Consider the following 71,411-nt stretch of genomic DNA (forward strand, 5'->3'; position numbering starts at 1 on the left):
ACATTAAATTACTGATAATGAAATAAAATAATGAATTTATAATGTTAAAAAATAACTTCTTTTGTTAGAAATTGGTTTTGAGACAAAACCTGATTAGAAGGTTTTTGAGAGCACATCATCGACCATACAAAACCAGGAAGGTTGGACGAGATGAATCGATGTGTTGGTGGCTTGTGAGGAGAGTGAGCAATTGTCCTTGGGGACCGGATAATGTGATCAAGGTCAAGGAATTCCGTTCAATGTTAAGTAATATATGATTTTATCATGGGAGAGTAATGCATGATAAAGTATGTAAATGTGTTTGACCGAGTAAAATAAATGACACACTAATCAAATTTGTTAATTCAGCCTTTTGACTAAAATATGCACCATTTAAGTTTTAAACACATTTTACATACTATAAGTCTCAAACACCTCTTTCAAACACATGATACATCAAATTTGTTACTTGAATTAAACTAGTTGAGCCATCGCGCGCATCGACCCTTATAAACACGAATGGACTGTTGTTATTAATTTTAATTTATAATTGATGTATTACTAATTCGATTTATTTGTAGGTTGGGTTATGGGTTTAGTTTTGAAAATTGATGTTAAATTCTTAATGCGCATGGTAGCCCAATAAAGTAAAACCAAGTATTGATAATTTGTAGTGTAAGCAAATGAGTAATAGTAATTGCTATAGTTATTGTTCGAAAATTTTGGTATTGTGAAGAAAAAAAAGGTGTTTTGTAATTAGCAAAAGCGTGGAGAAAATACAAAAGGAACTTTCAAAGCATAATATGAATATATCTAGCTAAATGAAACTATAAGTATTAAAGTTTGATAGATTGGTATTCATATATATTGCAAAGGGAATTTTGAAATAAATCACCATAATAAATAACAATAAAATAAAAAAATAATAAAAAAATAAATAATAATAAAAAAAAAAAAACGTGTCCAGTTTTCAATAGAATAATTATAGACCATTTTCCTCTTAATTTTTTCAAGATTTTTTAAGAGTATCAAGCATTAAGACTCAAACAAGATGTCAGATCTGCATGTAATAGTGAAAGGTAAGAACAAAATTCATTTATCAAGAGTGACATTGATTGTATTCAGCCATACACAGTGCAATACTACAATGCATATACATGACAAAATGATAACTGGTATTATGGGATGGTTCAAATGTTCAATACATTCGTGAATGACAATTAAACAGGTTAAGTACCTTTCCTAAGTAGCAAATAAATAGTAGTATGAATAACTGAAAGCAATAGGATACACATTTTTCTCAACTGTTCTATATATAGCATTGATAAACCAAATAGACATTGCCAAAAATCCTCATACAAAATAGTCATCCAATTAAGATGGAAATTTTGAGTCGCGTCTCAAAATCACAAGATAGAAGAGTACTCAACTACTCATACTATAATATCGGGTAAGAAAATATCCAATTATTCCTGGGGGAAAAAAATGTAGAATAGGTAAGCAAAATTTTACCCAAAATGAGACATTTTCAACACCTGCAATAATCTACACTATTCATAAAATAAATTAATTACCAAATACGAAAATTATACAATATTCAGATGTTCATTAAACAATTCCTACGCAGTGTACATTAAATTATCTAATTAGAGCCACATTTAAGGATATAGACAAGCAAGCAACCATGGTTCAACTTTTAAAATTGATACAAAGCTTATTCATTATTCTACACACCCCTCTACTACACGACATATTAACAAGACTTACAAGGACACATGATAAAACATTCATATGAATTCCAAGTATAAGCCAAGCAAGCATACAACACAATTAACTTCCCACAGTACACTCCTTAACAACATTGACTAATGAATGTCTAAGTCTAATATACATAATACCCCTAAACAAAATACAGTTACATATGATTGTATAACAGCTATTTACACCTATGCTTTCCTAGGATCACCGGAGAATTATCAAATATCTAATTGATGATTTGAGCATAACAAGAAAGCCAACAAGAATATACATGATATCCATCTTCCACAGTAAAACACCTATGATAAACACATATCAAATCTATCCTTTTATGTACAGCAAAAAAGACCAAAGAGCAAGAAGAGGACTCGGCTTATGGAAGGCGATATAACATAATTATCATCAAGGTGCGACAGGCATCATTTAGATTCTACTCATTTACATTTCCTTCTTTTACTTCTAATTCTAACTCCAACCTTCTGTTTAAAATTTTTCACTCCATTTCCTTCCACTCTCTCTCTCTCTCTCTCTCTCTCTCTCTCTCTCTCTCTCTCCCTTGCTCATCTAATCTAGTTTCACACTACATTCCCATCTCTCTTGCTCTCTCTTTCTCTCTCTCTCTCCCTCAACTAATCTAGTTTCACACTACCTTCCCATCTATCTCTCTCTCTCCCCCCTCCCTCTCTCTCTTGCTCATCTAACCTAGTTTCACACTACATTCCCATCTCTCTTGCTCATCTAACCTAGTTTCGCACTACATTCCCATCTCTCTTACTCATCTAACCTAGTTTCACATTACATTCCCATCTCTCTTTCTCTCTCTCTCTCTCCCTCAACTAATCTAGTTTCACACTACCTTCACATCTCTCTCTCTCTCTCTCACACACACACACACACACATCTAATCTAGTTTCACACAACCTCATCATGTTTGTCTTTCTCATGCTCATGTAACACACTACATCCTCATGTTTTTCTCTATCTCTTACTCATCTAATCTAGTTTCTCACCACCTCCTCAATGTCTCTCTCTCTCTCTCTCTCTCTCTCTATCTATCCAACACACTACCTTCTCAATAATGTTTCTCTCTCTTTAACACACTACCTCCTCATCTCTCTCTCTCTCTCTCCTAAAATAAGCAGTAAATTTCTTATTGATGAACAAAGCCCAAGGCCCAAAAAGACAATCAGTGATACTATTAAGAGATGTACTGATGGACGAAGTGGAAATATTTAGCCATGCAACCAACATCTATCACGGGGTATATGTTTGATAAGGAGCGTAGGTGGGATTGAAAAGTTTAGTACCAAATTCTCAAATTCCCATGTTTGTTAAGGGGTAAGGGAAACAGGAGGTTTCTGCTACACCCAATCATTTCTAGTGTAATTTTGAGATAAGTAATTATCAAGGACACAAATAAAGAAAATTATGATAAAAATTAACAACAAAAAAATATTGGCAATATTAAATTTAGTAGTTTGATTCAGCAATAGCATTAACTACACTCAATTCGTGTTTATTTTTAACTTTTGTTTACAACTTATGTTTCTTAAGTACACTCAAAACTTAAAATAGGTTCAAGCTTTAATTCGAAGTTCAATCTTAGCATAATCTAGCATAATGGGCATTTAATTCCAAGTTTCAAGCTTTAAATTTCCCCCCAAAAAAAAGGATATCAAAAATCTCAAGCTCATCAATAGGTTCAATCGCATACTCATCGCCGACGATGTATATATCTATAGCAGTAAATTTCCTCAATTTATTATGGGTAATCTAATCCATGCGGTTTAACATGCCTTTCTGATTTTATAATTGATTTCAATAGTAGTATTTTTTCGATCCCAAGTATCTCTTTTTTAAGCCAAGAAAAATAACCCAGTTCATCCCACACATATAATCCAATTATTCTCACATTATAACCCAAATTACAGGGGGAAAAAAAAAAGCAAAAAAAAAAAATGTACCTTAATTGAGTGAGCAGAAGGCTACGATTCTCCATAGTTTTTCCGATCCACCCCTCTGATTTCAACACAATTAATCTGACCTAACAATAAAGATAACACAAAGCGATATACCCGACATAAAAAAAACAAACATATGAATAACCAACATCAGAGTAACCCTTCGGAAAACATTTCAGCGATATTGATAGGCCGAGAGTAACCCACTGCCCTAACTCTCTGCATTAAGAGACTATGCCATCAATTATTTTGTCCTCTAAGTTATTGATGATTTACAAAAGCAGGAACCAAGCATATTAAAACAACAGTCCAAACCACGAGTAGAAAAAGCAATCAACAGTGTAGGACAATTTATGAACCTAAGCAAAATAACATAACACATCTCTAATTATTCCGATAAAATACTCAGCATATATGGCACAGCCTACGAAACAACCAGAACAAGTGCAAATGATAGCTTTCATTACAGCATAAATTTAATCAGATTTATCAAAATTATCAGTGGCAAAAAGCATGTAGGCCATCATTTGTGTTTCTACTTTTACAATCCAGCTGTTTACTTAGCTTCTATGTTAAGTGATGGGTTACAAGGGACGAAAAACCCCATATGCTGAGATCCGAGATTTTTTTTAATTCTTCTAAATTCTATCAATTTGGTATTAGAATCTGGATTGCAATTTTTGTTCATAGTTAACACACATTTACACATGGATTACCTATATTACAGAACGGTGACACTATGATGTGATAAATTTATGGAAAGAGAAATTACGAGACATTTTGTAACATACCAATAGACCATGAGTATAGCATGTCAAACCCATACATGAAAAGCCTGGTTAGTAAATCTGATTTTTCTGAACTTCTCCTCAGCTAGATTCTTCACCACATGCCTGCATAGGTAAAAAGTGCTGGAATGCTTTCTTTATGCTGGCATCCTCATCTTGGTTCAACAATCGTCAACAAAAAATAATAAGAATGAAGGCTATATTGTGAATTTGATATTCATGAAACATGTACATTCAAGAATTACAGTGCAACCAAGCAAAATCATTGAACACATCATTCACCTTATGATTCTTTTTTAAAGATCGAAGGCACTCTCTCATTTGCTCTGCTTTTGTAATAGGCTTAACTGGCAAAATACTCTGCAAGTCGTATATAAATACATCAAAATAATGGCAAATTCTAAATATATAGATTAACTTCACAGCTATGCCCATCTTAACAAGAATCCACCTTCTTCTCCTTACCAATGGGTTCAGAAGGTTTTGCAGCAATGGGATCTTCTGGAGGCAACCCAAGATTGCGTCTTCTTTCATCCTGTGAAACCAAGTTAAAGAAAAATGTCAAGTTACCACTGGTCCTCAATATTCAACTAAATAGATCCAATAATTTTAAGGCCAGAAACTTCAAGATGGCACTTAGAGGGGTAAACAGACAGTCCAGTAAAAAAAAAGTGTGGCAGAGATCTTTAAGCTTGAAATCTTGCAATCAGGACCTTCTTTTCTAACTAAACTAATCGTAAAGGTATACAACAAGGCGGAAAATTGTTTTCTCTCATTATCTTCTTCAAAACGCTTTGCCTCAAGAAGTTTCTTTCCAATTCGAATCCTCTCCTATAGACATTTCAAGCAATTGTTAGAAGTACAACATTGAATGATATATTTTTTTTCTTTGACAAGAACATTGAATAAATTAACTACTCGCTTTGCTAGAACTTTTATACTATGGTTTTCAAGACATAGTGAAATAACAATCAACATTTTTAAAAGTTATCGAATTATCGAACTTAATTATATGATACTTTCCAATTTTTCTTATGAAATGCTTGACATAGCATTGATTAACTCCGTTGAAAGAATGTACTATACAATAACCAAAACACAAATAGATAAACCAAGGCTAATAACAAATTACCATCTTATTAGATCATTAAGATCAACCACAAAATACAATCCACCATCTTAAATCACAATAATTATTCACATAATCCCACAATCCGTAAATGGATTGATATTTAAATTAAAGTGTGAGTGTGTTGGTGTTTCTTTTTTTTTTGGGGGGGGGGGCTGAGATGCTCAATAACACAATTAGAGTCCAAATCACCAAATAAACAGATCAGCCAAAAATTCTATCCACTATTTTTAATCACATTGATTATCCACATAATACCGCAATTGCTTATTGAATTGATGACTGAACTAAAGTGTTTTTTTTTGGCTGAAATTGTCAATAACACACAATCAGAGTCCAAATTATCGTCTAAACACATCAGCCCAAAATTCAATCCACTATCTTAAATCACATTTATCATTCACATAATCCCACAATCACTAAGAGTTTTTTTTTTCATAAATTCTCGATAAAACACAATCAGAGTCCAAATTACCATCAAAATCAATCTAGACTATCATAAATCACATCAATCATTCACATAATCCCACAATCACCAATAATACGATGCATTGTAGTCTGGACATAGACTTACCTCCCAGATACATACAAACCAACATAAGATTGATGTTAAAATACTTTGACACATATACCCAAGCAACAACACCCTATGCTTTGAAAAAATTCAGCCTTTAGCAATTAGTTCCTGCTTCAAAACGTGATTAAAAAAAGGATGATTATGCTACCAATTCTTCATCAACCCCAAATGTTATTGCCATTAGTTTAGTAAAGGTATACTGGGGAGTAGGAGGATGGAAAGTATGATTGAAAGGAGGATACTGATGAAGAAGCGAAGGCAAATATCCGTAATTGGTGCCATAGAATCCTTTTTTCTCATCTCAGGTCCAATTCTACAAAATAAGAAATACTCGAAGATTGGCGTCATATTTGAACTTTGACACACTCTCGGTTAAGTATTGAATTGAGAAAAGAGAATCAGATCTGTTTCAATGATTGCTGCAATTTTTAGGGCGGTTGAAGCTTTTTTGCGAAATACCATTTTAATAAATACATTTCCCAGAGAGCATTTAGTTCCACAAATAAATGCACTAATTAACTAAAACAAATGCGGTATATCAGATAGGTGAATTTCAGGGTAAATAACTATTACTTTCACAGGGGTTGTCACCAAAGCACCTTAAAAAGATACATTAGACCACAAACAACCCAATTACCATACCTAAAGAGACTTCTCATCACAGACTCGCCCTCCAAAATAGCCTTGCAGCAATAGCATGCTTGCAACTCAACAACCTTCGCGTATTCTGGTAGCATATATGGATGATATTTTCTTTTGTGTTTCCATATCATTTTAAATCATCCCAGCATCCCACCATTACTACTATGTGCTACTCTTATCATCCATTTTCTATACCCATTGAATGGAATTTTCTTGCATCAATAATTGAGCATCTAGAGATTAAACCTTTGCAGCTTGGAGCTAAGATTCAATCACTAAAATGACCACCAAATCATCAGCCTATACAATCCTTTTTCAGCCAACACATTATCAACCCAAATTGTCTCAATTATTAAATTAAATTCCATTTTCATAGTTTCATACTAACATTAAAGTATTTGATAAAAAATTCCACTATCACCGTTCCATTTTAACATAAAAGCGTTCTTCAACACATTAGCAACAAAATTGACTCAATTATCAAAATTCCATTTTCATAGTTTCATCCTAACACTAAGTGTTTTACAACACAATAGCTACCAAATTATACTCAATAATCAAAATTTCATTTTCACATTTTACGAAAAAAAAAAATTCATTTTCATAGTTTCATCCTAACATTAAAGGATTCTGCAATACATTAACAACAAAATTTGACTCAATTATCAAAATAAATTCTTCTCCTATAGGAATATGAAGAGCAAATTTCTAACATGGAAATTTCTCGCTAAAAATAATTCAGTGATAAGAACTAATAGCTCAATAATCCACCTAAGAATAGCTCTAAATTGACTATAATGACATTTAAAATAATATCCGATTAATAAGAAAAACAGATCTTACCTCGGAAGCTTCAAAAGAAAGCTCACAATTAAGCTTTAATGGAGGAAAAAGGGGTGCACCGTGAAATAACATCATAAGCCAGATCTTCTTCTCCTCCTACTAACATCCTTTTTCAGCTTTCTCTTTGATCTTATTCAGCGAAAACATAATTAATTTAACCTCTCTGAAAATTAATCAGAATTTTTTTAATAGCAAAAATTACACAAAGGTGACTCTTAATCCCGACCCTTTACGATAATCCCTAGATTGAGAAGTTCAAATTCGATGATATAATGAAGAAACAAAAGTCTAACCTGCTTCAATGGAGAAGAAAGCTCAGAAGTCGCTTCAATGAAGAAGAAAGCTCGGAAGTCGCTTCAATGGAGAATCCAGAGTACACCTCTAAATGGAGGAGAAAGAAAGGGGTGCAGCGTTATGTTGGAAAATCAAAATGAAAGGGAAATGTAGTCAAACAAATGAGTGGAGGTGAGGAGATTCGGGAGAGGAAGAGGAAATTAAGTAGTTTTCTCCTTTGTTTTACAGTAGTCAACAAGGCAACAAGATAAAAAAAAAAAAAGAAAAAAAAAAAAGCAAGGATAAAAGAGTCACTACACTGTAAAATTGAAACAGTAACGCGACTTCTGGGTTTTGAAAGGGTAGTGAAATGCACCATCTAAGTCTAAATACATGTTACATACTACTTACTTAGGTCATATTATAATGATGTTAGATATCACGAGATACATAAAACATCCCACTAGTCTTGTGCTAGACAAATCAGTCAAATGAGGCACATGTTAATTTAATCACTAATCGTGCTTGTCTAATTCAAAACGATGACTAAACATTGATCCTAGCTAAGATCAAAAGACTCGACTTAACTGAACCAGGATCACCTCCCTCATTCACCACCAATCAAAGAGTAAAAAAAATGGTTATACTACTGACTGTATATGGGCTGAACTAAACTGACTGTATATCAAAAGAGTAGTATAATGGGCTGAACTGACTGTATATCAAAAGAGTAGTATAATGGGCTGAACTGGAAGGCCATCTCAAACATATGTTGATAGACAAGATAGTAAAAAGTAGTAATAGACTCATCTCTCAACCCCTCTCATAATAGTAAAAAATAAAAATAAAAATAAAAATAATTCCACATTGACACACACCAAACTGCTCCTCCGCTGCTGATAGAGAGAGAGGAGAGAGAAAATCAGCGACGACGACAATGGAGCAGCCGGAAGAACAAGACGTCGACATGACTTCTGCGGTTTCCACTTTCTCTCTCCTCTTTCTCAATTTTTTTTTTTGATTTTTTTGATTGGAGGAGTTTTCTTCGAACCCTAATCATGGCGGAAAATGTGTGATAATTTGATTTCAGGATGTAGATTGGGAAAAGTTGCTGAAGAAATGGGAAGAAAAAGAAGCCGCTGCTCGTCTTATAGTGAAATTGTACTCTGCTCGAGGTTTTTTCTCCTTGATTTTTGTGAAAATTACTGTCGTATTTTTTCGAATTATTGTTGTTGATTATTTCAACGATTTGTTGCTGGAATTGATTTACTGAGCCTTATGTGTGATGTATGAAATGTAGACCTAATAGAATTGTCTAATGGAATTGATTATGTGTGATTATCTCATGTCTAGGAATTTCACTTTCTTTCCGGATAAATGACAGAAAACTAATAGAATTAGCTGCAACGGCGATAGATAAAACCAAGTTGGTCATACATAAGCATGTACATACATTCATCATCTGCAACTTGCTGCTTGGGTTTCTGAATTACTCTGATTACTATCCCTCGCTGACGTAATAGAGATGACGAGTTTGGTGAAGTATATACCTTCGAGTACTACGTCAAGCGTAGAAATCAGCGTACCTACGGATACTTCCAAGGGGGTTGGGATAAATTTGTGAAAGATCACCCACAACTACATGTGGGTGACAAGATTGAACTCAGTTGGGCTGAGGGTCGTTATCTACTGCTGATTGGACTGCCGGACGCTCCGCCGGATGAAGACGATATGGAACAGGACAATGGCGAAGGACAACAAGGTGTTGAACCTCCTTTTATCTCTAATACCTTATGTGTAGGAATTTCATATCCTTTCCGGATGGATGACAGAAAACTAATAGAATTAGCTGCAACGGCGATAGATAAAACCGAGTTGGTCATACATAAGCATGTACATACATTCATCACCTGGAACATGCTGCGTTACTCTAATTACTATCCCTTCCTGAGGAACGACATCAGGCGAGTGCAACATTTCACCTACCATACTCCGGTGAAAATTCCCGCTCGTAATAGAGATGACAAGTTTGGTGAAGTATATATCTTCGAGTACAACATCGAGCGTAAAAATCGGCGTACCTACGGATACTTCCAAGGGGGTTGGGACAAATTTGTGAAAGATCACCCACAACTACATGTGGGTGACAAGATTGAACTCACTTGGGCTGTGGATCGTTATCTACTGCTGATTGGACTGCCGGACGCTCCGCCGGATGAACACAAGCCAGTTACGGTGGAAGTGAATACAACAACACCCAAAAACAGTGAAAATATGGAACAGGGTGCAGGAAAAGACCGTAACAATGGTGAAGGACAACAAGGTGTTAAACCTCCTCTCTCGGGTCAAAAGAGTAATCAACCGCATTGTGTTGAGTCTATGGATCCTCAAGTCGACTTCGATGATAATCACAGCGAAGGCGGCGAAACTTGGGTTCTTGCTGCTACTATGGCGATGGAAGAGGTGTTTTGTTTGTTAGTGTATTTTATGTTAGTGTAACATTATGTTATTATGATTGATCTGTTTTTGTATGTTTTTCTATGTTAAGGTGGATGTTGCAATGAAGGGGGAAGTAGAAGCAAAGAAAAGGGAAGGGGAAACAGCGCAAAATGCAGCAAAAATCGATGCAGAGACCAAGATCATATCAAAGCAAAGGGAAGGGGTACTGTAACATTACATTGCTGGAAAATTAACCCCCTTATATGCAGCTTTCACTTATCCTTTCACAAGTAAAATGCTGTAAGAAAGTGGCAAGTAACATCTTGGTTCTGTGCTCTTATAGTTTAGTATAATGTGGAGTATTCTTAATTCTAGCTTTCACTTATGTTAGATATTGTAGATAACAGTATAAAGAGTGAAATGAGGAGGCAAATTTTTCAGTAATTTAAATTGCTACTATTTCTTGATGCAAACATGCAAGTTTACTTTTGGAATTCTTCGTAAGTACTGTACTAAGTATTTGTTTTTCAAAAGGACGCTCATATCTTGATAATGGGATTGTTTGTAATGGTTTGTAGCTATGAATATTAGTATGACCAACTTTATGTCCTTTGATATCTATTAAAACTTGATGGCATACTGATGCTGTTTTGTTTATGGAGCAGGTGTCAATCAGTCCAGAGGTAGCCTCCAAGAATTATAGTAGAGAGATACTGAATAAGCTTCAACGTGATCGCAATTACAAGTCATTTTTCGAGGGCAAGATTCCGGCGTATGATGGTAAGAAGAGCCTCTATACTGCAGGTCCTTTACCATTCACATCAAAGGACTTTGTTGTTGAAATGGAAAAACAAAGAAGAGGCAGTTCTGAGAGGTATTTTATGCTTCTATCTCTTCGAAATAAAAGGTTGACTATTTATGAATACAACAAGTTTTCGCTAACCTTGTTTGAATTGTTATGTTTGATTGTCAGTGAGGTTCAGAAATTCCAGGTTACCATCAAACTGGCTAATGAGGTTGATATACATTTTCTGCAAGAGTACCTTGCTGGTCGATCCTCAGTTCCTCCCCAAGATGCCATCCAAGTGCTTGATGTTGTTCTTCGTGCAGCAAAGCCTACAGAGTAATATTTCTTATACATCAATCTTTTTTTAAGTGTTTAACTCTCATAAATTCCTGTTGCTTTTTGTCTCTCGTTAAGATGCTAACAAATTTTTCTTTTTTTTTGTAGCTATGTGTTGATTGGGAGATCATTCTTTTCAGAATCACTGGGTAAGGATTCTCTTGGGGAAGGTTTAGAGTATTGGAGGGGGTATTATCAAAGCATTAGGCCAACCCAGATGGGCCTGTCTCTAAACATTGGTACACTCTTGGCTAAATTGTTGCAATATTGTATTGGGCTCTGATTGTAGTTCCACCTGTGCTAACCAGATTGACTCTTTGATATTATAGATGCATCTGCACCACCCTTATATGAACCGATAATGGTTGATGAATTTGTGACTAAGTATTTGAATCTGGGAGAGGGAGATTTCTCTAGGCCCTTTTCTGATGCAAATCATATCAAGGTACTGTGGTACTTGTGTTGCAGTGGTCATGTGTTGCATCCATTATTTCATCATTTTCATTCTCTGTAACTTTTATGTTTGTGCTTATATCAGGTCAAGAGGGCACTCAAAGGTATCATAGTGGAAACAAATCATTTAGGATTTAAGAAATGCTACAAAGTGGTAGGCGTGTCAAGTGAACCCGCAGACCAGCTGGAGTATGATTTTGGACTATAATTTTAAGCATGTTTTGTTTGACATTGAGTGTACTAAAGTTCATTTGTGTTTTGATGTCTCAATTTTTGCTATTGTTTGTTGTGGAATGTGTAGTGTTATCCTTCTACCTCTCACATTTTTTTTTTCTCACCTCTTGTTGGGTTGATGCTTAATCTAACCTTACATGAAGTACATTATATAGAAACAAATTGTCTTACAGGATTTTCAATGTTGTTAGCTTGTAGATACAATGCCTTATAAGCATATAAATAAGTTGATAATGTCGAGCAAGTTGTCTCATCTGTACATGGTTTCTTATGTTTGCAGCTATTGTATCTGATGTAAACTATTTCTAGTTGGGATTTTGAACTTGCAATATCCAATACTAAGCATAATGATGTTGCCCCTCTAAGCAGTAATAAGACCAAGTCTGTCGCAGAGTACTTCAAAGACAAGTACAATATACAGCTTAGACATCCAGCTTTACCATGCATCCAAATTGGGTCGGCTAAGAGGCATATCTATCTGCCCATGGAGGTCTCCTTTTTAATTCACTTGTTACTTGACTTTCTTTGTATCATGCATAAATGATATTAAAATAAAAATTCTTCTCTTCCTTGTAGGTCTGCAATATTGTTCATGGTCAAAAATACCTTAAAAAGTTGAACGAGAGCCAGGTGACTAGTCTTCTTAGGGCAACCTGCCAAAGACCTCCTGAAAGAGAGAGTGAAATCATCGAGGTAAACTTTATAAGAGAGTTTGTCATTCTGCTGTATTCTAGAATGTTTGCAGGTTTTGTTGTACATGCAGTTGGTTTTATTAATCACCATTCTTTTTAATCTCTGAAGATGGTGAAACGCAATCGCTACTCTGAAAATCAGATGGTCGAGCAGTTTGGAATGAATATAACTGAAGTGCCTGTAACTGTCGATGCCCGAGTATTGCCTCCACCAAAGGTATGTTGGTTTTGTTGTTACAATTTCTGTTTAACTTTATATCTTGCCTTTTGTTTTAGTAAAGCACCCCCTGCACCTGCTGACTTGACAAGTTAATTCTTCCATTTTGTAGCTCAAGTATCATGACAGCGGAGCTGAACGAGAAGTTGCTCCAGGGGTGGGCCAGTGGAACATGATTAACAAAGTAAGATTTCGCTATTAAAACCTTCTTGTGGTTGCAGCATTCTTTATATCTAACTGGTCAATTTGTATTTGTAGAAAATGTATATTGGTGCTACTGTGTCTCACTGGACTTGCCTGAGTTTTTCAAGACTAGATAGAGCTTCAGTGCAGCAGTTTTGCAAGAAGCTGGTTGCCATGTGCTCTAGCATGGGAATGGTATGGATTCAATAGATGAAAATTATTAATTTCTTTGTGTGAATGTTTCCTTTTGTTGATTTTGTTCTGTCATTGTCAGAACTTCACCCCGAACCCTGTTCTTCGTATATGCTCTGCTCCTCCTGCTCAGATTGAGAAAGCTCTTTCAGAAGTGGGAGATTATTCAGCTAAGGAGCAGACCGTGCAGTTGCTAATTATTATTTTGCCAGAAGTTGCTGGGTCCTATGGTATGTGAATTTGTGACTTTGTTTATTCTCTAGGTGTATATGTTGTGCTTGTTGGTTGAAAGTAACAGAGATTTCTGTATCCATGCAGGGAAAATTAAAAGAATATGTGAAACTGAGCTCGGTATAGTTTCTCAATGTTGTCAGCCTAAGCATGCAAAAAAATGTAGCGTGACGTATCTTGCAAATGTGGCTTTGAAAATCAATGTGAAGGTGAGTGCTGAAAATTACGAGTCTAATGTGAGTACCTAACCACTTAATTTAGCCTTTTCTTACCTACTGCTAAGCCAATGTTTGCCGTAGGCTGGAGGAAGCAACACAGTCTTGTGTGATGCGATACAGAGAAATATTCCCCTGTTGACTGATCGTCCAACGATAATTTTTGGTGCTGATGTCACACATGCTCAACCAGGGGAGGATTCTAGTGCCTCAATTGCAGCTGTATGGTTTTTCAAGCTCTGTCGTCTAGCTTTCTTGTTAGTGCTATGGATTCATGGTGTTCAGCTGTTAATTGTTACTCGCCATTGCAGGTTGTTGCCTCAATGGACTGGCCTGGGGTGACCAAGTACAGAGGGCTTGTTCGTGCCCAGGGTCATCGGGTGGAAATTATTAAGGATCTGTATGCATGTGTTAGGTAAAATAATTGTAAATGTTGCTCAGGAAGTTGCTAAAATCATTATTCTGACTTGTGAGTTTCTTATCTATCTCTTGTGCTTGTAGAGAACTTCTGATAGCTTTCATGGAGGCAAATAATAAGCAGAAACCTGAGAGAATTATCTTCTTTAGGTACAATTTGTTGCTCAATCGTTTGCTGCTCAAAAACTTTGTTGTCTCTCTCATACTCACTCGGTCACTCCTTTTTTATTGGGCAGAGATGGAGTAAGTGAAGGCCAGTTTGCCCAGGTTTTTCTGTATGAGGTTGATGTGATACGGCAGGTATCAGTCTTTTGACATATAGAAAAACTGAGCTTAATTTTCTAAATGTGTTGATTATTATTATGCTGTGACATATAGTTGGTAGCAAGTAGCAACAAGTAAGCGAGTCTGATATGTTAATTGCAGTTAAAGTGCATTCTGCGGTTTTATTGAGTATTTACTTCTGTTCAATACTTATTGTATATTAATTTTGTTCTCAAGGCCTGTGAATCCATTGAAGAGAACTATCAACCACATGTGACATTTGTAATTGTGCAAAAAAGGCACCACACCCGTCTTTTCTCCGTTGATAACAAAATGACTGATACAAGTGGCAATATTCTGCCAGGTTATTATATTTCTAAATTTATGCTATTCTTGTGAAATACTCTCTCTATTTATTTGTTATCCTCGTGATGACTTCCCCCCCTAATTAATTATCTATCCCAGGAACTGTGGTCGACAGCAAAATTTGCCATCCATTGGAGTCATGCAGGGATACAGGCAAGTTATTTTGGTTGGCTTCAGTCTGTTAGTTTGCCAATTTAGGTTTAACAGTCAATGATAATTCACCACTTAAAAGTCAGTTAATATTACTATAATCATATGTGCCTTTGCTGCCTAGTTGATTTCACTTCCTGCAACCCAATCTTGTGGTTTTATTGACATTGTGAATGACATGAACAAGCCGACCCACACACTATCATGTGCTCTACGACGAGAACTATTTTACTGCAGATTTACTCCAGCTGCTGACCTAGCTTGTGTTACACGTAAATACCCATTTTTACTATTAGTTTCTCAATGAATGTAATTACAACTTACAAGTTTTTCCTTTCTGATTATGAACTCGCGTGTTTGAATCCTGTTTTCAGGTTTGCTAGGTGCACACGCTCAGTATCTGTTGGTAAGTATTAAGGAAAAGTTGTTTCTTTCTTTCATTACCTCTCTTTGTTTGGAGACACTAACCATAAACTTTGATTGGCAGTTCCTCCAGCTTATTATGCACACCTTTTGGCTTTTCGTGCTCGGTATTATGTTGAAGGTATGACCATGTCTGATAGTGAATCAACAAGTGCCAAAGACCTGACCAAGGACAAAATAGCAGAGGTTCAGCCCCTTCCAGAGATCAAGGAAAATGTGAGGAATGTGATGTTCTATTGCTAGGAGGAATTGCAGCATCCTCAACCTGTTACTAGTTTTTGCAGTTCAGTTAATTTTTTGGAGCTATGAAGTTCGAGTTATGTGGGTGGAAAATGTGCCTAGGAGTTTTAATGTAAGGTGCACTTTTGAAAACACTGAAGTTTGGTTCAGTCTCAAGTTTTACACTGTTAAAGTTCTTGTTGAGAACGTGAAAACTAATGTTTTGAATTGTCAATATTTGGTCAAGACTTGATTAGTTAATTTTGTAATATGTTACTGTTTTCTAATTGTTAGCTACTGTATAGTAACTAATATTACTACTACCGACTAAGCTCTTTTTCTTTCTTTCTAATTTCACATGTTTGACATTAGCTGAGTTTATAAAATTTGATATCTTTAATTGGCATAAATTAAACCAGATCTATTATGATTGAAGTCATAGAAGGTGACTAATGTATATATGATCGGTGGATTTTTTATATTTTAAATGTTGCAAAATAGCTGAACTTGTTTTTTATGCTCATATTTTGTGATTGATCAAGATAGGAGCTTATTTCCATCACCCCAATTTTTCTTACAACTATGTTTCAAGCTATTTCCTAGGCCAATAGCTTAATAGGAGTGAGTTTAACTTTAAGGTCGATCTTGTTTAGTAAAGAGTTTTTTTGAAGAACTTTTAGCTTCTTGAATTTATTAGAGCTGTTTGACCATTATCAAAAAGCTAATTTTAGTGTTTGGTAAAAAGCTTACCAAAAGAACTTTTTGGACTCAAAAAACTCTTTTTGAAGTTGTTACATACTTACATATACTGATATACTAAAAAACTACTAATAAACAACAATTTTTCAAACACTTGTATACAATCATCTATTTACAACAACCACCTAGTTAATTTAGTTAATACAATTAGCGAGTCAAACCAACTATATTAATCACCTACTAGTTGATCACTAAAAAGCGCTTAAATGTCATAGATGAATTTCCCCAATGTATCTTAGGGGTTGTTTGGTTTGCATAAGGTAATCGAAATGGAATGAACAAAAGAAAAGAAGATAAATGGAATGAAAACCCCCCAAATATTTGTTTTGTTTTGAATAAGAAAGGGAAACAAGCCACCATTCTCACCACCACCACACCACCACATATTTCCTTCACTTTCCATCCACCACACCACTCGCCGCCCGTGCTGGAGCTCCCCCACCCCTCGTCGCCCCTTGCCGGAGCTCCCCTACCTCTCGCCGCCCCTCCCCTCCTCCCTCCCCCGAAATACTCACCTATCCCTGTAAAAACCCCTAAATCTAATTTTGAATTTGATTTCTGGTTTTGGAATTTGTGATTTCTACTTCGATATTTTCTGATTTAGATTTGCTTGTTGAGTGAGTTGATTAATCGTCAACAATGGCGCTGCAAACTGTAATACCCGAATATTTTATGATTTTATATTATATATTTCATAGAAAAAATGGTTATTTTTATTTATTAAATAACTTTCCTAATCTCATATTTTTATTTTTGTGTTCGGAAAGGTTTAAAACCCTAATATAACTCTTTATTTTTAAGCGTATATAAACTATTTTAACCCTAATAAGATTTTGATATATAATATTGTGCAGCCGTTTGGATATCAAATCTCTCTCTTATCTCCATATTTTGTTTTCGTGGGTTTATGGCAGCTAGAGACTATATTGTTTGCCATTAATCTTTATTATAAGCATCAAATAATTATCTCCATGATAAATTTGTGCAAACCTATTACTTTTTCCAAAATTACAAAGTCATGTGCCTGACTTGTTAATCGTGAGGGTGGAGTATATATTACTCGACATGTTCGTGAATCAGTGGAGTAGCTTGTTCTAATATTTGCTTAATTGTTTCCGAAAGGTAATCACACTCGCCATCTTGGAGTTGTTTGATTATTGATTATTGATTGTATTTCATATTATTGTGTATAAATTTTATGATTTGTTATTTATATGATCAATCATTGTATATATTGTTAATATGTCGTGATATATGATTTAATTGTTGTATTATTTATTTTATTAATTGTGTTAATTTTAGGTTTTTTTAATGTTGTTACTCTAGAGAGTATTATTATTGAGGTTTTAGGGGTACTCATATAAATTATTATGTTGGGTTGAGATTTGATTATATTTGGGTTATTCGTATTATTTTCCTAAGAGTTGAGATGTTTATGGATCGAATTGTAATGTTATTTGGGAATCTGTGCCATTGTTGAGATATAATATATTAGTTTGTGAATGATTATTTGATCAATGTATGAGATCAAAAGGTTGAGAAATTATTATTTTATTCTTGGTTTGAGGCTCGGCGTTATAAACCTTAGTCCTTGGCATGTTGGTAAGGAGATGATAATCATGAGTTAAGAATGAGGTACAATCTTTATTATTTATTTTTCTACGGTCCCCTACAGTGGGAATTGGCCCGTATGTGGTCTGGTTCAAGGTGTTTTCTGGTTACTGAGAGTATTCAAGTTTTTATACTTGGTTTGTTATTCAAATATTCAAATAGGGTTCTAACTTGGATTGAATACCGAACTATATACTGGTTATAATTAAATTATTTTAAGGTTAAATTTTGGTAGTCATTTATTTTTAATTTGACGGTCATTGAGACAAATCTAAATAAGTTTGTTACAATGTAAAATTGTATATATATTCTTTAGCGAGAAGAATTTAATTTTGGTTATAAAAGCCAAGGCGTATGGATTGGAGGTTGAAAGCACGTATAAATCACAACACAAATGAAATGTTTGTTGATAGGCTCACCAATTTGCCTGATGATTTGTTAATTCGGGTCATTTCTTTGCTTCCCACCAAGTATGCTGCTGCTACTTGTGCTTTGTCTAAGAGATTGAGGCGTATTTTCCCTTTGATCACGAGCCTTGACTTTGATGTTTCACCTATATCTCTTTGTTTGGACCATCCCTATGCAATTCAACGTTTCCCCACTTTCGTCACCTTTGTTGATAATGTAATCCAAGCACACAAATCGCGGTATCTCACCAAGTTTAGACTTCAAGTTAGCAGCGGGGACTTTGATACAGTCTACTCTAATGAGTGCATTGGTGATGGGTGTAACAAAGGTTGCCTCCCTGTTTTAAAATATCCGCAACTAAATGCGTGGATCTCTTATCCATTGACCCTTTGTGGCGGCCTTAGGGAGCTTGACCTCTGTATACTGGTGAGGAAACCTGGTGACGCGCAGCTGCCCCCAGCTATTTTCACTTGTGAAACATTGGAGGTGTTGAAGCTTGAGCTTAACATTGGTCTTGATCATGTTTTGGCCATGCCATCTTATCGTCTTCCTAACTTGAAATTGCTCTTCTTGGCCGTGTTTTTCATTTCTGATGATGCCTTTCTGCCAAGGCTAGTTTCAAGCTGCCCTGTACTTGAAGACCTTACATTCAAACCCTTTTCGAATGATATCAACATCGTTGCTATCAAGTCCACTTCCCTACGAAGATTGTGTTTATTTGTGCCTAAGTACGATTATCCTACATCTACAGATATTCACAAGGTCCTGGTGCATATCAAAACTCCCAATCTGGAGTACCTTGACTACTGTGATGATTTAGCAAAATATTACTCGATCCCAATTATGCAGCGTCTTGTTAAAGCACATCTGATGGTAATTGAGATGTTAGAATATGATGAGTCGTGGGTTCAAGTATCTTTTCAGAAAATTATTAACCTCACTAGACCCATGTCTTATGTTCAACATTTATCATTGGGCGGTAACTTAATGCAGGTATGTCTCAATCTCTGAGTTTGCTAAAGCTAATTTATCTTTTTGGTTTTCTTCCTTTGGTAGTAAGAGGAATAATGTTTGGTTAAACCTGTGTTTGTTGTAGGTGTTCGACTATGTTGATGAAAAGGTCTTAAAGGATCAACTGCCGGTGTTTCCTAATCTTAAACATCTAGAGTTGGGTAGAATTGCTGTGAAATGCTGGAATAAATTGTTGTTGCCCTTTCTTAATTGTTCACCTGTCTTAGAAACACTTGTTTTTGAAGAGGTTGGTGTGTGGTTTTAGTATTATCTTATTACGTACATGATATCAATTACATATGTGCAATGTAATTAACATAGCAGTTTATTTTGTAGGGACTCACTGAGAATGAAAGTTTTGTATTCCGTCCGTCTATTAGAGAATAACTGGTGTTGGAACGAGGATTTTTTAGTACAGATCATGAAATTCCTGTATGTTGCAGATTTCATCTCAGAAGAATAGTGATAAAGAAATACTTTAGAATAGAACACGAAGTGGTGATAACCAAGTTTTTCTTAAGACATGCATTAGTTTTGAAGAAGCTAGTCATATACTTAGCCCAAGATGAAAATGCAATACCATATCAAAATCAGATGTCGGTCGAGAACACATTGAAGAATTTACCAAAAGCCTCAGTCACGTGTTTGATTCAAATATTATGATCACCATATCCATGTTAACATCTATCTATCCATTGTGCTAGTAGTAATATTGGTGAAAGGTGTTTGTGCTTCCAAAGAAATTCCTGAAGCAAATATCAGTTGCTTTAAAAACTTCCTTAGAACTTTTTGTGCTAAAAAAAAAAAAAAAGCTCCAAGATGGAGTCTTTAGGCTGCACCCAGCAGATTTCTCTATGGTTGTAGCATGGATTCGACCTACTATGGGTGTCACAAAGGTGAATGTGGATGCGCATTTTGGGCAACAAATATGTGGGCCTTGGTGTTGTTGCTTGTGATGAGAAGACAGAGGAAGCAGAATAGTTATCTTGGAGGATGCAGAAGCCGCGGCAGCAAGGTATGGAGTTCAAGTGGCTCGTAGATTGGGTATTGCTTGACTTTGGTTGGAGGTTACCATCAAAATTGGTATAGTTATCTTGTTTTTGTATATAGTGACCTTTATAGTTACCCTACTTTTGTATAATAGTGACTTCTATGAGAATATGGTCAAAATTGATATAATTACTCTATTTTTGTACATAGTGACCTTCATGCAAATGTCGTTAAAATTGATATAATTACCTTATTTTTGTATATAGTGACCTTCATGTATACAGTTACCTTATTTTTATATATAGTGACCTTTGTGTAAAAGTGACAAAATAGATAAAGTAACCTTATTTTTATATATAGTGACCTCTGTGCAATGCAAGCGTCGTCAAAATTGAAATTGTTACCTTATTTTTATATATAGTGACCTATGTATGAGTAAATATTGCCAAAATTAATATAACTTGAAATAATTACCTTATTTTTATATATAGTGACCTCTATGTAATTATCGTCAAAAACTCAAAATTGATATAGTTACATTATTTTTATATATAGTGACTCTATCTAAATGTCGTCAATTTAGAAAAAATTACCTTTATTTAGTATTCAGTGACCTTTAAAATGATTATATGTAAGGTTGGGGATTTTGAACCGTCTGATCTTTTGTGCTAATAATGAATGGTTGAGATTTGTTGTTTTCAACATAAAGCTTGTTTTCAGCGGAACCACCCCGTATATATATATATATGTATATATATATATATATATATGTATATATATATATATATGTATATATATATATATATATATATATGTATATATATATATATATATATATATATATATATATATATATATATATATATATATATATATATATATATATATATATATATATCGTGTCAATGATATATTTAAAATTTGACACATAGATAGTTTTAAAATTTATCTTAAAATTCAATAAATAACCCGAGCATCGCACTAGTACTCCCTCTGTTTTTTTATATGCATCAGTTTGACCGGCACATTTGCCAAGACACTACTTTGACCATCTATCTATCTATCTATATATTATACTAAAAGACAAGCGCCTCAATGTGAGGATGACAAATGTCACTCTCGCATTGGCTTATCTTAAGTATAAAATATATCTATATAATTATTGTTTACATATTCAAGCATAATTATTTTTGTTAAACTTCAAACAATAAAAGCAAGTTTCTATACGTGCATAAGATTTTCATGATTTCCTAACATAAATATTGATTTAATTTTTTTTATAATAAATATATACTTTCCAATACTACAAATAATACATAAAGTCTTTCCAATCTTAATTTATAGTCAAGTTAAAGAATAATAACTAATTTAAAGCAATATGATTAAAGTGGCATAATTAAGAAAACAATTGTTTCGTATTTTGAAAGGCTAATATTGTTTGTTTTTTTTTTAAGAAAATTAAATAAAATCGATATAATTTAGTTTGACGTCAATTATGAAATCAATACAAACATTTAAAAAAAAATCAGATGTACAATAAAATATTGTGCACCTATTATAAAAGCTACCCTGTAATGAATGAAAGTTATTTATGCTTTACTGATAAAAGTTACCCAAAATAGTCTACAAGTTATCCTAAATTCAATTCAAGTAATCGAATGAATACAAAAGTTTTTGATAAAGATACAAAATAGTGTAAAAATTACTTTTATCATTTGTTGTATTCCTTGACAAATACTGAATGCTGAGCCGAAATGTTGTCTTGGAAAAAAATACATAATCTTGAACATAAATTTAATTTTAATCGACCTTTCATTTTCTATACAATGTCTTTTACAATGACCTTTTGTTTTTCTTGCATAAAAAAAAAAAAAAAAAATAAAATAAAATAAAATAAAATAAAACATGTATATATTAGATTTAATGAGGATCTGTTCGGGTAAATAAAACATGTATATATTAGATTGATTGTAGATACTGATGCGGATGGTATGATAAGAAAATTTTAGTTTGTTCTCAACGGGAGATATAAATAAATTAGTCCACTTCTTATATAGCTATGTGGAGTATTATTCAATTATTTTCAATTAATAAAATAACATTATAAAAATTAAAAGAAATTCAAATAACATAAAATACTGTTCCTTTAATTTTTTTTATTGACCATTAGTAACCTAGTCCTTTAATAGTAAATGAATTACCTTTGTTTTTATTTTTATTTTTCCTACAGGTTTAATAATTTGATTTATAAACCTTGCATCGCACGGGCACTATGCTAGTTATTATCTTTAATTGTGTATTAGTAAAAATTGTAACAAAATTATTATTTTATGAAACTTGACATTATGACAAATCTAATGATATATTATATAATAATATTTATTTAGTTTTTAGAGGTGAAAAAACTAAGTCAACCATAGTATGTGAATAGTGCAATTGTTAAAGAGATACATATTAAAAAAAACACAGAAGGAGTGTAGATGATTGTATACTGGATGCATATATAAAGTATAAACTCGAAAATTAACCAAGTTAGCAAGCTTTAGGAATCACTGTAGAATTTTGAAAGGACATTGTCTGTAAAAATTTTGTGCAATGCTTTTGCTACAAAAGGGAAGGGGTGGCGCCGGGAATTGAAAGAGGGGATAGGGCTGGCCGGGTGGGTTGCTGATGAGGGAGGTGGGTTGCTATGGTGGGGAGTGGATAGTTTTTTATTTTTTAATTATTTTAAATTTAACCATGATTAGATTATAATTACATATAATCATTAATGTCACCATTAAATAATTATAGCAAATTAGAGTTTACTAAGAATAATAAGTTTCCAAAGATACAGTGATATCAAAGAGAATTTTCCAAATAATTTTCTATTATATAAATATTTTTTCCTTAACAATACAGGATTACAGGCCCAGCTCTTTATAAGTTTAAGGATATCTGATACGTTTATTATACGATCTCTGAAACTCTAACCCATTCAACATCTATCAGTTTCCCCTTTGATACGCCTATCTCCATCCTCCATTGAACCTGCTTTTGTGGTAAGCTTTGTTTTCCCTTTCTAATCATCAAATATCAATTTCATAATCTAGCTTTTATCGTTGATCAAATTTTTATTTATTTTTTTTTTGAAACAAGGGTTAGGGACTTAGGGTTATGGTATTTGGTATTTGGTAGCAGACCTAGCAGTGTTTGTATGTCTGGGTTTTAAATTAACCGATTAATTATTAATTTTTTTATATCCAGAGCAGGTATTGCTTGGTATATGGATAGGCTTACCAATTTGCCTGATGAATTGTTAATTCGGGTGATTTCGTTGCTACCCACCAAGGATGCCGCTGCTACTTGTTCCTTGTCTAAGAGATTGAGGCGTATATTCCCTTTGCTCACTAGCCTCGACTTTGATGTTTCACCTATATCTCTTTGTTTGAAACATCCCTATGCAATTCAACGTTTCCCCACTTTCGTGAGCTTTGTTGATAATGTACTCCAACCACACCAATCGCGGTATCTTACCAAGTTTAGACTTCAAGTTAGCAGTGTTGACTTTGACACACTGTATTATAATGGTTGCTATGCCTATGAGTGTAGGCAAGGTTGCCTCCCTGACTTGAATTCTTCGCGACTTAATGCGTGGATCTCTTATCCATTCACCCTTTGTGGCCTTAGGGAGCTTGACCTCTGTATTCTGGTGAGATATCCTGGTGATACGCAGCTGCCCCCGGCAATTTTCTCATGTGAAACATTGGAGGTGTTGAAGCTTGAGCTCAATATTGGCCTTGATAATGTTTTTACCATGCCATCTTATCGTCTTCCAAACTTGAAATTGCTCTTCTTGTGTGTGTCTTCTATTGCTGATGATGGCTTTCTGTCAAGGCTAGTCTCGAGTTGCCCTGTACTCGAAGACCTTACATTCACAGCCAGTGCAAACCGTGCCAAAATCACAGCTATTACGTCAACATCCCTTCGAAGAATGTGCTTAAATATGCGTATGTGTGGTAATTTTCAACAAGATTACAGTGACTTGGTGCTTATCAATACTCCCAACCTTGAGTACCTTGTGTACGATGATAATTTAGCAAAATGTTACTCGATATCAATAATGCATCGTCTTGTTAAAGCAGTTCTGTGTTTATTTGAGATGTTGGAATATGATGGGTATCAAGTAGCTTTTCAGCAAATAATTAGCCTTGTTAAACCCTTGTCTTATGTTCAACATTTATCGTTGAAGGGCTTCTTAGTGTCGGTATGTCTCTATCTCTAAATTTGTTTGATGCTATTATAGTACTATTTTTCTACTCTATCAACTGTCGAATTTACCAGTTGGCTAACTTGTGGTTGTAGCGATTCGACACGGTTGATGAAAAGGTCTTAAAGGATCAACTGCCCGTGTTTCATAACCTTAAACATCTAGAGCTGGATGGAATTGAAATGTATTGCTGGAATAAACTGTTGTTGCCCTTTCTCAACAGTTCACCTGTCTTAGAAACACTTGTTTTTGAAGAGGTTGGTGTGTGTGTTATTTTAGTATTATCTTATGTACATATGTTGAAACTCTAAGCGAAACTTGTTTTACAAAATTTTTAATTATTATTGTTGCTTATTTTTATAGGGACTACACAACGAGGATGATAATGCTAATTCGCCTACCAGAAAAAATGAACTGCAGTTGGAGCGAGAATTTTTTAGTACAGATCATGAAATTCCTATATGTTGCAGATTTCATCTCAGAAGAATAGTGATAAAGAAATACTTTGGAATAGAACGCGAAGTGGTGATAACCAAGTTTTTCCTAAGACATGCATTAGTTTTGGAGAAGCTAGTCATATACTTAACTCGAGATGAATATGTAATACCATATCAAAATCAGATGTCAGTCGAGAACACATTGAAGAATTTACCAAAAGCCTCAGTCACGTGTTCGATTCAAGTATTATGATCACCATATTACATGTTAGCATGCATCTATCTATTCATTATGCTGGTAGTGATATTGGTGAAAGGTTCTTCTGGAATCTCCTCTGATTTCTTCTGAATTACAGTTTATGGCTTATCAAATTGTACGTTCTCTTTCCCAGGGTTATCTTTTGTAAAGGACTTTTGAGTTTCTTCTTTTTGCATGTTCAAGCTCGTACTAGGTACAAGTGGCTGAGTATTTTTTGTAGGAATTTTATTTGCTTTTGGAGTGTCTTTTTTTCTTATTATTTTGTTTCCCTCCAAATCGGTTTTCCTGGCTGCTCTTCCCAAAATTAAAGGGGGTAGGATTAGCCGATTAGGCACAATAACCAAAGAATCTTGTGATTGGTCCCCAAGATTAATTGTAGGGATAACGGAATTTCGCTATTATCAAAACTTTTATTTTATTTTACTACCTATCAAATCCTGTATTTTAAATTTCGCTACCAGATAACGGAATCCGTTAATAATTCCATTAGTGAGATCCAGCTACCCTCATTACCACCTTCCTGCCACCACTCCCTCCTTAGCCACCCTAAATGCCTCCCCTTCAGCCACCAAAAAAATAAAATAAAATAAAAATAAAAACAGCCACCAAGCCCAGCCCCTCCCGTTAGCAGCGCCCAGCTCCGTCAGCAACAGTCTCAAGCAGAGAGTACCGCAGCCAGGCTGCGGCAGATTGCCCCAAACCGCAGCCCAGCTCGCTGTGGACTCCCCTATTCAGCAGCGTGCTAGCTCGTCCAGCAGCTCGTGTGGGCAGCAGTTCAGCGATGCCAGTGCTGGGCAGTCACCGTTGATGGTAATTATCAATTATCATATTATCACCAGCATTGGTACCAGCTACAGCACCCTAATAGATAACACTCAAAACAAAAGTCCACCCTATTGTTGCCGTTCTTTGAGGAACAATGGTGCACTAGAAATTAAGTGAATGCCACCAAATTAAACTTCCTGTTTCACTATTCATTGCATACATTTAATCCATCACAAAGAGCCTAACTCTATATTTCATTCACATGTTTATTTCAGGAAGAGAAGATTTTACAAAGCTTGAAAATTTCCTTCCAACATTTAAAGTCTTAACCTATTACAAGATGCTATTCAAATTTCCGATGTGCTAGTTTCAACCAGTCCTCACAAAGTTGTATAAAAACCAATCCTCAACAGTGGCGACTACACAAAATACAAAAATAAATCACATGTAAACAATTTAACTACATGCAAGAACAATCAAAGCATGTAATGAAAAAAAATCCATTAAAATGCTACGGTGCACAAGCAAAACCATATGACAAATGATGCCAAGATTGTGATTACATCAGACGACTTGGTAGTTTTCTGTGCAAAGCTGGGTTCTTTGTGAAAATTTGGGAGGAGGTCCACCTTTTAGTGGCAAAATGTTGGTAACCTGCACAATCACAAGAATATTAAAAACAAGAACTAAATCAGAACATAAACAAAACAAGAATAAGCAGCCCATAACATATAAGTAACTGATAAGAAAAGAAACCCAAATCAATGTTTACTCTTCCAAAAAATAACACAAATTCTCAAGTATTGACACAAATCATATATTTCAAGCCCAGCATCAACATTAAAAAAAAAAGGGAAGAACAAGTTATCAGGTACAACATTGACTATATACAATGGTGTTCGGTATTTATCAAAAAACCATACCTTTAAGTCACTGAACGTCTTTGTAGCAGTAAATCGCACAGAGATGGGAAAGAAAGCAGATGAGTCTGCTGCAGGCACAACAAACTCCAGAGCACCACTGCAACATCATAAAAGATCAGTATTCAATGTTTCAACTCTTTTTTCTACCAAAAAACATAATTTATAGTTGCTACATTATCTTTCATAAAGGAGATACTACTCCATAGTAAAATACTCACCTGCGATTAGAATCATCAATCAGAACAAGGGACCACTCCAAAACAGAATTTCTGGGATCATATCTGTCAAAGAGATATATGCAAAAGCGTAAGTTTCCAGCACTTTAAACATATATTGGACCCCGACAGCATGAAAAAAAACTACAGCAATGCCAGCAGAAAGCCAAATCATCCATGAGTAGGAATACTGACTATTGATCTCATGCTTGACATCTTTAACCAAGATTATAAAAATTACTTTGTATGATATTAATCACTTTTACTCACCTCCAGTCCCCCTCAATTTGCGTTACATTTGGTGCCTCTCTAAGAGCAGGAAGGGGTACTGAGATAACAACATTTTGTAGATCAAACATTGTTGAAGCTTCATACTCAATGCTGACGTAAGTATCACTTCCAGAAATGGAAGGCCAGCAATTGACTGCCATAAAAGAGAAATCATGAGAAGATGAAAACCAACAAAATCAAAAAGCCCAAGTGTAGATATTATAGAGATAAGTATGCAAAGCAATAAACTCACTTGTCAAAGGAACAGCTGTTTCATCTGTACTCTGCATTCTCCACCTTAGAAGACCAACACCATCTCCTTGGCCAGTGGGAAAAGGTCTGTTAGGATCTTTAAGACCCAAAATACCCTCATTTGAATACAGCTCTTTGTTGATGTTAGGGTGCGTTTTGAACAAGACACTAGGATTGCCACCAGACTCAACCTGCATATTGCATAGCAGACAAACCATTTATAACAGAGAGCATGATATCTAGCATAAATAGTTTAGAATAAACGAAGCATATGCAACCTGAACTACTACTAAATACAATAAACCAGAACAAATCCTATTATGGGGTGTTCGCTTGGAGGCCTATAGGCTTGGTTTATTATTTTATTCCCAACCGCTGGCATGAGTCTTTTTTTGTTGGGAATGGGATGGGGATTAAACCCCACTATCCCAACAGATTAATATCTAGGGAGGGGGACAGGGAGCATGTATTATGAGTGGGATAAGGGATTGGAAACAAATTAACCATGGAAGAAATCTTAAGGTATTATAGTAAATTTTATTACTTATTTCCTAACTTCATCACCTGCCAAATTATAGACTGGGAATTTATTTATGAGATATGGCCTTGAGAGGGAGGTTAAGACTTGGGAAGGCCACCAAGTAGAAAAGTAGGAGCAGAAAGAAGTACCTGAACTTGGATAAAAGCATCTTTCTCCTCAAGAATCTGAAGAGACAGAGTGCCTTGTACATCAAAGTTACTGAGACTTCCATCTTGTTTGAGCGTCACATTGAGCTTCTCCTCCACAGTCAATGTTAGAGGATCAGTAGGAGGTGGAGCAGCAGCCTTAGATTTGCTTAATGTTGGTGGGACATCCTCAACAATCATTTCACCTTCTGCTTTCAGGGATTCCAAGAATTTGTTTGTTCCTTGTGACTTACCAAGCTTCATACCAGAATTCTGTGGAGCAGAAACAGGAGCTGCTGGACGACCTGATACCACCAACCAAACAAAGAGAATCAGCAGTGGTAGAGTGAAAATCAGGTCACCACTTTACTAAGAATAACAGAACAAGCCAAAGAATGTATCATGTACAGAAAAAACATCATACAAGCAAGATCAACAGTTAAGACTGTGATTCATTTATGTCAACCTTTGATATGACAGAGACACGATATCAGACCCCAAACAACTAAACCTTAATTTATACAGTTGGCAGTACTTTCTAGATGTGTAACAATTGGATAGCCATATACTTCAAATGATGCAAGTATTGACAACAAACCAACAGAGTCAGAATTTATAAAGTCAGCTTTAAAAATATGAGAATATTGTGTAATCGCCCCTTCACATTATATATACTTCCTCCATTTCTTTTTAGTCAACACCTTTTGACTTTCAGCACTACTATTCACATATGTTAATTTGACGTCATTGCGTGGTTTATTCACAAGAAACAAACATAGTCGTGTGGATTCTTGTTTGATTTGTCTCAACGTCTATCCAAATATCAAAATTTTATATTTTTTGTTATACATAATCAAAGATATTAATATTTGAAAGTATGCATTGGCAAACATGTTACATGCCTAATGAAATATGTCAAATAATTATGAAATAGAGGAAGTACGAAATACTCATGCGTTATTATTTTTGTTCACTCTGGCTAGCTAGCTATCAATCAACATGAAAATCACCCCAAAGCTTCTAAAGAACCTCCTACCTTAATTACTAGAAGGAGTCAAATATTCACAAGGAATCACAACCTTACCCTTACCGTGATATTGTCAAAAGATAAATACTTGAGCCATCAAATAAAGCATCTGAATCATACCTTTTGGCTTGGTGGAGAATGAATCCAGATCAGTTGACGGTCCAAACCCAGAATTACTGCCAAATCCACTAGTGCTGCTAGATATACTCATGTCACTGAAAGTACTTTCCAGTCTTGAAGAACCCATGGACGACATGTAATTACCTTTGTCACCCCTGCTCTTTTCCATCTGCCAAGGTCAAACATCATTTTATTGATAAACCTCCATGTATACAACCACCCAGTTGCCCGTATATCACTGATAGAAATAGCAGAGGCAGGGAGAGAGGCAAAATAAAATGATACCTTGTTTTTCTCAATTTCATTAGCTTTGCGCTTCATTATATCCTTGGTTTCATTAATCTTACTTGCAATCACCAGCTTGTGCAACTTCTCTTCATGACTTTCCATCTCACAGTACTGTTTCACCTGTGCAACGGTGACAGTTTCTTTGTGCCCAAGGGCAATAATTTCATCAAAGGCGAATATGAGCTCAAATGCTGCTCTACATATTCCTTCTTCATCTAAAGAGTAAGCATATTCTGGTACCTTTGCATGCTTAAGGAATAACACTCATAAGACAGTAAGATTTGACTAAAATCACATCCAGCAACATGAAAGAGGAGGAGCTTTATAGTACTGAAGGAGCAATAGAACATACAAAAACAAGAATAACAGCAGCACGGACATGCACATAAGTAAGAAAGGAAATCAACCTAGTTTCCAGCAATTTAGTCAACAAAAATTGAAGTAAATTGTGAGCTCATAGTCTGAGGAAGCACATATGAAGGATACAAGTTTAGAAAGCATTCGTAAAGTCTCCAAGTCCTCCAAAATATTACTTTGCTTGTTAGTAACCACAAGCAAGAAAAGAGCTTCAATAGGTTGGTAAACGTATCGGACATTTTCAGTCTCAACATAAGTATGCTGCTTTCCAGTCCCAACCAGCTTAGGAAAGGCAGCAAGGAGGCCTTCAATTCTTATGCGACTCATGTCCACAAATTGCCTGGAGACAAGAGCTGCAAGGAAGTTGGAAAAAGAATTAATCCCACTACAACAAAAGTCAGACATAAACACAGAAACAAAGTTTCATCAAATATTCTAACTGCAAAAAATTATGCTTGCAACACCTATTTCCATGCTATCCACGAACCATGTCCTACGATACCTTCAATGAGCAAAGAACGGAAACTAAAGAGCCACAAGCATATTTTCAGCTATATGCAGGCACTAATTCTAATCTAGACTAAGCATCAATAGTGAGATTCCTCCAAATCTGCATTTATTTATAATTAAACTGAAACAAAACACAATGCAAAAACTTCAAAACTACAAAGGATCTATGGAACTGCATACATCATCAACATATAAAAAAGCTCAAGGTGCACTAGAGCAATAAAGGTCCTTCTGCGCATAAGCGTGTTCCTTTATATAATATAAACTATAAAAATTTACTGAAGTGTGCCTCATGTGCTTTAAGCACGCCTCTTTGAATGCACCTTTCCTAGAGCAAAAAAAGCGCTCTACCCTAAACACCTATCACCTAAGGCACATTTTTTTTAACACGGTACATCAGATATATTTGAAGACACGTAAATGTTTATCCTGACAAGAATTAAAGAATCACAATATTGAACTGTATGGACTATGGTTAGAAGCAACAAGCAAAGTCAACTGAACCAAGAGTTGAAGAGTAGACAATCAAATTAGAACGTTGGAAATCCAGAATAAATGCACAAAAATAACAGCAAAAAAATTTGGCTGTTGTGTTATTCTTAGAGAGAAATTTGACAGTTCGATGGCAGGCTGGGTTAATATAACAAATTAAGAATGATGAAAAGAAGCAATAAAATTAGAGGAATAAGCTTAGATATGAATCATATAAGAATAGCTAATATGACTACTGACCAATGACCTGCAAACCAGTCAGGCACCATTAGAAACATGAGAATTGAGGAAAGCTCAAAGATATATAATTGAAAAACTAATAAAGAACTAGGGTATGAGAAGTCTGAAGACAATAGCTTATACTCCTTGTAAAAAAAAAAAAAAACACCAAAAAATGCAAACAAAAAAAGGCGCATGAGATTCAATGAGCGCATATTAATTGAACAGACATGTATCTTACCTTTGCCAGATTTACTGATGATGGAGGCGGCAAGAACAACCTGCATCATCAAGAATCATACAATCAACAATAATGCCAGATAAAATATGCAGAAAGAAACTTATAATTTGTCACATCATCTAACAAGCTAGCAAAATCCTGTTTGTTAATCACACAATCAGGCACTCTGATGGCCCCCAAAAAAAAAGAAATTCTCAACTTTTCTTCACTAAATAAATGATGTAAAGGTACTCGCTTAGTCGCTTCCATTTCATTTACCCCCCCCCCCCCAAGATACCAAAACATCTTTAGAAGCTGGGCAAAGTGAAGGTCATGTGCTTAATATATAATGCTTCAACTTTCAACAAATTGAAAATCGAATGTGACAAAACAAAGAGAAAATTAACTCCAATTCTAGTGCACCTCGTACAAGAAGGCAAAAGGTAAACAATTTAGCTAGAGATCCCAAACAACGGTCATTCTTGTCTAAAATACGTATAAAAGCAGTATTCCTTGCACACTAAAACCTTATCAGCAACAGAGCAGTATCGGACGTTTGACAGATTTAATGTCAAAGTAGACTTTATATGCTGTTCGGTTGAGTCAAACAGAAACAATCAAGATAATTCGGCTTAATACCATTTCATAAGCTTCATCCAAAATCACTTCGAAATCAAGCAAATTATAGATAAACGCAAAGCCACACAACATTGGCAATTTCATCCAATTAAAATGGAACTGCGAAGGAATTGACTTACCATGATTACGCCTCACAAAATCCAACAGCTCAAAATCAATTGAAAACGAAAGACAAATTCACGCAAACCTCCTGCAATACATACAATGTCATAAATTAATAAGCATAATTCAAAACCCTAACAGTTAGCAATGCAGAAGATCTATGGCTGTAATATCTAGATCACCAAAACAATTGACAAAAAAAACACTATTATCCGATTAGAAATCACGAATGCGGTATAAAATTAACTGATTTACGATATATTCTCGAAATTTCTAATCCAAAAAACCCTAATCAAACAACTCTGATCAAATTAACACTAAATCAAACAAATTCATTCGAAAATCACAAAATTCAAACAATATAAATCACGAAAAATCAGATCCAATGAAACAATCATAAATATAATCAATCAAATCAACAATGATAGATCTCAAACTGAAATTAATTCGGCGAGAAAAAGAAAAGAGGAGAGAGAAAATGGCTTACTTGGGATGAATCGAATCGGAAGGTGGAGAAATGGTAGATCTCCGAGCAAAAGAGCGAGTGTGGAAGAAAGAGAGAGAGTTTGTTCAGAAGTGATTGTGAGATTTGGAGCTGCGCCTTTTAAATATTTTCATTTTCATTTCTATTTTATTACGAGTAATACTTTTATTGTATTAATTACTCCTTAATTGATTTGTTAACTTTGAATTGAAGGAAATTTTTCTTCAATTTGAGAATTTGATTGATTTTTGTTTGCAATATGTGACAGCAAATCTAACCAATGATAATTGAGAATTTAAATAAACTTTAAAGAATAAGATTAATCTTTGGATACTAGTAATTTAGTTTGAATATTTTACAAACAACGCGTTTTTACGTGACATATCAGTATATCACACCATGTGGCTACTTGTAAAAAAATAGAGAGTAAAATAAATCCTATAACACTCACTAAGTAACCTATATAGTATTGATGAACTAACCTCTGTAATACTGATCAAGTGACTCTTATAACACTAACAAATTAAGGTAACCTATATGATTGTTCGCATAGTGTGGCCAACCACATACTACGTACATAAGTTGATAGGGAGCTTTTAAAGTTACTTTTTATAATAATGATGATTGTATACACGCTTTTCATTGTTAGATTAATGAATGTACTACTTTGTGATTAACGATAATTAACAACAATGAAAATAGGGGGAAAAAAAGCAATAAACAAGACAAGGAGAATTTACTATGGGCACCCAAGAACTGAGAGAAAAAAACCCGCCTATCTATCCACTATAGAGTAATTTTTTTATGAAGAACAATGTAGTTTATATGCAAGCTTTCAAAGCACCATGAAAGTCCCCAACTCAAAATCACCTTTTGCACTCTTAAACCCTAAGAATTAGGGCAATTACATTTAAGGCGCTCTCTTCACTTCGTTCTCTTCATCTTACTCTAATACATGACTAACAAGTTGTTGGGTTTTAGGTATTCTGAGCGGAATTTCATGAATCTCATTCATATGCACCTAAACAGGATCTCATGCATATATAAATAAAGGATCACATAATAGTTTAGAATTACCCTTTGATGCATGAATTCCCAAGCTTTCTTCTACCTTCTGGCGGAGATTAGAGCCCCAATTGTTGCTCCTCTAATATTGGTCCACAAGTGTAGATCGAACCTGCACCAATGCTAGTTGGACGGGAGAGATTAATCTCCTCTTCTATGGAGAGTTTCTAACCGATTGTAGAGAGAGAGGAAGGGAAAAATATTACGTTGTTTCTTTATGAGAGATGAACGTCGTTATATTTTTCCCCAATCCCTTTGTTATATATAATCATATTATCTAATTAGGGCAAGACTTATTCCTATCTTACTCCTTATGGCCAGTCATTCACTAAGCCCAACTTTTGGACTCGGTATTCTTGTTCGACCTAACACTGTAATGTGTGATCTCATAGGATCCATTTAGTTGGCATTAGTTTAACCCAATGATCAATATTGGTCTCTAGCAAGGCGTAAAGACGACCCAACTCAACGAACTTATTATCTCCATAATACGATCCATATCATATTAGTAATTGCACGAGAGTCGAGGACACATTTCCTTCACAAGTAACAAGTGCACATGAACTAAACTGAACTTATTAGAGCTAAACTAAACTGAACTTAAAATAATCATATGAGAACATGCCCTCAGATTAAATTAGACCAATTTATAATAATTTATATCTAAAATATTTCATTAATTAAATAAATTTAAATTCTAAGCGTTTAATTTATTCCGAGATTATATAGTTAATTGAAGAAAACAGAGCCTTACTTAATGCGAAAGGAGAGGGAAGATGGGCTTTAGTTCGAGAATGGATATTGGACTATTTGTGTATTCGATTACCGGGGACCCTTTAAATAAATGGGCCATATGCCGGGGGTCTTGTAGCATAATCCTAATATATAGCCAAGTGCATGCATTTGACTCAAGATCTTGCTTAATTAGCGTAGCGTGTTTGCTACTTAAGATAATGGTGCTAGTCTGCTAGATGCCTCAATAGTCAATTTCCCTTTAGTTTTTTCTAACTTGAGGAATAGGGTGCACTTTCAGATGTACTAGTACTCGGTCTATAGGTATTAGGTTTTGTTAATTAATTAACTTCTAATTAGGTGAATTTGATAGATGAGATCAGAGTAAATTTATGGAACTACTCCACACGTATAATGTATATATGTGAGAGCAAAGCGATATAACTAGTTATATATAGCACGAATTTTTTTTTTTTTTTTTTTTTTTAAAGGACAAATCAAGAAAATAGAGTAAACAAAAAGAAGTGTTAAGCATATACGAGTACTTCATAGAATATCCACTATGTTTTTTATTTGCTACTTATCATGCAAATGTTGTGTTTCATGCTAAAAGGTGCAATATCATTTATTCATATAAGGCCTTAAATGCTCCGAATTTTGGCATGAATCGTAAAAACTTATATGAGGCATCTTATGCAATGATTTTTGGTTTGAACCGCAATATATGAACTACCAACTGCTATGATTTTGGGTTTGAACCAAAACATTTTGTGAAGGGTGTGAGTGTTGTGCTTGTCCTGCTTTGACTATTGGCTAAGTGGCTAACTGTATACATGGCACAAAAAATACAACATTAAGCTCATTTTTTACCGTATATATAAGGTCTTTTTCCACTAGTGTAAATGTGTAACTATTTGGTAAAACTACGATGCTTATTTTTTTGGCTTTTTAATGGTAAAATTTATGAGATTACGGCTTTGACTGATTGAATGATAAAATTGTAGAGTCGTAGTTAGAAATTTAATTTGATTTGTATATTTCAAGCATGTCCCTATAATCAACCACTAGATGTTAATTAGTTTAGAAAATGTAAGACTTCATTGTGTTTCTTTTTCTTCTTATTTTTTCAAGTTGTTGGTTGAAATATTCAATTGGATAACAGAGAAATATTGAGCATGAATAGAAGTCAATATACTTTGTTAATTCCTGAATTACTAACACAATCAAACATGACACATTTGCTAATGCACTACTTTGATACGAAATAATTATTATCATGATTGAATATTAGTACAAAAAAAAATTAAAATTGATTGTGAAACTTTATGTCAATTATTTTACACGATAACCTTGACTTTGGATACTCCATTAGGAAAAAAAAACCCTATAATTAGAGTCGGTATATGAACAATGCAGAAAGTCAATCAAACCGTATTAGTAATTCTAAAATGTAGATACTATATATACAAATTAAAATACAATATTTCATATTTGTGTTGCCAAGATCTTGTTGGAATCATCTTAATGTTTATTTTTTAGTTCAAAATATAAATAATCATGTGGAATAAGCAAATTTGTTTGGAGAGCACATACTTGATATATGTTTGTACTTTTTACACTGACATTCTTATAAATAATACAAACTTTAATCATCCTACTTAATAATTTCGATTTAGTAAAATATGTTCTAATTCAATAAGAATAAGTTCTAGCTAATTAGTAAAATATAGTAATTTTAAAGAACAAATATAATAGAATTTGTAAAAATAATTTTTAATCAGTTTAAATTATTTAAGTTCAACAAAAACGTTTTCATTTAAACAAAAATAAGGTAAGGAGAACAAGAATTTAGTTATTTTCCGAGGCATATGAGCAAATACCAAAAATCAAGTAGATGATGTTACGATTAGAAGGTTTTATATACCCCATAAAGTGTAAATATGGTACGAATATGTAGAGGTGTTAGTTAAAATCACATCCAATTCGAAAAATATCCGATTCAGATTTCAACTCGCTTGAACATAATAATTTAACATGACTCAACTTTTAAAAATGAACCGGACCCGACCTCATCATACCCGATTCGAACATCCAAATTCAATAAGACAACTAATAAAGTTCTTTGTATAAAAACCGATTCTAAGCATTCCATCAAAAAAAAAAAAAAAAAAAAATCTAAACGGATGGTTGACATATGATTAGTTTTCATTGCAACCACAAGTCCATAAGTATAGTAATCTAGGCCAATAATCTTCTTAACGGCAAATATTTACTTGTATCTCTTCTACACGGCTCTACCACTTATTTTTTCTCCTAAATTACAATTATACCCTGTATATATATACTAACGGCTATTCCCGATTTGGAATAGAGCTATATAGTTGGAATTATTGCTAATTATAGTATAAAAGAGTTTGATAACTATCAACTTAATGTAAGTTTAACTACATAAAGTGACGGTTAATGAAACTAATTATTGAATTTTGTACAATAATGATTTTTCCCAAGAAGATGGATTTAGTCAGCTTTTTAACTTTGTAAAACTTCTATGCTTTTCGAGAACATATTTACTATTCAATATGTTTGGAAATTATATTTTTGCAAAGTAAAATTATACGAAGTAGTCAACTGTTTAACTTTCTATGCTTTCGAGGGCATATATACTTTTCAATAAACGAAATTATTTGATGTTATTTTTTATTCAATTGCCATTTCAAACTTGTCATATCGTTAATTCAAAGTACTCGTTTTGTAATGCTTTGTGAATGTCATACTATAATGAATTTTAATTTCCTAAATAATGTGAATATTTATATTTGGTCATTGCACATGTTATCATTTAGTATCTAAAGTCATTACATATTAGAAAAAAATTAGAAAAAAAATTGATAATATTAATACACTCGTTGAGATAATTTAGGAAAACCCCACATAATTATGTAATTTCTAAACTATTGGAAATAAATTAAAAGATAATTCAAGTTGTAAATAGTTCCAAACAAAAACATTATAAAGAATTACAGAGTAGATAGAATACGAATTTTCGATTCATATATGTAATATTGTCTCTTATTTTATTTTATGCAGTCGAAATAATAGTATAAAGAAATCGAGTATTTTTTGCGCTATATAACTGATCATAATATGTAGCCACTTATAAAAACACAAATTAATAATCCTTATAACATTAATAGAGTATGTAGCCCCTATATATTAACACTGATGATAGAGTAATCCCTTATTATATATATTGAGCAACCCTTAAATAACAAAGTAAGACCTACAACAATACGTGATAGAGTCACCCCTATATTACCGAGTTACCCCTATAACTGTAAGAGAGTACATACCGGCATTATAGAGTTATAGGACTAACTGAGCAACCCCATTATACCTGGCCATACGGTGTGAACAGCCACGTACTTTTAAAGTTAGATAAAAATTACACACGGATCGGGTTAGTGGGCAGGACTCCTTAGAAGTAGGAGTAAATAATACCAAGTAATTATTAATAATGCCGTATGAGGATATAAATCTGTTTTTGTAAAAAAAAAAAAAAATCGTAGTAGAATTAGTCCATTAAAAGATTTTGCTAATAATAGTCCGCTATCAACCTGTTATCAGCAGTCTATATAAACCAATGTAAGATCCTTTGCATTCTTCACACTTTCACACCTTCAATTCGTTTATCTTCTCCTCAAAATTAACTCCCATCTTATCTATTTTCGTAGTCTTCAACCTAACTGTGAATAAGGTATGCATTATACGTAAGCTTTTAATTTTTTTTCTTGCCACTTTTATTTACAAGTATGACATAAGCTATGAAATTGTATGCTATATTATGACGTTGGTTCTCTCTAACATAAGCTATACAATGATATGATAGTTGGTTATCTCTAGCATATAAGATATACAATCGTATGATATGACGTTGGTTGTCTCTATTGACTCTATATATGTATATGAGTATATGGAGCATACATATTGAAATCGTATGCTATGAAGTATTTGTTATCTTCTTGCATATTGACTATTGAGCAAGTTAGAGGTGCATACATGATACGTCACACGTGTTTTGTACACTTATTGGTTAATAATAAGGGTATTTGTTCGAACCAAACTTGTAAAGGCTATATGCTTCACATTGTATATATGCATGTATGTTATTGTAGATAGATTGATGGCAAGTTATAAGAAAATGGGTGTAGGTTCTGTATGATTTGACATAGTTTTCTAAGCTAGACAGTGATTGAAGGTTGCTTTTTTAATTAACATAATTCAACATATATAGAAAATTTATCATTTTTTGTGAATTCAATACGAAGTATATATTAACATAATTTTAACGTTTTTATTGACATTTACAAATTAAATTTTGTCCTTTTTAGAAATGTTAATGTTTTATCATATTGCATCATTTCATGCATGTAATTTCGTTTATTTCTTTTTACATCAGCAATGACGGATCGATCTAGCTAGGATTGCATCATTGCATGCATGCATGCAATTTCTTTAATTTCTTTTTCCAACAACAAATAAAAGTACAAGTAACAAATAAAGTAAGAGAACAGATTAAATATAAAATAAAATTGGTATTTATGAAGATATAACCAACTCTACTATCTATTTTTTGTGTAATATATACAAAAGTTTAACATATAAACTAAAGATTAACTAAAAAATTACGATCGATGATGAGGTAAGTCATGACTAGGGTAAGCCCGCACCTAGATCTGTCCTTGTCCATAAGTCAAAGTCGAAAGACTATATTCTTCATATAATGTTTTGCATATAAACCGAGTATATATTCATTTACTTTTCTCTTTTTGCACAATTATCATAATTTAAAGGGTTTATATATTCAAATATATTGACTTTTCCCATATATAACATAGAATTTCAAGTTATATGTCTGTCTACACATATATATGTTTTGACACAATGTTTCATGATTGGAGTGTCGATCTATATGTATTTGTCGTGGTAGGCTGGTAGCATTGGGCGCACACAACTCTTGTGTGTTGACATATCTAACACTACCACCAAAAATAGTACGCAACTATGATTGCTACCCCAAACTTGAGACTTATAAAGTGCAACGCGTTATGATGCCATAAATAAGGCTATATATAAGGCCATAGGGGTGCTAATGAAACTGAGTAGCTTGATCGAGCTCAACTATTAATTCAACACGACTTAAACTCAAAAACTATTTTCTCTCTATTTAATTTCTCCAAATATTACAGGTGAAAGATGGATTATATAAAAGCTCCTTTCAAAGGTATACGAAGCGATGTAAGAGGAAGACTTGCATGTTACAAGCAGGATTGGGTGAATGGCTTCAAACATGGAATTGGGTATGTTCTTTTTTTTTTTTTTTTGTTACGTTTTTTTTTTTTAATAAGGGTATGTATGTTCAATATATGTTGTATTATGAGCTTAAAAGTTACTATGTTGTATTATGAACTTAAATTTAATATCATTTTGAAAACTGATGACAACTAAAATATTTTACCTTTGTTCTATATTCTTGTTTTAACGCTGGATAAATCATTTTAAAAATTAATGTAACTTCTACAAACTTGTTCGGTTATTCTAATTATATATATATGTTTTCAAATGGCGTAGGATACTTGGCCCTGCTGCTTCTATCTTTTTTGCTTCGGCTCTTCCTGCTATAGCCTTTGGGGAGCTGTTGAACAAGAAAACAGGTTAGTTTGGTTTCTTTAAATATAATCTCTAATATATATATATATATATATATATATATATATATATATATATATATATATATATATATATATATATATATATATATATATATATATTTTTACACCTAGCTACCATAAGCCATAAGGTTATATTATAAGGACCTAATATATTTATCAGTTATATATATTAAAACTAAAGTCTTGTGTACAATAGGTCACAGATTTAAATCGCACTGAGCTGAGCATCATTTCAAATTAAAGTCATATCAATCATATTTTCTAACAACAATAATATATTTATTTTTGTTTAATAACTTGACAGGAAGAAAAAACCTAAGTTCAGTGCAAACATTAACTTCAGCAGCAATTTGTGGGTTGATACACACAATATTTGGGGGACAACCACTTCTAATACAAGGAGTTGCAGAACCAACTGTTCTTATGTATACTTTCTTGTATAATTATGCTAAAAAAAAAGATGATCTTAACCCTCTATTCTTGGCTTGGACAGCATGGTAATTTACATGACTTATCATATATACATATTTATACACTTCTACATTTATATTTCCAAATTAATTTATACACATTTGAATAATTCAACTCAAATTAAATCCTATGAATGATTATGTGTTGCAGGGTTTGTGTATGGACCTCTCTTTTGTTGCTGCTCATGTCAATATTTAATTTGTGTGCTATCATTGATCGAATCACTAGGATAGCCGAAGAACTTATCGAGATGTTGATTTCTGTTCTCTTCATCCAAGAGGCTATCAGGGTATATATGTACTCTTAAATTTTTCGTCGTGACTAGATGGTCTGATGTCTTATTAGCATGACAATTGCACGTGCTTGTTATATTGTTGAGAGGTGATTTAATAATTGATACTCTCTTCACAGGGGATTGTAAGCGAGTTTCAAGTTCCCAAGGGAAAGGACGACGAGTCAAACCCGGCATATAATTTTGAGTGGCTGTACGCAAATGGATTGCTAGCAATTTTATTCTCTCTAGGTTTTATTTACACTGCATTTAAAACTAGAAAAGCAAGGTCATGGTTGTATGGAACAGGTTAGTTCACTAAGTAAATTTATATACAGTTTACATACTACCTCTGTTTTTTGTTATTTGCAACAAATGAATTTAATATATGTTTCTCAAATAATACCCTTTATTGTAAAATTTATGAAATGAGTTAAACACAATTATAAGGATTAATTTAATTAATTGTATTTGATGTGTTTGCATGCAGGTTTGATGAGAAGTTTCATAAAAAATTTTGGGGTTCCATTGATGATAATAATATGGGCTGGGTTATCATATGCTGTACCAAGCAAAGTTCCCTCTGGAATTCCTAGAAGATTATTTAGTCCCCATCCTTGGGATTCTTGGGATACTTGGACTATTGCCAGTGTACGTAATCTCTTCCTCTTTCAATTCGTATATGTAACTTCATCACTGTAAACATTATCACTAGATATTCTAATATTTATATGAGTCACATCATTCATTTATTATCACCTATCAAATAAGCCGTTAATTAAATTTTCCAGTAAGTAATTTAGCTAGTCATATAACTAACTAAATGACCAAAATTAATAATTAGTGCTTATATTATGTGTTTTGATGACTAATAATCTCATAAATCAAGCTACTTGAAATTTTGCAGAAAATGGGGGATGTGCCTACAAAATACATCTTTGGGGCATTCATACCAGGATCAATGGTAGCAATTCTTTTCTTTTTCGAGCACAATGTCGCTTCGAAAATGGCACAACAAAAGGAATTCAATCTTAAGCACCCTTCTGCCTACCATTATGACCTCTTTCTACTTGGCTTAACGGTTAGTCACTCTTCTTAAGTAATCTAACACAAGCTAGGATAAGTGTTTTTTTTAAAAAAAAACAAAATCGCGCTTATTAGTACTAATAACGAAATCATAATGCTTAATACATGGTTATGATCAACAGACTTTGATTTGTGGGTTGCTTGGACTTCCTCCTTCCTATGCTCTCCTTCCTCATTCTCCTATGCACATCAAGAGCCTCGCCGTCCTCAAAAGACAGTTTATTCGAAAAAAGATGGTCGAAAGTGCCAAAGAAAGCATACATAAAAATGCTAGTACTTCTGAAATTTATGGCAATATGCAAGCTGTTTTCCTAGAAATGGAGAGGAACAAATCGGTAAGATTTCATTTGTATTAGTACTTATAAAAAAAAAAAGACTAATTTGGATTAAATTTTATGATTAATAAAATGTTTTATTTGTCATCAATATTTTGTAGATGGATAGAGTGGTTAAAGAGCTAGAAAATTTAAAGGAAGTAGTGATGAAGGGAGAAAGTGATGGTAAAACAACATTTGACCCTGATAAGCACATTGAGAACCATATACCGGTTCGAGTAAATGAACAAAGATTGAGCAATCTATTGCAATCTCTTCTCCTTGGAGCTGCAGTTTTCGCGATGCCTGCTCTCAAGCGATTGCCATCTTCGCTTCTTTGGGGGTACATCGCGTATGTGGCTATTGATAGTCTCCCCGGAAACCAGTTTTGGGATAGAATCCGACTTATCTTTGTTAATAAAAGCAGATTACACAGGTGAGTTGTCCTACATTTTTTTTCTTTCTTTTGGCGTTTGAACATGATAAATTTGTCTGACTAACCTTGTCTCAAAATAATGTGGTTAAAAATTATATGTGTCAATTAAGCTGGTCCGCGTGTATGACCAATAATGTTTGATTTGTAAATTTTGGCAGGATTTTGGCTAGGAATCATGCTTCGTACGTGGAAACAGTGCCATTTAGATGGATTTTGGCTTTTACATTGTTCCAATTGACGTACTTGCTCATTTGTTACGGCATGACTTGGATACCTTTAGTTGGAATAATCTTTCCCTTGCCTTTCGTTTTTCTTATCATAATAAGGCAGGTTTTGTTACCCAAATTTTTTGGGTCACACTACTTGCACGAACTTGATTCTCATGAGTATGAAGAAATCCTAGGCACTTCAAGGCGTATACCCCTCTCTTTCAAGGTATGTTCGTAATATTGTTAAATATAATAAATTAATTTAAAACACAGTTTTAAATAATACTCACTTTAATTTAATTTGTTCGCGCTTAAAAATAACATTAAAACTAATGATGGTTGTGAGTTGTGTTTAATCTAGTATCTGTTTGGCTTGGCTCATGACTTTAGTTTGCTATATGCCATGTTATGTTGATGTTTTCAAAAGGTTAGATTGGACGGCTCATGCACGGCCTAGGCCCAAGCCTGACTGGTGCGGCCATCTTTAAATGAAACTATTTTTTCACTAATAATGTTAAATGAAGTCTTGTTCTTTGCACCCAATTTTTATAATTATTTGAATATTTATTTAGTTTTTAAAGCTTACATATATACGAAGTATATATTTATTGAATGAATTATTTTTATGTTCCGAATTATCTCTTATGTTTTCTAACATAAGAATTATCTCTTATGTTCCGAATTAATCTCTTGAAAATGGATTTACAAATCAAAAAATTGAATTGATTTTGTTACATTATTAAAAGTTATCAACATTCAACACTCCATATACGTTTTGCTCACTATAATGCATGCTAAATACAATAAACAGGAAGATGTTAATACCAATAATGAAGCCAACAATGGCAATAATGAAGAAGAAGAAGAAGCAGAAGATGAAATTTCAGATTCTGAATTGTTAGATGAATTAACAACTCATAGAGGGGAGATAAAGATTAGAAGTGTAAGCCTTCGGCGTTTTCGTAGCGAAAGAAGGGCTCCAAGTACAAGTACAGAGATGAACCACCCTAGAGCTGCAAGCTTGAGACATGATTTCAAGGTAATGATCATCTACATATTTGTTATATCTCCTCATATTAATTTATAATTAACATTATAACCTAGCTAAGATATATTTATTATAATATAAATGTCACATAATATGTTTAGTTAATTACATAACATAACATTTTTGTACATGAGCAGATATTTCCAGAAAATATTGTATAAAGCCAAGGAGTGCATGCAAGACAGGAGATACCTTGGGCCTTGGCAATGGATTATAACCAAAGTTACAATAAATGTTAAACTCAGTTGAAGTTGTCAAGAGGAAATGTAACGGTGTTTTTAAGTAACAATACACTCACCGTCTCATTTTACTCACTCTATTTTCAAATAATTTCATTATATAGTCCTAGTTACTTGTATACTACCTCCGATTTTTTTTATGCGCAATTAAAAAAAAAAATCGGAGGTAGTATTATCTTCATCATGTGTAGTACTTCTTTCTCTTGAGTTGGGGTCCACCTTAGCCCACTCATTTTTCTTTTAGTACTTTCATAAAATTTTATATGGAGTACAAATGACCATGTAACAAGTAAATTAAGACAGAAAGAGTTGTATATATATAATTGAACAAAGTATATATATACATTATACAATTGGTGTTGATGATCTTATCTTTATGTGTATAATTGATTGTTGTTTTATAATTCATAATAATTCCAATATAAAAACGGCTTGATTTGTTGTTTTATAATTCATTCTTGTATAATAAATGAATTATATAGAGAGAGAAAATTACAAATTAAGGTATAAAAAGTTTAAACTTGTAACCTATCGTATATAGACCCTTGTTCTTACTCTTTATTAAGTCAAGTCGATCAAGACTCCATTGGTATAGCATATTTTGAGTTTAAGTGGGCATCACTTCCACCCCTCCGACCCTCTCTTTACTTTTTTTTTTTTTTTACAGAAATAGGAGATATATTAGATTAAAAGACTAAAGCCTTAATATTTACAAAGTACATCTCATAATTTTTACAATGAAAATTGATGTAACTACAAAAGCTGCTTATATAATAAGCTAACCATACATTCGAAATTAATCTCCTAAGGAGATGAATATGTACATCACAGAAAGTCCCAAAAACTATCCACATTTATACTAAGACCATCAAAAACTAAAGACATCCATAGCAAAGACAACTTGAGCATCAGATCTGCTGGTTTGAAGCTGATGCAACTCGTGCTTTCTCCATTTCATACAAATCTGAGACACAATCCGAAACTAAATAATGTGTCTTATATCCAACAGCCATCTCCCTTCCATGAATTGCGAGACAGTGAGCTAATTCATTGTTTTCACGAGGGATATGAGTGACAACAGCAACTTCAAAAGTGGCCAAGACAGCAGCAACGTCACAGATAGCTGCTGCAAGCTCGTGATGAGGATTGGGACCAGTAGTCAGGAGCATATCACGAAGAGCTTTCGCATCAGTTTCTACTATGACCTTCTTGATGTTCAAATCTTCAGCAATGGATAAACCGTCATTCAAAGCATACAATTCAGTTAAGAAAGGAGAGATGGAGTCATATTTGCATGAAAACCCCACATACCAAGAGCCATCAGATCTTCTAATCACCCCCCCTCCTGAGGAAACCGCTGAATTCATCCATGCCCCATCAGTGTTAATTTTGAAGTACCCCTCCCTTGGAGCCTCCCACACTGAACTTGAGGATACCTTGTCCTTGCCCTTCCTTTTGTTTGAATCCTGTAATGGACCATTTCAAAGTTTAAAATCAAAGAAGAATTTTGTGAAGAGTGAAATTGGTCCTATTATTTTTTCTTCAAAGATTGTGGAATTTCTATGCAACCATAGATGCCACAAAGCTGTAACAAAAATCAATTTCCATTTTTTATCAATACCAAGATTATAATTTATCCATATCTTCCAAGATGAGTTTTTAAAAATAATGAAATCAAAATTATTTGGAAGATAAACTTTGGCAAATATATCATTCCATAATATCAAAGAAGAAAAACAATCTCTAAAGATATGAATGTGTGATTCAGAATAAATATTGCATCTAGAGCATATAGGAGAAATCAAGGGCATGAAGGTGGCTAAAGTTTCAGCCACTGGCAATATAGAATGAGCACAATTCCACAAAAACATCCTATATTTAAAGGGGGCATGAATCTTCCAAATACTCTTCCAAGAATTAACATTAAAAGAAGCAGTACACCTTCCTTTCAATAGAAAATTATAAGCTGATCGAACATTAAATATTCCATCCTTACTCAAATCCCAAGTAATAAAATCTTCCATAACCGTATACTTAGGTAAAGGAGTAGCTTTAATCAAATTAATTACATGAAAAGGGAGAAGATGTTCAATATCCTTAAGATACCAAGACTTATCCTTTATTATATTAGAAACCTTCCATAGATTCATATGAGGAGGGATAGGACTTGTGATAACATCCTTCAAGGGTGAGTTTCCTATCCAATGATGATGCCACAAAGAGGTAGAAACCCCATTACCTATACCAACCCTTAAGCCCGAAGCTAGTAATTCTCTCCCTTTCAAAATGTCTTTCCAAATTTGAGAGTGATTAGGGCTAGCATGACATTCAAATAAACCTTTTTTCCTTAAATATTTTTCATTAAAGATCCTAACCCATAACTTATGAGGTTTAGTTAGGATGATCCATCCTAACTTAGCCATGAAAGCAATGTTCCACAATTATAATCTTCTTATCCCTAAGCCCCCAATTTGCATAGGCTTAGTAACATGATTCCAACCTAATCTAGTAGAATACTTGGTTTCATCAACTTTATTCCACAAGAATTTTCGACAATTCCTCTCAATATCCTCACAAACAGAAATAGGAAGTAAGCTAGTTTGCATCAAATAAACAGGGAAAGAGGATAACACAGATTTAACCAATGTACACCTACCTGCCATGTTTAATAATTTGGATTGCCATCCTTTAATCTGATTGAAAGTTTTATCAAGCAAACCAAAATAATCACATCTTTTCAATTTATTAGGATGAATTTCAACTCCTAAATATTTACCAAAAGAGGTAGTAGAAGTGAAATCAAATTATGTGATTAAATCTTTTCTTATATTGTGATTCATTTTTCTAGGGAAAATAACAGTTGATTTGCTTTGATTAACTCTTAAGCCCGAAATATCCCCAAATTCCTGTAACACTTGCATGATTATTTGAATGTTACTCTTAGATGCATGTCCAAAAAGGAACACATCATCTGCATAAAAAATATGAGACAGAGAGATTGAATTTGTTACCTTAATTGGCTTCCAAAAATTCTGATTAACCTTGTCTTCTATCATTAGAGATAACCTTTCTAAGCACAAAACAAAAATATAAGAAGACATTGGATCACCTTGTCGGATTCCTCTTGTTGGCTTAAATTCCGTAGTTATTTCTCCATTCCATAAAACCGAGATTTGAGGAGAAGAAATGCAAAACATAATTAGCCTAACTTTCTTGGAAAATTGAAACCAATTAGAGTTTCCTCAATGAAATTCCATTCAAGGCTATCATAAGCCTTTGTTAAATCAAGTTTAAGAGCCATAATATTTTTCCCAACTCTAGCCTTATGGAACATATGTGACATTTCTTTGATGATTATCACATTATCTTCAATCCCTCTCCCTTGAATAAAACTAGATTGTAAGGGACTAACCAATTTATTCAAAAAGGAACGAAGCTTAGTGAAAATAATTTTAGTATTCAATTTATACACAGTGTTACAAAGCCCTATAGGCCTAAACTGGGTTAAATTTTCTGGATTTTTCACCTTAGGAATCAAAGAAATATAAGATTTATTAATATCTGGGTTAAAGAAACTATTAACAAAACTATCAGCACAAACCTTATGAAGAATCTTTCCCAAAAAGTCCCAATTTGCTTGAAAAAATCTAGGCTGCACACCATCTGGACCAGGACACTTCATTGGCTCCATATTAAATAAGCAAGCTCTAACCTCCTCCAAATTAGGAACGAAGGTAGCTAAACAAATATTATCACTTATCGAAAGCTTATTAATAGAGCTAAAACTACCAGAACCCCCCTATTATTAATTTTAGACTGGAAAATATTTTTATAAAAATCAGTTGCCATATTTTTCAAAATTGAATCATCACTAATCCAATTTCCATTAGAATCTTTAAGGCATAAAATTTTTCCTCTACTTTTTTAATATTGGCAACAATGTGAAAATATTTTGTATTTAGATCACCATTTTTGCGCCAATTAATTCCAGCCTTTTGTGCCCAAATAATTCTCTCTTTATCATAAATATCCTTTAACTCCTTTAAGAGATCTTTTTCTAAATTAATTAGGAAACTCGAATGATTTTTAGCCAGATATTTCTGAATTCCTCCAATTCTAGCTAAAAGCCTATATTTTTTATATTTTAGATTACCAAAAATATTATGGTTCCAATCCTTTATTTTATTTTGAAAATTTTGCATACCTATCATATAATCATCAAACGGTTCATTCCAATTGCTAACAAAAAAATCTTTAAAATCAGGATAAGCTAACCACACTTCCTTACAACGCAAGGGGAAAGAACCATTCAACCTAGGGTTAGTACAATTAATTAAAATAGGGGAATGATCTGAATATGTAAATGGTAAATGGAATACCTTAATTAGTATGCGGGAATTGCTCCACCCAAGCAGCATTATCTAGAGCACGATCTAGCCTCTGCCTAATTAGAGTAGCTCCTTCTCTAGCATTACTCCAAGTGAAGGGATTACCATTATACCCCATATCAAAAAGACCAGCGGCATTAGTGAAATTGTTCATATCTCTACACTGAGCATGTCTAAAACCACGCCCTCCAAACTTCTCAGACTGAGAAGTGACTTCATTTAAATCCCCAAATAGGAGCCAGGGAGTATTTGGAGGAGGTAAATCAACTTGCATGTCCCTCCACATCTCATGTCTTTCTTTACGAGTGGACGGAGCATGCATCCTAGTGATCAAAGCTTCCTTATTCATATTTTTAAAGTGAAATAAGGCATGAAAAAAAGGAGAAATCCTCTTTAAAATCAGCAACGTCGACAACATTCCTCCAAAAAAGCCATATTCCACCTCTTTTATCATTGGCTTCAATAGCTTTAAAATCATGAAAACCTAACTGCAACATTATTTGCCTAGCTCTCAAATCATCAGATTTAGTCTCAAGAAACACGAAAACCGTTGGACGATGGATATTCACCAAATGTCGAGCATGCGGAATGAACTCATCTCTACAAGCCCCCCTTACATTCCAAAGGATGAACTTCATCTTCAAATTTGGCAAAGGCCGCTGAAGAGTGACTGAAGGACGATCAGTCGGCTGAGGGTTCGAAGGTAGATAATACACTTCCCAGTCCCTCCAAAACTCTCCCATCCCTATCGGCAATACATCCTCTAGAGATAACGGGGTCATCTGAGCCACAATTTCCCTCGGCCCCTGTAGAAATCGATGATATCTGATCTGCAATTGCATCCCCACCACAGCTTCCTGAGAGATGAAGGTTGCGATAAGGCGATCTGCCATGTTTTGTCCTCTGGTTTCTAATCGCAAGTGAAAAACAGGGATTCTTCTTGGAATTTGAAAGGGGAATGTACGATCCCTTTCCTCCGCCCTTAAGATTGACAGAGCTTCCTGCCTCCTTTTCAAGGCATCCAACAATCTCACCGCTCCGGTGAGCTCTGTCGGAGAACCTGACCGTTTCTTGATCAGAAGAGTTTTTATCATCGGTGAAGTTGGAAACAATTGGAGAGTTTTCGCCTTCGACCCCGACCCCTGTTGCAACTCGTGAATTGGAATACCTTGGAGAACTGGCTCCTTCCCTCGAGCTTGAGCATTGAATTCCTGATCCGAGACCTTTCGTCTCTAGTGTTATCATGGGTAGTAATTGAGGGGATGGAGATTGGCTCTGGTCTTGCATGGCTAGAATTTAGAGAGGCTATTTTATTTAATTGAGAATCTGAATTGAAGTCTAATATAGTAGAAGAATTGATTTTATTCTCTGTGGCTGTCTCACCAAAAGTATTATGAGGAACTAAAATCAACGGCTCAGAGCCTTCATCAAGCTGCATTTCCTCCAAGTGTTCATTCCAAGGTGACACATTAGTATTAATGCCACCTGTTGATTCCAATGGCTTACTTGGAAATTCATCAACCATCATTACTTCTAAATCATTATTATTTTTATTAATTGCATCCAAATTCAAAATTGGATCAATTTCACTATTTTTAACTTCCTCCCTATTTACCTCAGTAGAAGAGGTAAAATTAACATTCTTACTTGAAATTAAATTGCTATTATCCTTTACCAAAGCAGGATTTGAAACATCATTATTAACAACTTCTTTTTTTTTATAAACAAAATTATTCTTAGAATTAACTAAATCTCTTTTATTGTTGTTATTATCAACAATAATCGAATTATTATTCTTTTGGTTGATACCGTCAACTCTAATCTTAGAATTAGGCTTAGCATTATTTTTTTTGCCATTACTATCCACAGATTTAGGGGTGGGCCTCCTTTTATTAGTAACTAAAGTCCATGGGCCAAACTCCCCATATGGCTCATTTTCATCTAACACTTGATACTGGTTGGACTTAGAATGAGATCCAACTAAATTTATGGGCTTTGATGCCACTGATCTGTCAATTTGAGATCCAACAAGAGTGTTGGGCTTTGATACAATTGCTTTACCAATATCAGATCCACCATCAGAAGAAGAAATCAAATTGGAATTTCCTTTCTCCATAGCTTGCTGTCCAACAGAAACTGACTTAATCTCCACCTCAGCTGATTTGTTCAACATGCAGCGAGACTGCACATGTCCCACCTTGCCACATGTAAAACACAAGTTGGTAATATTCTCATAGGAAATTGTCTGCCACGCGCCACCTATCCAGACTTTAGACACCAAAGGTTTGTTCAGATCTATCTCAATACATATTCTTGCGTAGCTCCCTCTGGTGAGTCTATCAGTCGCATAATCCACCCGAATCGGTGTTCCAGCCAATTTAGCTATCTGAAACAAAGCCGTTTTATCAGAATATTCCACAGGCAACTCTATAAATCTAATCCAGACTGTCATCTTATCAAATGGATTTTCTGAAGCTCTGAAATTCGGCCGCCACTTTGTCATCATTAAATAATGATCAAACACAAACCAAGGACCACCAAACAAGGCCCTTTCATAATCATCCTCCATTGTAAACCTAAATAGGAAAACATTATGACCAAGATCAATTGTTTCCAATCCTCCTTTCACTTTCCACATTAGACGAGCTCGATTGAGCATAAAAGCAGGGCGAATAGTAGCCCCCAAGCACTTACCCATCAGAGTCAAACCCCATGGCTTTCGCAAACGATCTAGAGTTAATTTATCAAATTTAACAGATAAGCTCGAATCCGGACCCAACTCCTCCTCCTGAGACCATTCAGTTGAAGTAGCTACAATTTTCCTTGCCTTTTCAAACCATTGAGAAGAATTAGCAACAACTTCTCTAAAACTAACCACCGATGAAGACTTCTGATTTAAATCAACCATCTCCTGATCTTCTTGATGAGGTGGATCAGGTGGTTGCTTTGAATCCACCATAGCAAATTACAGGAAAGAAAACTAACACCTCTTTTTCTAGAGAGAGAAAACTAACACTGGTTAAAATTTGCCATTTTCCTATCCTTTGCTCACTGGCCCTCTCTTTACTTATACAGCTATACATACTTTGTATGATACAGTTATTTCTAATTATCTGTTTATAAGTCAAAGAAGATAACTCCTCCACCTTATATATCATGCTAATCAGTGCGTTTCTGGTGTGGCCAGCCGCACGGTGTGGCAAGGTGCCACATTAGTAACCCCTGAAGTAACCCCTCGAAGTAACCCCAGCCCTCTAGTAACCCTTAAAGTACCCCTGTCTAGTAACCCCCGAAGTAACCCTTCTAGTAACCCTCAAAGTAATCTCTGTCTAGTAACCCTCAAAGTAACCCCTAAGTAACCCTTGAAGTAACCCCTCTAGTGACCCCCGAAGTAATCCTTAAAGTAAACCCCGAAGTAACCCCTAAAGTAACCCCTCTAGTAACCCTTGAAGTAACCTCTGTCTAGTAACCCCCGAAGTAACCCCTAATCAACTCAATATATATTTCAATTTCAATTCAAAACCTGAAAACTCGAGCAATAATCGACAAATTATGAGCATAATTTACACAAACAAACACTAGCACCTACGTCATCCTCAACATTACAGTGATATGATGCTTGTAAATACAACAAAGAAAATGATACCATTATAACTTCATAATTACAAAAACTCGAGCAAGATGACGAATTTGGAGTTGAAGGATCTACAGCGTTAACAAGATTGCCATTATCACTTCATCTTCTTCCTCCTATTCTTCTGTACCTCCAAGCTACGAACCCTAAAAAACAAAATCTGGAAATTGGGGAATTTTGAAGAATAGAAGAGAAGAGGAGAAGAGAATCTGGAAATTGGGGAATTCATTGAAGAACAGTAGAAGATGGAAAACTAAAACTAAAAAAAAAAAAGAAAATCTGGAGAATTAATTTTGTTGAAAGGATCTGGAAAATTAATCGAAGAACAGGAGAAAAGAGGATAGAGAGAGGAGAGAGAACGTGATGTTCGTTGAATAAAAAAAAATTATTGTAGTTGGCCACACCGTGTGGCCAGCCACATATGAAAGTTGGTGCATGCCAATTAGCTAGCTAGTTCCTAGTTTCCTACATGTTGCGCAAATAAAAAAAATATAAAAAATTATCAAATTAATCAACAAGCTCATTGTTAGAGACTTAGTGATGAAGGTGACAAAATTTTAAGTTATCTCCGAAATTATTAATCATCAATTAATGTTTACCGTTAAACATCCGCACGCATTGCATCCATTTTGGACTGTCTTAAAGAATAATAGTACAAATAAATAAAGTCAAAGCCCAAAGGATTTACTTTATTTTATTACGAGTAATTCTTGCAAATATTAAAGTGTTTAATAATTTGAAGTCGATAATTTGAATCTAGCGCAGCTTTAGCTTGATTTTCTTTGACAATGTCAATATTTTCTGATGTACTTATACAACTTATATATATATACATATATATATACATATATATATATACATACATATATATATACATATATATATATACATATATATATATATACATATATATATATATAGTACGTAAGTACGTAAATGACATCACATATATAAATAGCTTATGAATTTAATATCTTTGAATAATTGATAAGAGGTTTACCGTTTCGAGATGACCATTGATAAGCATCCTATCACATATGTGAGCATGCAGTTGGATTTTATATGTGCACATACACTTTGCTTATCACATAAATTGGAATAAATTAATTATTGAATGCTACAATAATGTTTGAACTCCCCGAGCCAAAATGTTTAGCTCATCAAAGCATAAGAAATTATTGGGTTGCCATTACTTTATAACTAGTACTCACTCCGTCCCTTAATACAATGCCTCTTTTGAGCATTTATTCCTCACATAATAAAAAGAAAGAGGCATTGTATTAAGGGAGGGAGGGAGTACCAAATTTCGTTAATAGTAAAATAGACTTGAGTTGCACCCGTTAATGATATTAAAAGATGGAGCACGAACTCTAGTCATATTTCTCTTTAACTTTTTCATGCTAGACAACGTACATTTACACTCATTTGGCTAATTTGGGTTGTTCACGGGATCTCAGCATTTGGCTATTAGCCCTACATGGCTATATATTCAAAACCGTTCAAAATACTACCTCCGTCCAAATTACTCGTAACTTTGGGGTATTATTTATAAGATATAAAATATTTCAAAGTTGCGAATAATTTGGAGCGGAGATTGAGTCAATATTGATTAGCTTGCTTCTTATGAGTACAAAGTCAGGTTGGAATATGCAATATAATTTAATATCGAAACCTACAATCTACTTAGCTTTATGATGACATGGTATAAAAATTTCAATAAGATTATCATATCATACATATGAGAAAGAACAAAAAGAATCCTTAGCTTGCTGTCTATATCAAGATGAAGTATTCATTGAAATATTGAACTTTTGTAGGAACCTGGCTTCTACAAGAAACAAATTAACGGTATACAAAGTAGGCTGTCAATTTATTAAAAAAAAAAAATATTCATTTACATAATTAATTTAAGTCATCTTCTATTCATCTTATAAAAATTATATTTATTAAAAATAATTTTATTTCAGTAAAAATGATTTCGATTTCTTTCAAAAAAAAAAAGAACAATTTTAATTCTTATAATTAAGTTCAATTTAGTTAAAATAACCGTAGTTTAGCATATGCAAAAATAAGGTGGAGTAAAATGGGCCTTATTTGGTTTATTTGATTGAGTGGCGGATTATTATTATTATTATTTTTGTAAGGTTGCATCTTGCAATAAAACGTATCATATTGAGATGTATGCAAGTAGAGGTACATGTTTTTGACCGTACACCTTTATTATTCTGTAATTATACAACAGCTAATTGTCTGGATATGCATTGTGGTACGATGACTTATATTATACCCATGATTAGTGGATAATTGGATATGATGTTGGTATTGTTGACCTCTAGATTTGTTTGATTTAAATGTCAAATAACCATACATCATACAGATTCGTAGATAAGACATCTTACCAAGCAATGCTTCATTAACACACATGAACAAATCTATCAGGGGAAAAAAAAATTAAAATAAGCCCAGTATTGTTTTTATCTATTTTCGTTTGATATAAAATTGAGCTGATTGACTCAGCTGGATGTTATTTGCATATCAAAATATCACTTTTTATGTATTACTTCCTCCATTTCTTTTTAGTTGACACATTTCTTTAGTCATGTTTGTCAATGCACTTATTCAATCATTAATATCTTTAATTATCGATAAACAAAAATTATGAAAAGTTGATATTTTGAAAGTATATAATGTGACGAATCTAACAAGATCCCACATGACTATAATTTTCATTGCGTATAAAGCGCAAAACACGGTCAAAGGGAGGTGTATGAATAATGCTAAAGTCAAAATGTGTCAACTAAATAAAAACAGAGGTAGTATCTGCTTATTCTCTTTAAACTACTTTCGCTCAAACTTAACTATTAAAGTCAATGTGACGAAAATAAATTACAGGTTTCAAATCACGTTCATCCTTCACTTGTAAAGTAAGATCAGATATTCGTTGGGTATATATAGTGAGGCCAATATATGTATTGGAGATAGTAGCAGTCAACATGAGAGGAGCTCAAGCAAGCCTCAGTTGCATAGCTCTCAGGGAAGTCAGACTGCAGAACAAACTTCTAGAAAGTTCTAGAATTAGTTTGTTATTGATCTTGGCATGTAAGCTGCTGATGTGGCAAGAAGTTTGTTACAGAGTTTGTTAGCGTAATAACAAACTCATTTATTCTGTTTTCTCCATATATATATGGGTATATACCCTATATTGTATTATTGACTCATTCTTGCAAAAATCAATAAAAAGTTTCTCTGAAAGTTTTATTTAGCTCTGAGTTCATCTTCAACCTTGAGCTGATTTTAATGGCTTCTCTGAAATTCATCATGGTATCAGAGCAAGTTCTTCTTGGTAGTTTCTGATCTTCCGCAATTTTCTTTGATCGTTTTGTTTGATTCAGACTGAGCTGAAGTAAGTTTTCATTCAGTTTTTCGATTCGAGGTTTTCTTCCTGATTTTGCTCTGCTTTTGCCGACACTGTGTGATCATCTATTCTATTGATTTCGATTTTGTTTCTATTGAGAATTTCATCATATTCTTGAAGTTTTTGATCAATATTCTGCTGAATTTGTGTTCAAGTTGTTGTCGAGTTGTTTGTTTGACCTAGATTCTTCAATTTCATCTGAAATTTCTTGAAATTTCTGCTTTATTTCCTTGAAATGGATGGAAACTCGAACAATGCTGTTCTTCCTTTGAACCAGAATCCTGCTAGCATTTACTATATTCATCCTTCAGATGCTAATTCGATACAGTTAGTTTCCTTTAAGTTTGGTGGAGATGGATTCACTAGCACTAGTACAAAAAACCCCTAATAAGTCGGACTTTTAGAGTCACCTGTACATAAGGTGCGACTTATAAACCTATCGAGTCGCCTCATATTTATTAGGCGACTTGTTAAGTCGAAGTTAAAATCAACAAAGCACCTAACGAGTCGCCTAATATATATGAGGTGACTTGATAAGTTAACAAGTCGCCTCATATATGCATGCGACTCTATAATCCGACTTATTTGGTGTTTTAAATTAGATTTTCAAAGTCACCTGTACATAAGGTGCGACTCAAAACCCTGTCGAGTCGCCTTAAAAATATTAGGCGACTCAATATGTAAGTTTTCTTATCTACGACTCTCACCTAATGAGTCGCCTGATATTTATAAGGCGACTCGATAGGTTAAAAAGTCGCACCTTATATACAGGTGACTTTAAAAATATAATTTAAGCCACCTAATAAGTCGGGTTATAGAGTCACATGCATATATGGTGCGACTTGTAAAGCTATCAAGTCACCTCATGTATATTAGGCGACTCATTAGGTGCTTTGTTGATTTTAACCCCAACATAACAAGTCGCCTAATAAGTATGAGGCGACTAGGTATGTTTACAAGTCGCACTTTATACATAGGAGACTCTAAAAGTCTGACTTGTTAGGTGCTTTATTATATGACCACTACCTAATAAGTTGCCTAATACGTAATACGCGACCCGATAGGTTAATTCTAAAAATGTATATAAAATAGTTACAATATCATATATATATGAAAAGTAACTTTGGCATAATGGCAAGAACTTCAACCTTCTATGCAAAGAACCAGAGATCAAGCATGCTGAGTGTCATAAACACTGACATTATATGAGCTAATAAAAATAGTTGGGAAAAATGTTGATTTTTTACGTGTCGCCTCTTTCAACACAAGCGACACAATAGATTAACCTATGGAGTCGCCTCTTCCAACACAAGCGACACAATAGCTTAACAAATAGAGTCGCCTAACAACTAATAGGCGACTTATATAAAAGCTATCAAGTCGCCTTAGAGGCGACTCCTAAAGTTGGAAGCTATTGTGTCAGTGGCTGTGGAGTCGCCTTTAAAGCGACTCGTTAGGTCATTTACAGGCGACTCGATAGGGGTTTTTTGTAGTAGTGTAGCTGGAAACGAGCTATGTTACTCACTCTTTCAGCTAAGAACAAATTAGGTTTTGTTAATGGAGCACACACCAAACCTACTGATACTTCCAGTTAGGAGTGTAAGGCTTGGGAAAGGTGCAATGATTTGGTGTGTTCTTGGATTTTGTTTAATCTGGAGGAGAGTATAGCTAGTAGTGTGATGTTCATGAAGTCTTCTAGAGCTATTTGGTTAGATCTTGAAGAACGTTTTGGTTACACTTCCCTTGCTCAGATTTATGCACTTGAACAGAAGTTAGCAGATATTTCTCAAGGTTCTCAGTCTGTTTTTGAGTTTTTCACTGGTATTAAGTCTATTTGGGATGCAATAGATGAAGCTCAACCACTGCCTTATTGTACATGTAACAACTGTACATGTAATCTGACCAAGAGAGGTTTTGAACAGCATCAACAGAAAATGGTAATTCAGTTTATGATGAAGCTGACAGATCAGTTTGCAGCAGTCAGAGGAAATCTGTTGATGATGCAAACTTTGCCTAAGGTTGCAGAGGCTTATAGGATGTTTGCTCAGGAGGAAAAACATAAGGAGATTTTTGGTTTGTCTTCTAAGCATGAGTCTATGGCTTTTATTGCTGACAGAAGGTTTCACAATGATTCAGCTAGACCTAAGAGTTACAGACCACAAGGTGGTGGTGGTGGAACTTTTCAGAGGCAGAATAATAAGTTCTTAAAGCCACAAAGTACTAACACTTTCAGAAATGTAAGCAACACAATGAGGTTTGATAAACCCGGTTCTAAGTACTATTGTACACATTGCAAGGTACCAGGACACAGCATAGACAGATGCTTTGAGTTGAATGGATTTCCACCTGGTTTCAAAGGCTTCAAGGACAAGAAGTTTGCTGCATTTTCTTCAGCTGATGTCAGTGACATGGATACTGATGATAATCAGGCTAGAACAATTTCAGCAGACCAGTATAAACAGTTCATGGATTTGCTGAATTCTCAGAAGCAGAATGCTGGCAGTGAGAACTCTGCAGCACCTGGTCATGCCATGATGGCAGGTTCAGGTACTTTCTGTTTTCTTTCCTGTTCTAAAACTAAATGTCTTTTAGACAGTGGTGCATCTGATCATTTTTGCTCTGATATTTCTCTTTTCTCTGAATATAAACCTGTTTCTCAATCTGGTATTTTTATCACTTTACCAGATGGTAGTAAGGTTACAGTCAAGTTTATTGGGGAGATTAAACTGACTGATCAAATAACTTTACACAATGTGCTATTTGTTCCAGATTTTAAGTACAACTTGATTTCTGTTCATAAGTTGTGCAAAAATATGGATTGTGAGTTACACTTTACTCACGATAAGTGTTTTGTTCACTCTCAGAAAGGGAGGTCGATTCTTCTTGGTAGTTTGAAGGCTGGTTTATACAATGTTGATGATCAAAGTAGTGAGACTCAGAATAAGGTTCAAGTTCTTAAGCATTCTTGCAATACTGTTTGTTTAGCAGCTATAGATGATGCTAAATTGTGGCATCTTAGGCTTGGTCATTTACCTTTCAAGCAGCTAAAAATAGCTTATCCTAAGTGTGATATTAAGCCCTGTATAGATAATGTTGTTTGTCAAGTCTGTCCTAAGGCTAAACAAACTAGATCTGCATTTCCTGTCAGTTTAATAAAAATAACTTCTCCTTTTGAGTTGTTGCATATAGATGTCTGGGGTCCTCATTCAGTTAAGACTCCTTCAGGTTGTAATCAATTTTTGACAATAGTGGATGATTTTTCAAGATACACTTGGGTTCATTTGTTTAAACACAAGAATGATGATGTTGCTGTTATGAAAAGTTTTTTTCAGATGGTTCAAACTCAGTTTAACACTGTGGTGAAAAGTGTTAGGTCTGATAATGCTAATGAGCTATGTGAGGGTGATATGAAAGTGTTGTATTAGAATTTGGGTATTTTGAGTCAAACTAGTTGCAGTGATACCCCACAACAGAATGGTGTGGTAGAAAGAAAACACAAACACTTACTTGAGACAGCTAGGGCTTTATTCATTCAATCCAAAGTTCCAGACAGATTTTGGGGAGAATGTGTTCTTTGTGCTTCCTATTTAATTAATAGGATGCCCTTGAAGGTGATAGGAAATGATACAACCTATTTCAGACTTCATAAAGGTTGTTCCTAACCTTGATCATCTCAGAACCTTTGGCTGTTTGTGTTATGTTTCCTCATCTAAGGTGAAAAGATCAAAGATGAATGATAGGGCTAAACCTTGTGTTTTTGTTGGATATTCTTCTAGTCAGAAAGGATACAAAGTTCTTGATATGGCCACTCATAAAATTTTTGTTTCTAGGGATGTTTCTTTTCATGAGAGACATTTTCCTTATCATCTTCTACATAAATCTCAGTCCTCAAATTCCATCTATTCTACTGCCATTTTTCTTCCAGCCTCTATTTCTTCTGCTGATTCATTTACAGATGATTTTTCTTCTGATGATATTTTTCCTACTAATGATCATTTCTCAGATTCAAGTTCTTCTTCTAACACCTCAAACACTTCTTCTCCTTATCCTTTTCATACATATTCTACTTCTGATATTTCCAGTTCTTCTGCTTCCCCTGCTTCTTCTTCTGATTCTTCTACAGCTCCTTCCAATCTTATTGATCTTTCTACTTTCTTTCCACCACCTGAGTTGAGGCAATCATCTAGAACTCACAAAGCACCTTCCTATCTTTCAGCATATGAATGTTATCATGCTTCCTCTGATAGTTCTTGGGTTAATATGGTGACTGATGCTACAATTCCTGGTGAATTCAAAGCTTTTCTTGCTCAATCTGCTGATATTACAGAACCTACTTGTTATCAAGAAGCTTCTAGACATGCTATTTGGGAGGAATCTATGGAAAAGGAAATTCAAGCTCTCATTGATAATAAAACTTGGAAATTGGTTGATTTACCTAAGGGTAAGAAGCCAATTGGATGCAAATGGGTTTTCAAGGTCAAATTGAAAGCCAATGGTGATTTAGAGAGGTGTAAGGCAAGACTTGTGGCTAAGGGCTACAATCAAAAGTATGGTATTGACTAAGATGAGTACAATTAGATGCATTCTTGCTCTGGCATCTAGTTATTCTTGGCCAGTTTTTCAGTTGGACATAAACAATGTCTTTCTTCATGGTGATTTGAAGGAGGAGGTTTATATGAAGGTACCTGAGGGGATTCCTAATCCTCACAATAAAGTCTGCAGACTTGAGAAGTCTTTATATGGGCTTAAGCAAGCCTCTAGACAGTGGCATGAAAAGTTAGTTGATTCTTTGGTCAAATTGGGATTTCAGAGAGCTCAGAATGATTACAACTTGTTTTTGAGAAGACAAGGGGATTTGTTTTGTGTTGCTACTGTTTATGTTGATGACATAAATCTTACTGGTACTGATTCTGCTGGTATTGAGTCTCTCAAAACTCACTTGCACAGGGAATTCAGTATCAAAGATCTTGGCAGATTGAACTATTTCCTTGGTATTGAAGTTGGCTATTCTGATCAGGGGATTATTCTAAGCCAGAAGAAATTCACCAAGGATTTATTGGCAAATTGTGGTTTGGATTTGACAAAAAGGGTTGTATCTCCTTTTCCTGCAAATGTCAAACTTACAGATTCTGATGGTGATCTTTTGTCTGATGTTGAGTGGTATAGGTATTTGGTGGGAAAGCTGAACTTTCTAACCCATACCAGGCCAGATTTGGCTTTTGCTGTTCAGTCTCTCAGCCAATTTATGCACTGTCCTAGAAGTTCACACAGGGATGCCTTGCATCATACTCTCAGATACCTTAACTCATCAGTCAAGCAAGGGATTTTACTTAAAGCTTCTGACACTTTGTGTTTACAAGCTTATTCTGATTCTGACTGGGCATCTTGTTCTGATTCTAGAAAATCCATCACTGGTTATATCATGTTATTGGGTGGTTCTCCTATTTCATGAAAGTCTAAGAAACAGTCTACAATTTCTACTTCTTCATGTGAAGCAGAATACAGGGCAATGGCAACAGCAGCAGCTGAGGTCACTTGGTTGGTCAGGCTTTTGGCTGAACTTGGTGTTAATAATCTGAAACCTGTTGTCTTACATTGTGACAACATGTCTGCTTTACACATTGCTAAAAATCCAATGTTTCATGAGAGAACCAAGCATATAGACATTGACTGTCATTTCACTAGAGAGAAGGTGTTGGAAAGTTTACTGCAGCTTACCTATCTTCCTACTCAACATCAGTTAGCTGATGTGTTTACAAAGGTATTACCCTCAGCTCAGTTTCAGGATTTATTGTCCAAGGTGGGTATGTTTAATTCCTCACCTCCCACCTTGAGGGGGGGGGGGGTATTGGAGATAGTAGCAGTCAGCATGAGAGGAGCTCAAGCAAGCCTCAGTTGCATAGCTCTCAGGGAAGTCAGTCTGCAGAACAAACTTCTAGAAAGTTCTAGAATTAATTAGTTTGTTATTGATCTTGGCATGTAAGCTGCTGATGTGGCAAGAAGTTTGTTACAGAGTTTGTTAGCGTAATAACAAACTCATTTATTCTGTTTTCTCCATATATATATGGGTATATACCCTATATTATATTATTGATTCATTCTTACAAAAATCAATAAAAAGTTTCTCTGAAAGTTTTATTTAGCTCTGAGTTCATCTTCAACCTTGAGCTGATTTTAATGGCTTCTCTGAAATTCATCAATATGTTGCATCCACTCTTTAAGTTTAAAGGTTTGTATGTGAGGGACTTATTAATATATAGAATATAAAATCAATTCTAAGTGTTTAATAACGTTTTGGTTGTTCTATTCAACTTAATTTCAGTTCAATTCAATTTAGTTAAATTAAGTTCAGTTCAGTTCAATTCATTCAGTTCCTAATTTTTTCTCTCATAAAATATTACGTTCAGTTTAGTTCAGCTCAGTAAATCAGAATAGGCTCTTAGGGCCTGTTCTCATTGACTGAACTCAGCTAAACTGAATTGAACTGAATTGAACTTTACTGAAATGAATATTTTATAAGAGAAGGAAATTAGGAGCTAAACTGAACTGAACTGAACTCAACTGAGCTTAACTGAACTGAACTGAACTGAATTTCAACGCAAGAGAATAGGCCCTTAGTTCATTGATAGTTTTATTATTACTACTTCTACAAGTAAAGTATGAATGAGAACAAGGTAATTGAAAAGAGATGGTCGAGACCAAAATATAGCTAAATAGACAAAATAATCATGATTTTAATACATCTTGCAAAAGTTTGATGAATTAGATAATTGAAATTGTATTCTTCGGAAAAAAAAAAAAAAAAAAAAAACTTGAAACATGAAATTGTACATTACTCCACGAGTCTCCATCTTAGCATGACGATACAATATAAGACAAATTTGGTTGATTAAACTCACTTTAATCGTGGTTCAATTTTAGGTGACTTTTATTATTAAGATTAAGAGGAAGAAACATTGGAGCTAATTTAGTTATTTGATGTCGGATGGTCTGCAATTTCTAATTATAAACGTTGACTTTTACTTAAAAGAGGTGATGATATTATCATATATACTTTGTATTAAAATATACTTTGATATTATCTTAATTTCTCTTTGATGATCAAAGACTTTGAATCCTATATATGAAGTTAGAATTTAAGAATTAGCTCGCTCCTTCTCGCACACAATCTCTTACTCTCTGCTAGAGTAAGTAATTGGTTACTATCTCCCTATTACCTCCATCCCATAATAAATTTGAAATTATATGAATAAATTTTTATCAAATAAATAAACATTCATAACTCTGATCAGTACATGATAATGCCATGCATTACTAAATTGATAAATGTAGACATTATTTAATAATTAGGATTGTATATGTCACATCACAATCATTATAGTAATTAAAATCATTATATAAATGAATTGATGATTTACAAGAAATTATAGGTTATTCAAAAATGGTTAGATTGAACAATAGTGTCTTGTAAACTAAAGCTTAGTAAAACCTCTATAAATTTTTGTCTATTGTGAATGAATTATTTACTATAAGAATTCCAATCCCTAAGAATTATTTTATAATAGCTAGATTCTCCTATCCGTGTATTTTTTTTATTATGTGTACATATGTTGTGATGAGGTGCAACATTAGAATATGTACTTGATAAATGTAATACATACCTATTATAAGGTAACTCGAGGTATGATCTTTATTCATATTATAACGTCAAACTTTTCACAAAATTAAGATAAATTATATTATAGTTATTGGACATGGTATTGTGGTAACCCAATGAAGGGATCAAATCAACTTATATACATTAAGGCAAATGACAAGAACTTTCTAATATATTTCTCTAGTAACCTTAAAGATTACTCCTAGCCTCCTAGTATACTCCCAATGTATATATGGACAATAAACATATGGTGATAGCAATTTTATTTAAAAACATAAATTACTATTCTTGTCGATTATCATACATTTCTTCATCTCATCAACGCTTTTATCTGATCTCAAAAAAAAAAAAAAAAATCAACGCTTTTATCTTACTATATATTTATCCATTACGCAGTATAAATATGCCGCCCACGTTTCATACAATTAATTAGGAAAAGAACCAGGCACCAAAAAACAAAAATAAATTGGAACATAAAATGAATTAGACAATTAGTGGCTTAACCTTGCAAAATAATACTTCCTCCGTTTTTTTATTTGACCCGCTTTGACTTTTACACTATTTATAACCTCTTTTTTTAACCGTCTTTTGTGAATGATATGTAAGGAAAAGCAAATTCATATTGGATCATTTTGAAGTCGTCTTAATAAGTGTTATCATAATATATAAATTTTATGATTTTTACTTATGGAGAATTAAAGTTATTGATCGTTAAAGTTTTACATTGACAATCGTGATAAAAGAAACAAGTCAAGTACAAAAGAACCGAGGAAATACTTCCTTAATTAATTTAACTATAGAACTTATTAATTATGAGTAATTAATAAATTGCAAGTAGTTATCATTGACAAACAGCTAGAAAATCGTTCTGGTGTCCACTAGGTCGTTCGTCTTCACTATATAAAGCAATCTTTTGCGTTCTTCATAGTAACTCACAATTAGTCCCTTAAACCTTAGTTAATCTTCCCAAAGTCCTCAAAAACTTTTGTTAAATTTTTTCATTCAATCCATAGATTATAGCCTTCAACTTCGCTCCCAAAGGTACGCTAACTTCTTTAATATAATTACTTGATTGATGAATGCAATCATCTCTTAGCAATGTAATCAGAAACGTGTTTAAAATGAAATGAGTTATTAATTAATCAAAATTAACACTAACTATATATGTTCTTGCACTTGTACTTCTTGCTCAATGCTCATCATATATAATAACAAACAGTCAAACACTATTTCCTCATCATATTTCATGAATAATTATACTACCTCCGTTGACTATTATGTGCAACAAAGGGGTATTATTTGTGAGACATTAAGTATTTTTTTGTTGCACATGATAATTAACGGAGTTAGTAATAATAGTATTACAGGCGGAATATATATGGATGATATAAAGGCTCCATTTAGGGGAATTACAAGCGATATACGAGGAAGACTTTCGTGTTATAAACAAGATTGGACCAATGGTTTCAAATATGGAGTTGGGTATGGTCTTAATTTGTCACAAATCTAACTTATTATTAATCTTGTTTAATATAAATTAACCTAGTTAATCTTTCTTAATTCTAAATGTGATTATAGGATACTTACACCCGCTGCCTCCATCTTTTTTGCTTCGGCTCTTCCTGCTATAGCCTTTGGAGAGCTTTTGAAAAAGAAAACAGGTTTGTTTACTCACATCTTACAATAAATTTGTGTAACAAATTAGGTCTAAATTCTTAGTATTATTGTACGTAATAATATAAATGGAATAAGGCTTAGCTTTTCTATAATAATGCAATTTCACGTGTCGTTTGATGTTATTAAATGTTTATTGTTCGTTTCTATATTGTCATAATAATACGAATGTAAATAATTTGATAGGCGGAAGCCTAGGCACAGTGCAAACTATATCATCGGCAGCAATTTGTGGTGTGTTACAATCATTAATTGGTGGACAACCACTTTTAATACAAGGAGTTGCAGAACCAACTGTTCTTATGTATACTTTCTTGTACAATTTTGCTACACAAAAGGATGAATTAAGACCACTATTCTTGGCTTGGACAGCATGGTAATTTACTAATTTTACTTTTAATATTACACTGCTACATTTTTGTTAATGTCACGTGGAATTTATAATATGCATGCATAAAATAACATCAACTATGTATTGTTTTTAGTTACACAATTTGACTTTCACGTTTATTAATGTAGAACTTTGACTATGTATATATCTTTGATTATACGGCTATATAAGATAGAGTATATTGATCTAGTGTCAAAATGAATTGAACGGGGAGTAAATTTGTGTTAACATATCGACCTTTGATTATACGTTGCAGGGTTTGTGTATGGGCATCGGTTTTACTGGTGTTAATGGCAATTTTTAACGCGTGTGTTATCATTGACCGATTCACAAGAATAGCTGAAGAGTTTATTGAAATGTTAATAGCTGTTCTTTTCATCCAAGAGGCTATCAAGGTATTATACAAATCAACAAACTACGTAATATAAAAATTGAAAATTAATTTAGAGTATACTCATATATTGATCTAATTATTACAGGGGATTATAAGCGAGTTTCATGTACCCAAAAGGAAGGATTTAGATGATATTAAAGCATATGAATTCGAGTGGCTTTACTCCAATGGATTGCTCGCGGTCATATTCTCTTTAGGGTTTATCTATACCGCCTTCAAAAGTAGAAATGCAAGATCATGGTGGTATGGAACAGGTTAGTTCACTAAAATAAATTACTCTAACATTAATAAATTGTCTACTCAACAAAATTTAATAAACAAGTGATAATTGTTATGTTGATACTATATGTTACAAAGGCAGATTTCAGAGAATTTGAGAAGTAAATTTAGTTTCAATGAATAAGATGAATGCAGAATTTGGGAGAGAATTTTATTGTGAAGAAATTGTGTTTTATGAGGAAAATGAAATCTTACAGAAAAATGATCTCATTACAGCTATATATACTATCATCTTATTACAACAGAAGAGTCTAGAAGAGAATCTTAGTTTGTTGTGCTGGCAATTCTGTTATAACAACCTGTGCTGACTTGGCAGGTTTGTTATAACTAATTCGAGCTGCAGACTTGTGACTTGATGAACACGCTTCAGAAATAGAGCAGCTAGTATCTTTAACATCCCCCCTCAAACTTGGCAGGGTGTCAATCATGCCAAGTTTGGCAAGAAGCTTCTCATGTTGAGCAGAAGGCAGGATCTTGGTGAAGACATCAGCCAATTGCTCAGTTGTAGGAACATAGGTTAGCTCAAGCAGACCCTCTAGGACCTTTTCTCTAGTAAAATGACAATCGATTTCGATATGCTTAGTCCTCTCATGGAACACAGGGTTCTTAGCAATGTAAATAGAACTCTGATTATCACAATGAAGTGTAACAGGCCTCTGATTATTCAAATCAAGTTCTTCAAGCAAATGAACCATCCAAGTCACCTCACTTGCTGCAGAAGCTAAAGCCCTGTATTCTGATTCACTGGAAGACTTAGAAACTGTATTCTGTTTCTTTGATTTCCAACTGATAGGAGAAGAACCCAGCATAAGAACCCAACCAGTAACAGATCTCCTACTGTCAGGGCAAGCACCCCAGTCCGAATCCGAATATGCTTGTAAAACTGGAGAGACAGAGCTATTCAGAAGAATACCCTTTCCAGAACTGCCAGAAATGTATCGTAGAACATGTCTCAAAGCCTGTAAATGAGGATCTCTTGGAGCTTGTAAAAACTGACTAAGTATCTGAACAGTGTATGACAAGTCAGGCCTAGTGTTGCACAAAAAATTCAACTTTCCCACCATTTTTCTATAAAACTCAGGATCACTAAGTAAAGCACCAGCATCAGCATTGAGCTTCATATTAATAGGTAAAGGTGTGACTACAGATCTTAAATCTGTAAAACCAGAATCCCTGAGCAACTCACTAGTATACTTCTTCTAAGTAAGAGTAATCCCAGTAGAAATATAACCAACTTCAATACCTAGGAAGTAAGAGAGCTTCCCCAAATCTTTGATGGTAAAAGTATGATGCAGGTGAGCTTTAAGAGAAGTCATAGAAACCAAATCATCACCAGTGATGATTATATCATCTACATACACAACAGCCAAGGTAATCAGACCATTTTTCTTCATAATGAACAAACTGCTGTCATAGTGAGACTGAACAAAACCAAGAAGTCTGAGTTCAGTTTGTAATTTGGCAAACCATTGCCTGGAAGCCTGTTTAAGGCCATACAAGGACTTCTGAAGCAGGCAAACCTTATTATCTGGATTAGGCATGCCATCAGGAACTTTCATGTAGACCACCTCTTCTAAATCTCCATGAAGAAAAGCATTATTGACATCAAGCTGAAATAAATCCCATGACTTAGCAGCTGCAATAGAAATGATGGCTCTGACAGTAGCCATTTTCACAACAGGTGAAAAGGTCTCATGATAATCAATCCCATGCTTTTGATTATAACCTTTCCCAACTAATCTAGCCTTATATCGTTCAATAGTGCCATCAGCTTTTAGCTTGACCTTAAAAACCCACTTTGATCCAATGGCTTTCTTGCCTTTAGGCAAGTCAACTAGAACCCAAGTCTTGTTAGACTGTAAAGAAGAAATTTCTTTCTCCATAGCTTGAACCCAATTAGGATCCTTAGAAGCCTCTGTATAGAAGCTAGGTTCAACTATGTGATCCAGAGAACCAACAAAAGCTTTATGTTCTGGTGATAAATCTTCAAAGAAAACCATATTACACCAGTGTTGCTGCTGCAAGTTCTGAGTGATATGAGATTTAGACCTTGATGAAACAGTGGGAACAAAGTCTTTATGATGTTTGGGTGGGTTTCTCGGTCTTGTGGATCTCCTGAGTGCAGTAGAATCAGAATCTGCAAGAGTTGCAGAATCTGTAGAAATATCAGAAAAGGGAACAGGACAAATGGGTGGGTTATGTGTTTGAGTAGTTGTTTGTGTATTTAAGTGAATGGGTGGTGAGTTAGCAAGAATAGGAGATGAAATAGGTGGTGTGGTTGATATAGAAGACTGTGGATGTGAAAGAAAAATATCGGGTAAATCATCAAAAGAAAAATCAGAAATAGGTGTAGAAATGGGTAGGAAAATTTTAAAGGGCAGATTTGTGGAAGAATCAAGACCATGAGAAGGCAAGGTATAGGGAAAATGTTTTTCATAGAATATCACATTTCTAGAAATGTGAATTTTGTTGGTAGTAAGATCAAGCACCCTATAACCTTTCTGAGCAGCTGTATATCCAAGAAAAACACAAGGATTTGATCTAGGATCAAATTTAGTTCTACCTTGCTTGACAGTTGCCATGTAACAAAGACAACCAAATATTCTCATATGATCAGTAGAAGGAGCTTCACCAAAGAGTTTCTGATAAGGGGAAACAAACTGTATACATTGAAGAGGCATCCTGTTAATAATATGAGCTGCTGTCATGACACATTCACCCCAGTATCTCATAGGCACCTTAGACTGAAAATAAAGAGCCCTAGCAGTTTCCAAGAGATGCTTATGTTTCCTCTCAACAACCCCATTTTGTTGAGGAGTTTCTGTACAACTTGACTGGTGGAAGATACCATTAACAGCATAGAGAACTTTCATATCCCCCTCACATAATTCAAGTGCATTATCAGTTCTAACACACTTTATAACAGAGTCAAACTGAGTTTTAACAAAAATAATGAACTCAGTAAACACCTTAGTAACATCAGATTTATGTTTCAAGAGAAAAGTCCAAGTGAATCGTGAAAAATCATCCACTATAGTGAGAAAAACATTACAACCATTATGAGTTGCTACTTTATTAGGACCCCAAATATCCAAATGGAGAAGATCAAATGGCTTAGAAGATTTGATCTCACTATGACCAAAAGGAAATCTATGCTGTCTAGCAAAATGACAGACTTGACAAGTACAGGATTGTAAATAATCCTTGACACTTAACTCAGGCCTAACCTTATTCAAATGAACTATAGGCATATGTCCTAATCTCAAATGCCAAAGTTTTACATTCTCAATGGAAACAGAATCTAAACTAGGCTGAGAGACATTATTATGAACAGCAGCACATCTTGACTCTTGTAACTTCTCAAAGAAAGAATTGTCCAAGCAATATAGACCATTTTTTAGTCTACCAAGCAGAATTGGCTTGATCAGAGAAGGGCCCTGGATATAACATTCATCACATGAAAAATAAGCCACACAGTTCATATCCTTACACAACTTAGGAATTGAAATAAGGTTGAACTGAAAACCAGGAACATGCATCACATCATTTAAAATCAGCTTATCACCAAATCTAACTGTGCCTTTGTTTTGAACAGTTAATTTTCTGCCATCAGGAATTGTGATGTTACTAGAGCAATTATTAACAGGTTGATAATCTTGAAACAGACAAAGATCATGACTCATATGATCAGTAGCACCAGAATCAATAATCCAATGTGAATTGCTGAATGATAAAAGACAGAATGTACCTGCCACCATAGCAGCAACCTTAGACTTCTCATCATCATTCCTTTTGTCCAGGAGAGAAATTAAGTGGTTGTATTGCTCAATTGTAATAGTAGCAGGATTAGCATGATCTGTGTGTGTCAATTCTGGCTGAAAATCATCATCAAAATCGCCTTGAACAGCTGCAGCAACACTCTTATTCTTCCAGTTATCCTTGAAATGAGCTGGATATCCATTAATTTTCCAACATCTGTCAATGGAATGACCTGGAATCTTGCAATGGTCACAATAGAATTGAGATGTTCTTCTGTTGTATTGAGATGTGCTACCACCTCTAGCAAAAGTGGAGCCACTAGAATTATGCTGATAAAATCTGTCAGATCTACTCTTCTGCTGAGTATTCTGATCATAGAATCTCCTTTTGTTTGCTGCTGCAAAGGCCATAGCATCACCAGTAGAGGAATGAGTATTGTACAGCTGCCTATGCCTTTCTTCTTGCATTAGCAGTCTGTAAGCATGAGAAATTGTAGGCAAAGGAAATATCATCAAGATATTGGCTCTGACTTGGCTGAAATCATCTCTGAGCTTCATGAGAAACTGAGTTAACCTCTGATCTTCCTGAGATTTCAGAATTTTCCTTGTAATGTTACAAGTACAATTTGAACAATTACAAAAAGGAATAGGATCATTCGCATCATAATCATCCCACAGCATCTTGATTTTAGTGTAAAAGGTAGAGATACTCTCATCACTTCCTTGCTGAATATCAGCTAACTGTTGCTGTATAGCATACAATTGTGTACCAGAAGTCTGACCAAAACGTTCTTCAAGATCTAACCAAATTTCCCTGGCAGTGTCAAAGTAGAGTACACTACGAGCAATAGTCACATCAAGAGCTTGTATAAACCAGGAAATCAAGGTACTATTACATCTATGCCAAGCCTTAAATTCCTCAGAATCAGATGCTGGTTTGAAGATTGAGCCATCAACAAACCCTAACTTATTTTTAGCAGATAATGCAATCATCACAGATCTCTTCCAATCATTATAACTACTACCATTAAACTTCTCAGAAACTAGTCTGTATTGAGAATCACTCGGATGCAGATAATATGGAGAAATTGGATCCAAAGAAGGATCAGTAGCAGAATTTTCCAGCGAAACCATATCAAGAAGCTTAAAATGACAAAATAACCAGAGAAATTCAACAAAA

At 34.2% G+C, this 71,411-nt stretch overlaps 7 protein-coding genes and 1 long non-coding RNA gene across 16 annotated transcripts in view; 6 read left to right on the plus strand and 2 right to left on the minus strand.

Moving 5' to 3' along the window:
- Positions 1-1,425: 1,425 nt before the first annotated feature.
- On the minus strand, positions 1,426-8,206 carry LOC145588006 (uncharacterized). Of its 8 annotated transcripts, none has more exons than XR_014101524.1 (7): positions 7,971-8,203; positions 7,678-7,840; positions 4,952-5,021; positions 4,769-4,846; positions 4,490-4,641; positions 3,702-3,776; positions 1,427-1,451 (listed from the first exon to the last, which is right to left on the minus strand). It is a non-coding gene; the product is annotated as an uncharacterized LOC145588006 (long non-coding RNA). The 8 variants fall into 8 exon arrangements; XR_014101523.1 differs by having other exon boundaries at positions 3,702-3,781; XR_014101518.1 differs by having other exon boundaries at positions 1,426-1,451; positions 3,702-4,641; positions 7,971-8,206.
- Positions 8,207-8,790: 584 nt separating this feature from the next.
- Positions 8,791-16,039, plus strand: LOC145589744 (protein argonaute 5-like). Of its 2 annotated transcripts, none has more exons than XR_014101799.1 (24): positions 8,791-8,929; positions 9,041-9,125; positions 9,304-10,413; positions 10,499-10,612; positions 11,055-11,263; positions 11,363-11,512; positions 11,621-11,751; positions 11,842-11,957; positions 12,051-12,154; positions 12,569-12,689; positions 12,776-12,892; positions 13,001-13,108; positions 13,221-13,292; positions 13,367-13,486; positions 13,566-13,713; positions 13,802-13,923; positions 14,014-14,151; positions 14,241-14,344; positions 14,431-14,496; positions 14,583-14,646; positions 14,848-14,974; positions 15,076-15,398; positions 15,501-15,532; positions 15,614-15,721. XR_014101799.1 is itself a non-coding variant. In XM_081646427.1 (24 exons), exons 3-24 carry the CDS (start codon positions 9,682-9,684, stop codon positions 15,674-15,676), a joined length of 3,012 nt encoding a protein of 1,003 aa, XP_081502553.1. In that variant the 5' UTR covers positions 8,791-8,929; positions 9,041-9,125; positions 9,304-9,681; the 3' UTR covers positions 15,677-16,039. The 2 variants fall into 2 exon arrangements, 1 of the variants encoding a protein (XP_081502553.1); XM_081646427.1 differs by having other exon boundaries at positions 15,076-15,129; positions 15,614-16,039.
- A 2,453-nt stretch (positions 16,040-18,492) lies between these two features.
- LOC145589008 (F-box/LRR-repeat protein At4g14103-like) lies at positions 18,493-20,039 on the plus strand. The gene is made up of 3 exons (XM_081645586.1): positions 18,493-19,539; positions 19,643-19,804; positions 20,001-20,039. The coding sequence occupies exons 1-3, from the start codon at positions 18,493-18,495 to the stop codon at positions 20,037-20,039; spliced, it is 1,248 nt and encodes a 415-aa protein (XP_081501712.1).
- A 3,773-nt stretch (positions 20,040-23,812) lies between these two features.
- On the plus strand, positions 23,813-25,640 carry LOC145589009 (F-box/LRR-repeat protein At4g14103-like). The gene is made up of 4 exons (XM_081645587.1): positions 23,813-24,793; positions 24,892-25,053; positions 25,160-25,396; positions 25,551-25,640. Exons 1-4 carry the CDS (start codon positions 23,813-23,815, stop codon positions 25,638-25,640), a joined length of 1,470 nt encoding a protein of 489 aa, XP_081501713.1.
- A 933-nt stretch (positions 25,641-26,573) lies between these two features.
- LOC145589745 (coatomer subunit delta-like) lies at positions 26,574-33,196 on the minus strand. The gene is made up of 12 exons (XM_081646428.1): positions 33,045-33,196; positions 32,575-32,645; positions 31,838-31,877; positions 30,505-30,728; positions 30,016-30,258; positions 29,731-29,899; positions 28,587-28,888; positions 27,919-28,108; positions 27,666-27,819; positions 27,399-27,461; positions 27,181-27,277; positions 26,574-26,911 (listed from the first exon to the last, which is right to left on the minus strand). The coding sequence occupies exons 2-12, from the start codon at positions 32,575-32,577 to the stop codon at positions 26,822-26,824; spliced, it is 1,575 nt and encodes a 524-aa protein (XP_081502554.1). The 5' UTR covers positions 32,578-32,645; positions 33,045-33,196; the 3' UTR covers positions 26,574-26,821.
- Positions 33,197-39,979: 6,783 nt separating this feature from the next.
- Positions 39,980-44,671, plus strand: LOC145588007 (boron transporter 4-like). Its single transcript, XM_081644645.1, has 12 exons — positions 39,980-40,195; positions 40,467-40,549; positions 40,872-41,064; positions 41,189-41,327; positions 41,450-41,618; positions 41,800-41,960; positions 42,217-42,390; positions 42,518-42,730; positions 42,832-43,145; positions 43,304-43,580; positions 44,166-44,393; positions 44,540-44,671. Exons 1-12 carry the CDS (start codon positions 40,092-40,094, stop codon positions 44,561-44,563), a joined length of 2,079 nt encoding a protein of 692 aa, XP_081500771.1. The 5' UTR covers positions 39,980-40,091; the 3' UTR covers positions 44,564-44,671.
- An 11,642-nt stretch (positions 44,672-56,313) lies between these two features.
- Positions 56,314-59,503, plus strand: LOC145589010 (uncharacterized). Its single transcript, XM_081645588.1, has 2 exons — positions 56,314-56,405; positions 57,694-59,503. Exons 1-2 carry the CDS (start codon positions 56,314-56,316, stop codon positions 59,501-59,503), a joined length of 1,902 nt encoding a protein of 633 aa, XP_081501714.1.
- Positions 59,504-65,113: 5,610 nt separating this feature from the next.
- LOC145588008 (boron transporter 4-like) overlaps positions 65,114-71,411 on the plus strand; it is a 9,478-nt gene continuing 3,180 nt past the window's right edge. The window contains exons 1-5 of the mRNA XM_081644646.1: positions 65,114-65,217; positions 65,314-65,396; positions 65,596-65,785; positions 66,057-66,195; positions 66,280-66,448. Coding sequence (XP_081500772.1) covers positions 65,114-65,217; positions 65,314-65,396; positions 65,596-65,785; positions 66,057-66,195; positions 66,280-66,448 — 685 coding nt within the window. The remainder of the gene's footprint in view (positions 65,218-65,313; positions 65,397-65,595; positions 65,786-66,056; positions 66,196-66,279; positions 66,449-71,411) is intronic.

This window comes from Chenopodium album, chromosome 17 (genome assembly GCF_948465745.1).
Source record: "Chenopodium album chromosome 17, dcCheAlbu1.1, whole genome shotgun sequence".
Classification (NCBI taxonomy): domain Eukaryota; kingdom Viridiplantae; phylum Streptophyta; class Magnoliopsida; order Caryophyllales; family Amaranthaceae; genus Chenopodium; species Chenopodium album.

Coding starts and splice junctions, on each gene's coding strand:
- LOC145589744 (XM_081646427.1), top strand. CDS start 9,682: ATGGAACAGGACAATGGCGAAGGACAACAAGGTGTTGAACCTCCTTTT. Junction 13,109..13,220: donor GAGTATTGCCTCCACCAAAG/GTATGTTGGTTT, acceptor TCCATTTTGTAG/CTCAAGTATCATGACAGCGG. Junction 14,345..14,430: donor GATCTGTATGCATGTGTTAG/GTAAAATAATTG, acceptor TTGTGCTTGTAG/AGAACTTCTGATAGCTTTCA.
- LOC145589008 (XM_081645586.1), top strand. CDS start 18,493: ATGGATTGGAGGTTGAAAGCACGTATAAATCACAACACAAATGAAATG. Junction 19,540..19,642: donor TGGGCGGTAACTTAATGCAG/GTATGTCTCAAT, acceptor TGTTTGTTGTAG/GTGTTCGACTATGTTGATGA. Junction 19,805..20,000: donor AAACACTTGTTTTTGAAGAG/GTTGGTGTGTGG, acceptor TGTATGTTGCAG/ATTTCATCTCAGAAGAATAG.
- LOC145589009 (XM_081645587.1), top strand. CDS start 23,813: ATGGATAGGCTTACCAATTTGCCTGATGAATTGTTAATTCGGGTGATT. Junction 24,794..24,891: donor TGAAGGGCTTCTTAGTGTCG/GTATGTCTCTAT, acceptor TTGTGGTTGTAG/CGATTCGACACGGTTGATGA. Junction 25,054..25,159: donor AAACACTTGTTTTTGAAGAG/GTTGGTGTGTGT, acceptor TTATTTTTATAG/GGACTACACAACGAGGATGA.
- LOC145589745 (XM_081646428.1), bottom strand. Junction 28,109..28,586: donor ATGCTTTTATCCAAGTTCAG/GTACTTCTTTCT, acceptor TGCAATATGCAG/GTTGAGTCTGGTGGCAATCC. Junction 27,462..27,665: donor CAAATTGAGGGGGACTGGAG/GTGAGTAAAAGT, acceptor TCTCTTTGACAG/ATATGATCCCAGAAATTCTG.
- LOC145588007 (XM_081644645.1), top strand. CDS start 40,092: ATGGATTATATAAAAGCTCCTTTCAAAGGTATACGAAGCGATGTAAGA. Junction 41,328..41,449: donor TCATCCAAGAGGCTATCAGG/GTATATATGTAC, acceptor CTCTCTTCACAG/GGGATTGTAAGCGAGTTTCA. Junction 41,619..41,799: donor GTCATGGTTGTATGGAACAG/GTTAGTTCACTA, acceptor GTTTGCATGCAG/GTTTGATGAGAAGTTTCATA.
- LOC145589010 (XM_081645588.1), top strand. CDS start 56,314: ATGGATGGAAACTCGAACAATGCTGTTCTTCCTTTGAACCAGAATCCT. Junction 56,406..57,693: donor TCAGATGCTAATTCGATACA/GTTAGTTTCCTT, acceptor GGCTTGGGAAAG/GTGCAATGATTTGGTGTGTT.